This window comes from Girardinichthys multiradiatus, chromosome 21 (genome assembly GCF_021462225.1).
Source record: "Girardinichthys multiradiatus isolate DD_20200921_A chromosome 21, DD_fGirMul_XY1, whole genome shotgun sequence".
Lineage (NCBI taxonomy): Eukaryota > Metazoa > Chordata > Actinopteri > Cyprinodontiformes > Goodeidae > Girardinichthys > Girardinichthys multiradiatus.
The window spans coordinates 12,928,344-13,000,432 of NC_061813.1; the positions used below are offsets into that span (position 1 = coordinate 12,928,344).

At 41.4% G+C, this 72,089-nt stretch overlaps 2 protein-coding genes and 1 pseudogene across 11 annotated transcripts; all 3 read right to left on the reverse strand.

The window, feature by feature from the left end:
* Positions 1 to 23,847: 23,847 nt before the first annotated feature.
* snx16 (sorting nexin 16) lies at positions 23,848 to 37,005 on the reverse strand. Of its 9 annotated transcripts, none has more exons than XM_047350188.1 (9): positions 36,855 to 37,005; positions 35,277 to 35,816; positions 34,928 to 35,014; positions 32,421 to 32,569; positions 32,080 to 32,149; positions 30,079 to 30,215; positions 29,815 to 29,937; positions 27,763 to 27,802; positions 25,887 to 26,022 (listed from the first exon to the last, which is right to left on the reverse strand). In XM_047350188.1, exons 2-8 carry the CDS (start codon positions 35,688 to 35,690, stop codon positions 27,787 to 27,789), a joined length of 996 nt encoding a protein of 331 aa, XP_047206144.1. In that variant the 5' UTR covers positions 35,691 to 35,816; positions 36,855 to 37,005; the 3' UTR covers positions 25,887 to 26,022; positions 27,763 to 27,786. The 9 variants fall into 9 exon arrangements, with proteins under 9 accessions (XP_047206136.1, XP_047206137.1, XP_047206139.1 ...); XM_047350187.1 differs by having other exon boundaries at positions 27,763 to 27,805; XM_047350185.1 differs by having other exon boundaries at positions 29,815 to 29,987.
* A 6,573-nt stretch (positions 37,006 to 43,578) lies between these two features.
* On the reverse strand, positions 43,579 to 50,623 carry LOC124858490 (annotated as a pseudogene).
* Positions 50,624 to 58,997: 8,374 nt separating this feature from the next.
* On the reverse strand, positions 58,998 to 66,931 carry LOC124858295 (leukocyte elastase inhibitor-like). Of its 2 annotated transcripts, none has more exons than XM_047350282.1 (9): positions 66,823 to 66,931; positions 64,969 to 65,150; positions 62,075 to 62,215; positions 61,731 to 61,848; positions 61,105 to 61,247; positions 60,764 to 60,841; positions 60,112 to 60,198; positions 59,852 to 60,032; positions 58,998 to 59,735 (listed from the first exon to the last, which is right to left on the reverse strand). In XM_047350282.1, the coding sequence occupies exons 1-9, from the start codon at positions 66,914 to 66,916 to the stop codon at positions 59,509 to 59,511; spliced, it is 1,251 nt and encodes a 416-aa protein (XP_047206238.1). In that variant the 5' UTR covers positions 66,917 to 66,931; the 3' UTR covers positions 58,998 to 59,508. The 2 variants fall into 2 exon arrangements, with proteins under 2 accessions (XP_047206238.1, XP_047206239.1); XM_047350283.1 differs by lacking the exon at positions 66,823 to 66,931 and adding an exon at positions 66,287 to 66,441.
* Positions 66,932 to 72,089: the final 5,158 nt, after the last annotated feature.

Consider the following 72,089-nt stretch of genomic DNA (forward strand, 5'->3'; position numbering starts at 1 on the left):
GGTTTTTGTAACCAATTTCCTTCCTCCTCAAACCTTAGCCATTCCATCACCTCTGGACTACAGACGTAGCAGTAAAACGTTCTCTAGCGCGTCCATTCAATGGCTTGGCTGGATTGCAGACAGCAGAGCCATATTTATCGAGCATGCATTAAATAGGGGTGAAAAGAAAATCGGCCCATATTCAGTGGATGGGTATGCAGAGATTAACGTTGTCAAAGTTGCGTTTGAATTTTACGGCTGTTTTTTCCACGGCTGTAAAAAGTGTTACATGCCTCATGACAAGTGTCCGTTGAGAGGGGTCGCATTTGAACAGTTTTACGTAGCCACTGTTGAGAGAATCAAGGTGTTACAAACTGTGTACGGTCTTCGTCTCGAGTTCATATGGGAGCATGAGTGGATTGAAATGAAAAAATCAAACCCAGGGGTGATCAGCTTTCTTGAGAAAGTTAATGCACCCGAACCGCTATCCCCCCGGGATGCGCTGTATGGTGGACGCACCTGTCCTATGAAGTTGAGGTACACAGCGGGACCGGATGAAACTGTACACTATGTGGATTACACATCTCTGTACCCTTATGTAAACGCCAACTGCGTTTTTCCCCTCGGACACCCCACCATCATTTACAAAGATTTTGATGACCCCAGCAGCTACTTCGGTATAATCAAAGCTGTGGTCTACCCACCACGTAACCTGTTGTTCCCTGTTTTACCTTACAGAACATCCCAAGGTAAACTTGTGTTCACTCTCTGCCGCACATGCGCGGAAATAAATAACCAGTCAGGTCCCTGCATGCATAATGATCAAGAAAGAGCTTTGACGGGAGTTTGGGCGAGTGTAGAACTCTGTAAAGCGTTGGAGTGTAGTTATCGTCTTGCTAAAATCACAGAGGTGTGGCATTTTGAAAAGAGAAGTGATACAATCTTTAAAGGTTACATTCATTGCTTTTTAAAGGGTAAGCAGGAGGCTTCAGGCTATCCGTCTGAAGCAGTGGATCAGGAGAGTAAGTCAAAGTATATAAGCGACTACAAACTGCATCAGGGCATCCAATTAGACCCTGAGAAAATCGAGGTGAATCCTGCCAAAAGGCAGGTTGCAAAATTGTGTTTAAACAGTTTTTGGGGGAAATTTGTGCAAAGAAGTGATCTGTCTCAGACCACAGTCATCACTAACCCTGAAGACTTTTTCAGCTTCATGTAAATACAGGGTTAACTATTTTCATTTTTTCAACCCTGAAATGTGTGTAGTGCAGTGGAATTTCAGTAAACGTGTCATATATCCACCAAGTAAGACAAATAATGTGTTTATTGCAGCATTCACCACCGCTTATGCACGTTTAAAACTTCTCAGCAGCATGGAGAAGTTACAGGACAGATTGATTTATATTGACACGGACAGTTTGATTTATGTGACAAAAAGTGATGAAACTCCTCTGGAATTGGGAAATTATCTGGGTGATCTTACTGACGAGTTAGATGGTGACAGCATTTCGGAGTTTGCATCGACAGGACCCAAGAGTTATGCATACCAAACTAAAAACCGTAAAAATGTAATGATACGTGCTAAAGGCATCACTCAGACGCATGAATGCAGCGAGAGGGTCAATTTTGACAGCATCAAAGGGCTGGTCGAGGGCTACTTACAGGGGTCAAGTGAGGGTGTCATTGAAATCCCTCAGCACACGATCAGGAGGGATAAAAAGAGATTCCGTTTGACAAACGCGACATTTCTTAAAAAGTTTCGACTGGTGTATGATAAGAGACGTCTTTTTTCTGATGGGAAAACTCTGCCTTTCAGTTATTAGAGTTGAAGAAGAAATAAAATAAAAAGTCACACGGATTTACAGGAGATTGATTTTGATCCTAGATTTAGAGCACCTTTCTCATGTATGATAGTTGGACCCAGCGGCTGCGGGAAAACTTTCTTTGTAAAAAGTATTTTACAAAACTGTAATCATGTCATGGATATTGTTCCAGAAAATATTGTATGGATTTACACATCTTTTCAACCCATGTATGCTGAATTGCAGAAGATGAATAAAAATATTACCTTTGTGGAAGGATTGCCTCATTCTTTTGAAGATGAAAACTTGTTTCCTCCTGATCAGAATCATCTGATTATTCTAGACGATGTTATCGCTCAAGCCTCAGATGATGAAAACGTGATGAAGGTCTTTACCCAGTTTCGTCACCATCGTAATATGAGTGTTATGATGTTGACTCAGAATGTTTTTCATCAGGGAAAGTTCAGTCGCACTATTAGTTTGAACTGTAATTATATGGTGTTGTTTAAGAACCCGAGAGATAAGCTGCAGCTGAACATATTGGCCCGCCAAATGTTTCCATCTCAAAAGGGTCTCTTCTTGGAGAGTTTTGAAGACGCAACGAGAGAAGCTCATGGATATTTAATCATCGATTTTACGCCTACCTGCCCAGAACATTTCAGACTGAGAACGGGGATACTTCCTCAGCAGTGGCCTGCTGTGTACGTACCCAGAACAAAGTAAGTCATCATGTCTGCGCGTATAAAAAGGAATTTACCATCATTCAGAGCTTTGTACCAGGCCTGTCCACAGAAACGTAAAGATATTCTCGCACACTGCTCTCCCGACTTTATTCAGGCTCTGTGCGAGATTGCACTGAATATCCTAAAAGGTAACATTAAACTATCACCCTCTCAACACCGACAATTGAAGAAACAAAGAAATATCATCAGATTGTTGGGTGATAAAAGAACCGGGATAAAAACTAAACAGTTGGCTCTCAAAAAGCAACGAGGTGGTTTTATCCTTCCCATCTTAACGGCTCTTGCTCCCTTGATTGGTGATCTAGTGGGTGGAATCATCAGGAGATAAAGTCTCTCAGAACATCGCAGAAGATGTTTCTCATTTCACCTCATCAATTCAAGCGTCTGACCCAGTCAGACACGTCCATCAGACAGACGGCGGAGGAGAATTTGGATGCTGAAATGAGAGCGATATTAAACGAGCCGGGTTTGACTTCTTATGAAAAAATCAAGAGATACGATGCTCTTCTCCAGAGGTATCTGACTTTACTTAAGCAAGGTGTCAAAGAAGAAAAACAGCGGGTCAGTTTAACGCTGCAGCGTGACACAGAGGTTCCTGAACATGTGCGGTCCCAAGAAAAACAAGGCCCAGGGCAGGACGAGGCCCCTAAGGATCAGGTTCTTACGGAAGTACTGAAAAGCCTACCTAAACACAACCGTAAAAATGCAGAGTACATTTTGAAGAAATTATCCGAAAGAAGTGAGAGTTGGACTTTGCGAGGTGAATTTGTATTTAAAGGAAATGTTATAAAAGGGTCCCACATGATTGATTTGTTGAAAAATCTCATGCTTCCGTTTAAAAAATCTGGAGCATCACAAACCCGAGGATGGTCTGATTTTCTACACACCTTGTCAGAGATAAACATCCCTATATCTTCAGTCATTAACTCTTATGCTCGTGAAGAATATAGACGTTTCAAAACAGAGGGTACATTGATTGAAAATGGGGGGAACACCCCCCAGCGTTAAGCAGAGAAGAAAAAGAAGAAGAAGGCAGATAACTCATTCTCCCTACTGGTCGAGATCTGAGCTGGAAGATCCAAAAAATGCTGATGGGAGATCAAAAAGGTCTCTTCGTAAGACGACACTACCACCCCGATAGATTACATTTTCACCATAAACCGTTATAAGAAAATGAAACATGTAGCCTATTTCTTTTATTCAATAAAATATTTATTGATTATATTTTTCAATTCAAACTTCGTTCTCTACTTCACACACTAACATGATATCATTACACAAATATTAAAACAAAACAAAAAAAAAAAAAAAAAAAACAAACAATGAAAAAAAAAAATAAGACTTTTTAAATTCCATAACAATCCAGAAACATCTCCAAAGAGCATGTTCCGTGAGTATAAAATGTACAACTTTGATTAACGACACATTTCTGATATTTTTTCACAAAGTTAGATACCATTAAATCATTCTTAATCACATCTCCGGTGTATTTCGACAACACTTGTTGCATTGATAATCCGCACGCTCTATGACATAGATAAAAAATGCAATGGTGACCGCACACAGTGGACAGAGTGTTTTGAAGCTGATTATTATGATACAATATTTTTGAGGATCTGTCTTCTAAAAATGCTATGATGCTTGACGGGTAGAACTCGAAATCCGGAGAGAATCCATAAGAGTCAAAAAAGCTGGATTGACCATTCTCATCCAATGTCAGAGCTAGCCAGTGTTCTCCAGGCATGTGTGAAGGATGTGTGTTCACAATAAAGTAGGCCGGCCCTGGGAATTTGTCAGCTAGCAGCGGCAGCCGGTCGCACGGCCATACACCACAAAACAAATCTCCCAGCAGATGACGCATCAGGCTCTCAATTTCATGATTATTCATGCCTGATTAGATTAATAATAATCCACCAGCACACGCCTCTTTGAATCAATCTCTAAAATAGAATCATAACAAGCGTAGATGATCAGCGTGGTGGTATGAGGCAACGGGTTTCTGAAACGCATTTCCAATCTTAAATTTCCACTGGAAACTGGAGATAGAGCATCTGTGTCCTCGCCCGGGTTAAGATTAAATGTGAATAGAGAGTATCCTTGATTAAATTCCTGACGTGTTATACTCAGCGGAAGATCTTTTAGATGTCGTCCTGTAGCTGTAAACAAGTTGTAATACTCTCTCACTGAATGACCTTGGTTAAAATTGGGCTGGAAGGCTTTAGCAGGAATTTGTCTGCCATCCTTACACAAAGCTAAATATTCCATGTCAAAATGATTAAAGTCAAACGGATTGAGATTGCGTGTTCCTGTAAAAGCGTCATGATCCAGTAACGCAATCACCACATACTTGGGAAAGACGCCTAAGAAAAGATTCTCTTAGTTGCATACCCTTGAATTTTCAGGGATGGAATATGTTTTTACATTCACACGTGAAAGTGGATACAGAGCATTTGCTTTCATTAAAGCTGAAGCGTGCCCCAGTCGTACAGCTGGAGAGACGGTAACGTTTTTGATGAAAAGAGATGCTCCTAATATCCTGAGTTTGTAAGTGGAGTCTCTTGCTGCCATGAGACAAAAGGCATCGTTGGCTCTTGTAAGTTTAATTTTAAGGTCAACAGAGTTTAAAAGAAGTCTCTCACAGAAAAATATGTCTGCATGCAGGGGGCCTAGGAAATGTACCTCCCTGGAATTTGCCGTAAAGCCTGCTCTGCTGTTAAGACCTTGGTTAGGGCCGTTAGTTGTAACAATAGAGTTCAGAGCACCTGCAGTGTCTTTATCAAAAAGACCAGAGCTAAACTGGGTTTTTAAAGAATCCTCAGAAAAGTTTAACAATGTCTCAATCATGGCTCTATATGGTTGTGTAGCGCTGGATTGTGAAATCATTCGATCTCCGAGAGTGACGTCACACTGACTGAAGATGGTCTTTAACGGGTAGTTGATGAGCCCTACAGGTGCATCATCTGGCAGGTTTGTTCCATCCTTGTTAGTAATTTTCACTCTGAGATGCAACAGCGTATCGTTGAGATCCAGATACTTTTCTCCATCTCCCGGAATGAAAAACTCGATCGGCCCTCCATCGGTGATTGCTGATAAAGGCTGGATCTCGGTGTAAATTTTATCTTCGATCGATAGCTGTGTCATCGGGGCAGAAAATAAGTCCAACTCTGCCAGCGTGCACTCTGATGATTTGTTATGTAAAAGAGCCATTATTTAAATATATCAAAACATGCGCATGACTTCCTTCCTCTTCGTTTGTCTGCCCCAACTGATCTCCTTTTTCGCGTTTGTCGTTGTTTTTTAACCGTCCTTAAACGATCACCAGGGGGTCTTGTTCTGGGTCTTTTGGATAAAACCATAATTCCTGAACCTTCTTGACCGTCGGTGTGTGTAGAACCACTCATTTTACTCACGGCTCTACCGATGACATCCGAAGCGATATTTGATGCAGCCGTTTTAAGATGGGGTTTTGCAATTGCAAATCCTTTTTTAACCAGAGGGGATACGAAGCGGAATAATTTTGAAAATAATGATCCAATTCCGCGTCCGTACATGACCGGGGCCCCATAAAACCCTGGCAGATTACCACCTGATTGACTTACATAGTAATTTACAAAGCGATTTGGATCACGACTCAGACTTAGCTGTGCCATGTTCTCTCTTGCCTGCTTGATGCAGTGTTGAATGACCAGCGTAATATGAATGATAACCAATCAATCTTAGAGGTTATATACATATCTCTGGAATAGTTTATACAAATAAAATTGATCTCAGGCTACGTTGTGATATCACCGGTCTGAAGTGTAGTCTTATGACGGTCTTTCCATAGACGAAATTTACAGGAACGTTTTGGTCCGATTTAATTTCTACATTGATATTTTCAATATGTCTTCTGGAGACTGGAAGGTAGTGGGCGGGGTTAAACGTCTGAGTAATCATATCACTGAATTTGCCTTGTACTTTGACGGTCCGCAGTAAAGGTGCAAAAGTGTTGCCTACTATTTGTGGGCTGACCACGTCGCTGTAACAGTATAGGTGATAGAAACCAGCCTTTATATCCGCCGGAAAAGGAGCCAGTTTTGGTTCAGAAACATGAATCCATTCCCCTGGTTTCACGCCCATCATATAAGCTAGAGTGCTGAAGAAGCGTATTTCATACGGACTGTTTGCTTGAAATGCAAATCTCTTTTGAACTTTGCTGAATTTAATGCGTAAACCCGATTTCAATTGTTTGAAAAACATTTCCATCTCTGTCTCGAGTTGAATAACGCTGTTATAGTAGCCACTTCTGATCCTTTGCGTATTGATCTCCACATCACCAACCTTCCTCCATTCAAAGTAGGCATCATAATCCGGTAAATTATGCCACGTATGAGGATATGAAATCTCGGCTAATGCAACCATCCATTGGCCTTCTAAATCAATATGTTGAGCTAAATTTACACGGAAACTTGAACTGGTATTATTTTTAAACACTTCCATGCTAGCATTAGATGGAAGAGTAACGTAAAAGCCATCATCCTCTACCTGACGGTTCATGATGCTGTGTCAACTGTGAGGTTTAGTGCAAACCTTTTTTATACGTTTCGAAGTTCATCAAACTTGATCCAACTGTTGAATTTCTCAGGCCAGTTTTTCCAGCTTACAAAAACCTGTTTGACACCCTTGACCGTACGTCGTTTTAATATTTTTTCCACTTGATACATCTTGTCGTTAAATATTTTTACTTTTTGAAGTTCCTCAGTGTAAAAAGAACCCTCAACAGGTTCTCCATCCAAATCTTTGAGTTTGTATACAGGAGGAGATCGGGGTATCCGCTCATACACTGTAAACACTTCATCCGTGCTGGAGTGGTAGGAATGGTTGTAGCTTCTAGCTAGGTTTAGCAATACATCGACGTACCGCCGGGTATTGTTAGCTGTAAAATATCTCCACATCCTTGTTTTTAATGTGCGGTTAAATCTCTCGACCACTGAAGCTTTTGCTTCACTCGCTGTGGCAAAATGTTCAATACCGTGTTTCCCCATTAAAACCTTAAATTTCTTGTTAAAAAATTATTTACCGGCATCAGTCTGAAGTTTTTTGGGGATCTGACTTTCTGTAAAAACTGATTCAAATGCCTTTACCACCTCAGCGGCTGTTTTCCTCTTCAAAACTCGTACATACGCCCTTTTTGAAAAGATGTCAATGACTGTTAATAAATAATTATAACCATCATTTTCCATGGCCAGAGCTTGCATGTCACAGAGATCAGCCTGGAACTGCCTCAATGGTCTGGTGACAAAAACTCTGTTTCTCGGGAACTTTATTCTTGCAGGTTTATGTAGAGTATAGGTATCTTCTCCTGATAAAAAATCTTTAACTTTTTCAACCGCAACCTTCTTTCCCGTTTCATCTTGCATAACCCTCCTCAGCCTATCTACACCCCCAAAACTTCCCGGATTTGAAGGGCTATAATATACTTTCTTCATCAGCCGTCTTCCTGCCATCTCTGCCTTATGCTCACTCTGCCGATTACTTGTTAAATAATGAGATAAAACACACAGGAGGGTAGATTTATCCTTATTGTTTTTTATTTTTGTTTTTAATAAAAAAATAAAAATAAAAAAAAAACATACCAAAAAACAAAATCAGATAAAATGCAGATTAATGCAGATTAATTCAAACACTACTAGCTTTTAAACAACACTTTTTGGGAAAGGTTACTATGTTCCTACTTTAATTGTATTTAATAGTAAAAAGAAAAAAAGAAGAAAAATGCAGATTAATGAAAGTACTGGAATACTAAAAAAAAATGATACAACAAGTCATCAAACATGTGAGATCAGTTTGTCAGTCCATAGCACTCTGAAACAGAGTTAAGTTGTTTGAGATGTTTCTCATCGACCATGCGATCTTAAACGTGCGCTATTGCACTGTGGATGCCTTGTACCGATTTCAGTTCATATAAAACTGTCTCTGCAATCGTCTTCACTCTGAAGTCATCCGCTTGTATGCGTCGAAGTACCAGAAGATTCTGAATAGCAGGAACGAGTTTGGGGGTTACGAGTCATCGTATGATGCGTTGAAAGTTGACTTGGTAATAATCCTCCCCCAATACCTCCAGGCAATGGTGCTGACGCTGGCTCGGGTGGTTCGTTATACACCCATAGCAGGTTTCTCTGAGATAGTTCAAAGAGGTTATGTTGAATAAATGAAGTATCGCTGTTTTCACCGTATTGATGAGGGTGGTTGAGAACCAACCGTCAATTTCGTCCTCCTGGTTACTCTCATCCTCTGCTGAAGGCTGAGGGTCCTCCATCGGTTCCAGGGTTTGTGTAGGGGCTTCGGTAGAGGGTGAGTAGCCGGTGGCTACCTCCTCCTCCACGACCACCTTCATGTCTTCAGGCAGGACATTCGCGTCTACAGACTCAGCCATGAATAGCGGTGATGGTGAGCAGAGGTCTGGAGAAAGCGGTAGATATTTCATGTTGTATCCTGTAGGTGATGAAGGACTGAAGTGGTTCTCTGAGAATGAGGATGTTGAGGTGGATGGTGAGAAGAGGTCAGGGGAAGGCGGATGATATGGTCCAATGTTGAAGCTTTCATCGTGCTCAGGAGAGAAGTGGATCTCTGCTCGGTGGTTGTAGAGATCCCTGTGTGGTGTCGGTCCACTCATTCTCATGATACGATTCTCAGTGTCTGTGAGCTTGCAGTTATCCCCCCATATATATATCATAGGAAGGGGCGTGTCCTCAGAAGAGGGTTCGTTCTAAACGTAAAACAGGAAACGTCAGGGTTTTTTTCACTGACATGACATCGATCCAACTTCGTGACTTGTGGAAAAGGTCGGAAAGACGATGTCCAATTTCACTCATCTTCTCTGCCCAAGCTTCAAACGGCAGAGCCAGCATTGTCTTGAATATGCCGCAGTCCTGATTGAAAGCCTCCAACACAAACAGATCTGAGGGACTCGTCCGGTTGTTCCTGCGTCTGCTTACCCGAAAAGACCAGCGGCCATTTGCTGTGGTTTTTGACCCCCACACTGCGCTAAAGAGAGGTTCTCTCTCAGCTATTTCAACATCGGATGGTATATGAAACATTCTCGCCCGTTTTACAGGTCGAGGAGACAGTTCATTTTCTTCTTCTTCTTCTTCCTCCCTCTCCTGCCTTGAGACTGTTTCAGAGCTATCATTAAGGTGCGGGATTGCAAGCCGTAACACAGCCCAGTCGCCGTGGGTAAGTGTACACAGAGCCAGTGATCCATTAAATACCTCATCTTGATCCAATTGATACAGGCAAAGCTCTCCTATTTCATACATGAAAATATAACCCCAGCTGCCAACCAGGCCATATGGCTCCAAAGACCATTCTTCCTGCAGAGTGTCGAACGGGGGTCTTTGTACCCTGCAGATGTAGTATGTTGATTTCTTAGGAGCATTCAATTCACGGGATGAATACTGGTAGACGGTCACTGGGGTTTCGCACAGAACTGACATACCTCTTGGCCGACCCGAGGTCTGATTTTCAACCATGGTTGTTGAAGTTGATGTTGGATCCTCATCATCGGTAGAGTATGTTATGACGGGAATTCCGATAGGTATCTCAGTTGAGGAAGTATATGATGCAGTTGCTTGTTCATCATCATCTTGGCACGCGTTGCGTTTCTCCTCCGCTTGACGATAAACTCTCTTAACTCTAGCCATTGTTGAACGGGTGTTCTTTTCCAACGAATGCTGCATGTAAAGTGCAGAGTTTTATCTCTGTATTTAAAGTAAACACTAAAGCACGCCCTATTGTTTTCATTGGGTTATTCAAGGTTTAACGATGCTTACAAACACACCCCCTCTATTTTTAATTGGTGCTGATGCCAAACAGTTTCCGATAATACCATATTTGTCTTGTTCTATTTATAACAAACACACCCGTGTTTTAATTGACTCATTTAAGGTATCGCCCCTAATGACGACAACCAACCAGCAGCCACGGTTACGCCCCCTTGGACACACCACCTGCTTGACCACGTGACCTCCCGCCCACATGGCACCCACATGGCGCCCACATGGCGCCAACCGGAAGTCCCGCCCACCTGTCAAAAAGTTTGACGAAAGGGTGTACTTAAAATCTCTCCAGTATATGAGTTGTTTTGGTGTCTCTGTTCGTTGCTGGTTCCTGTGTTCTGTTACTACCCCGTTCCCTACCACGTCTATGCTTTGTTTATGCTTCGCTTGGATTTTATGCTACATTTTGTCTCTGGATTCATACCTGCAGTGTTTTTGTTACGTTTCGACCTTTTTTAAGAATAAACTATGATGCGGCTACCGAGCTCTTGTCTGCGCTTTGGTCCGACCCAAAATCCTTCCTCGACAATGACGCTTTAGTATACCCTAAACACTATTCAATTATTCAGATGCAAAATATTAGAAAAAGTTTTTTCAACTTACAAAAAATACCTGAGTGCTTTATATAATAGCCAACTCCATGACAACAAATGTTAGCAGCTGTTTGAAGGTGTTAATGTGCCCTCCTGACCCCTGCACACACCGCTTTCCTTAGGGATGCACCAGCCACTTTATTTAAACTACCTCACTTTACTTTATTGTACATTGTGTTGTGTTTTCTTCTAATCTAATAGTTTTTAAATTGTATCCTATGTTGAACCAAGGGTCTGTGAGGACTGACATTTCAATGTACCTGCATGTCCCGCATATAAACGTAGCTAATTGTCAATTAAGCTGAATTTGACTTTCATTTTAAATGCTCATGAAACTAAGCTGCTGTCGCAAACCTATATTCAGTGACCAGACTGAGTATAGGTTGGATTTTTGTGGTTCTGCAGATTCTGATTAACCAATCCTGAAAGCAACTGGGCTGTCCTCACAGGACCTCCTGACTCTCCTCCTGGAACCCTGTTTTGTTCAGTTAGTGTTTTATTTCTGCACTTAACACCCTACAGCGCTTTGAGTGTCTCGTTGCTGAAAAGCGCTATATAAATAAACTTACCTTACCTTACCGACATTATTAAACTCCTTCATCTGCTGACATGCTAATTCCACGGAGCCACACACCCTTACCTTAAGTATGTTTAGTTCTTTATTTCTGTCAATACAGCACTTACCAGAATTATGTGCAGCCCCTGTAAAGATGTGCAACAAGCTAAAAAACCATATTATGCTGACTTGGTGACCTCAAGATACCAGTCTTTGCTGCAGTCTAATACAGCTTTGGAGTTGTTTTTAACTTGGTGGCCTTTGCCAGAAAAAGTCTTTCAGCAGAATAACAATCTAAAAGCAAATCAAAACAAAAATGAATAACACTGTCATCGCAGTCCCCAGACCTAAACCCTATTGAAAACCCAAGGAGGGCATAAGAGAGAATCCAGGATTCTGGATGATCCCGAGAGATTATGCAAACAGAAATGCTCCTTTGTTTTCGTCTGGCTGGAGGCTATCAGGAGGCACTGGAGTAGTACAAGAAGTTCCATTTCTTAGGACACACAGTGGCAAGAATCTGAAGCCTCCTCCACATGAAAAACTGCAAAGACAGCAGAGAAAAGTGGCCATTGGACAGTGTGGTTATCCACAGATAAATGTCACAGTTCCCACAGAATAATTTAGAACTTTTACTTTATCTGACTGGTACTCGGTGGAGGTGTTGCACAAGGGTGATAACGATAAATCCTTACTTAAAATGCGAAATAGCTTTTATTGTGGTTCCTTTGAGATTAAGGCAGGAAGGCTCAGAGGGAGAAACCTCTGAGGATAACTGAACAGGAGAAAGTCAAATGAGGAATTGGATCCAATGAGGCTTAAGAGGATCCCACATGAAGCAGAGGGCAAGGAGTTTGGTCAGAGTTGATAGGAAGATGGCTGGAGTTAAATATTGGGCAATTCAGGAAGAAATCTTGTTAGAGGCTGCAAGACCTGAGACTGGGGTAGAGGTTCACCTTCCAGCAGGATAAAAGTCCTTAACATCTAACCAGAGCTACAACTGGACAGTTAGGATCAAAGCATATATAATGGTGCAGTCAAAATTCACACCTAATTTCAAGCAAGAATATGTTCAAAGCTGGAAGAAACATGCCCCAGAAGAGCTGCTTCTGCTTTGTGGGGAACTGTGGCAGTACAAAATAAATTCAGATTTTCATCTAAATAAATGTTCCTTCAACTTCACAAATATGAACCACTTTGTGGGGGTCTATCACAAAAAAACAACAACAAAAAATGCATTAGGGATTGTGGTTGTAATGTGACAATGTAAAAACATTTAAATTTAGACATGTCTTCTAGGTGGGCCTTTAGTGAGTTAGGGCTATCAGTCTTGGTACACTTACAGACAGCCAAAAGTGGGAAAAGATCATGTATCTCTCATAGCAGGCTAGGCTGCAAATCCACTGAAATGCTTCCTAAGGCCTGATTTCAGCCAACACACCCCTTATTCACTTCTGATGTTTGCAAGTAAGAAGAGACTGATAATACTACCTGGATCACCTTACCTTTTGAGTAAAAATCCCTGCATGGTTCTGCTGCATTCCTAAATTAATAAAGACACAAAGCTCAAAGAAACTCCCAGTGAAGTAAGATGACACAACAGCAATGGAGGGACAACAAAGAAAAATTGGAAAACATGCCTAAATAGAAGTAATTTTAGTAACCCAACTATATTTTAAGATAATCCAAAAAACAAGAAGAAACAGACACAAAATGAAATCGTCTTTCATTTCTAAACAATTGTTTATTTTTTAATGCATAAAAAAGTCTTACCAGTTCAATGAAGAAAAAGTGTAATTTCTATCACATGGTGGATCTTATGGGTGTTTTTATTTTTTTAAACTATTCATTATTTCCTCAACAAATACAGCCGAAAGCCTTAACCTTACCAGGAGATTAACAGTTTATAACAGACCCGTCAGAACTTTCCATCAGCTCATCGTGACTGGCATATTGAATTTGGGCTTTCATGATTTACTTCAGGGAGGAAGGATCATACAACTTTAGCCAGTTTTAAAACATTTTTGTAATCCACATGGGATCAAAAATGATACAGTACCTCCAATAATATCGGGATAAATCTCCTTTAATAAATTGCAAAGAAACCAAAAGCTTAATTTTGTCATTAACAGCTTCTGGCTTGACTCTGTGCGGGATGTTTGACCAGCCTTCTTAGCTCATTATCCACTCCAAAACCAGGTTGAATGTGTGTTTTGCACTAAGTTTCAAACATCTTAGCCAAACTGTCCCCCTCAGATGACAGGAAATTGTTTTGAACATTCAGAAACAAACTAGGAACCATATAGGATTAAACCAATCACTAACTGGAAGATGCTGGAACACCACTATCACTTTCCAAAAAAACCAATCATACACTGAGTGTGCTAAACAAGAAGAAAACCCCTGTTCTAATATCGACACCTTTGTGTTTGACCCGAATTTGCAGGGAACCGCAAGTTTTTTGAATGTTTTTAACTTTAATGATATTTACGCTGGTTTTTTTTTTTGTAAAGCCTAAAGGTGCTGAGCATCTGGTGACTTTTTACACTAAAATCATGTGTTTAAAGTGGATGATGTAATATGACCTAATGTGATTATATAAAAAAGCTTGACATTTTCTGATATTTCATGACATGCCTTCATTAAACTAACTGCTCCCTGGTGACAGCAGCCACAACTAGAAAAAATACTATTCAAGACTAAAAAAAGCAAGAAGTGTAAAAGTAGTACTTGACATTTATCAGAACAGGAACTCTTTTGTGGGTTTCAAAAACATGTTTCTGGCTCCAGCCTAGTCTATTTTAAAGTCTGGTGTTTAGTGAGTTACATACATTTAGTGTCTCGTGATCTCTTTAGCTTTGTGGAAATAAAGTAAGAACATAGATTGTAACAGATCCGTACACTTTACAAGCCAATATACAGCTGCTGGTTCTTGTAATCTGCACTACAGATAACCTCACCTCTTTGTTTGATCACTTATTAATGACGCAATAATGACCAACTTTTCTTGCTTTTATGTATCTGAAAGTAATGTTTTTATTTTACCAACATGTTTCATCTGACTAGAAGTGATATTAATGTTCTGGAGTGGTCAGAGTGGTGACTTGAATCTAATAGAGAACCAGGAGAGGGAGTTAGATTAGGGTGATGGCAAGGAGGGCTTCCAACCTCAAAGATTTGGAGCCCTTCACCAACAATAAATCGTCAAAATAATTGTTAAAACATGCAAGAAGCTGGTCAGCAATTGTAAGCAGGATTTGACTGTTTTGATGCCAATAAAGATTCTTATACATTTTTCATATAATACAGATACATTTCCACATGCCATTGTTTGTTAAAATGTAAATAAAACCATATTTTGCAAGATGCATGTCAGTTACTATCAGAAAAAACATGTTGGTTGATTGAGAATAAAATCAAAATCTGCTAGAGTTAAAGGTAATTTTGGGCTTATTGTATGTAAGGAAACTGTTTGCTATAGGTGGTGGAGATTGAGGACTCACACGCAAGCAGGAAGTAGGCAGAATTATGTAATAATTTAGTTTAATAAAAATAAATAGGGGCGCAGCAGTAGCACAGACGCAGGTATGGAAGAAACCGTCCTCGAAGCAAACTTTCGAGGTCGAGTCCCAGCCCGTTGACCTTTGCTGGGTGTCTTCCCGTCTCTCTCGACCCAATTTTCTGTTGGTCAGCTTACAAAATAAAGGCCACCAGTGCCACAAGATAAAAAAAAATTAAATAAAAAGGAGCACCTGTAGGCATGACAAAACCAGGGCGTTGCTAGGATAAGAAGACCAAAAGTGACAAACAAAATCAGCGAAAAGGAAAACAGGAGGTAAATGGAACACAAGAGATGCTGAGCTACCAAAATAAAACAGGAATTAAGCTCTAAAATGAGAATTAGGCATAGGCTGAAGCTGAAAACAATTAGTAAGCCTAAAACTCTAAACAATACATCAAGGAGTTATTAGTATTACATAGTATAGTAGTTATGCAGTATATTTGAGTATAACTATACAGAAAACAATGTTGGATATAACCAAATTAATCATCAGCTCATCAGTGAAACTATAAGAACTGTCTCTAGTGACCACAGCTTGCAAAACCAAGCAATAAACCTAACCCCAGATACAAGGCATATGCTTAGGAGCCGATGGTCATTGGTCAGAAAGTGAAGGTCTGGATAACATTCATGAATCAGAGACTATGCTGCAGGAACTAACATTACATAACATTACCCCAGCTTTATAATGCTGTTATTGCTGTGTTTCTTGATTAGAATGTGTCTTCTCCAAATGTGGCGAAGCATAAAGCAACAATAACTAATGGGTTTGGAACAATGGATCAGCTTGCAAAAAGAGTCTGCAGCTTTATTGTTCTCATTCAAACTATGTCTTCTTTAAGTCGCCATCACAGTTTATCTCGCTGTGTATGTTGGCCTGTCTAAAACCGTTTTTATGTGGGTCCAAATGTAAAGTAATAAAGTGCATTTTCAAGTTCTGTCACACCTATGATGTGTTTATATGACTTTCATGTGTCCCTTTACATTAGGACGGGGGTTGTAAAGTCCACAGTGTGCTGCTGTATGAGGAAAAAGAAAGTTACTCTTTGCCGTGACATCACTGTCTTGTTCTTTTTTACGTTTAATGATTGCACAACTTCCTGGGGATAAATGTCGGCGCTCAATATTGTATGTGAGTGCCTTCAAAATGTTATAGAGGTATTAGTTGATTTAAACAAAAAATAAGGACTAATTTCCCGCCGTCTCAGCCACTTCAAGCATTCAGCATGTAGAGGTGACTCAATCTTTGTTAGCGTCTGTATAGTGCAGCATGAAATTAAGTCATTGCTACAACAAGGATAGTATTTCTGTAAACTCTGTAACAGATTTGTCTATAAATTTGATCTATAAGACTCATGCCAGTTAATTTTGTCAAAATGTTACAAAAAACCCAAAGCAGTCTGTCTTAATAGACAGAAAGTCTTTGCTGAGTATGGGTGAGGTCTTTGGGTACATATTACCAGCACTGTGGGCTCCACAGCTTGAATGATAGATATTTGAGCTGGGAGCATATTGGTGATATACAGGTCCTTCTCAAAATATTAGCATATTGTGATAAAGTTCATTATTTTCCATAATGTCATAATGAAAATTTAACATTCATATATTTTAGATTCATTGCACACTAACTGAAATATTTCAGGTCATTTATTGTCTTAATACGGATGATTTTGGCATACAGCTCATGAAAACCCAAAATTCCTATCTCACAAAATTAGCATATCATTAAAAGGGTCTCTAAACGAGCTATGAACCTAATCATCTGAATCAACGAGTTAACTTTAAACACCTGCAAAAGATTCCTGAGGCCTTTAAAACTCCCAGCCTGGTTCATCACTCAAAACCCCAATCATGGGTAAGACTGCCGACATGACTGCTGTCCAGAAGGCCACTATTGACACCCTCAAGCAAGAGGGTAAGACACAGAAAGAAATTTCTGTACGAATAGGCTGTTCCCAGAGTGCTGTATCAAGGCACCTCAGTGGGAAGTCTGTGGGAAGGAAAAAGTGTGGCAGAAAACGCTGCACAACGAGAAGAGGTGACCAGACCCTGAGGAAGATTGTGGAGAAGGGCCGATTCCAGACCTTGGGGGACCTGCGGAAGCAGTGGACTGAGTCTGGAGTAGAAACATCCAGAGCCACCGTGCACAGGCGTGTGCAGGAAATGGGCTACAGGTGCCGCATTCCCCAGGTCAAGCCACTTTTGAACCAGAAACAGCGGCAGAAGCGCCTGACCTGGGCTACAGAGAAGCAGCACTGGACTGTTGCTCAGTGGTCCAAAGTACTTTTTTCAGATGAAAGCAAATTCTGCATGTCATTCGGAAATCAAGGTGCCAGAGTCTGGAGGAAGACTGGGGAGAAGGAAATGCCAAAATGCCAGAAGTCCAGTGTCAAGTACCCACAGTCAGTGATGGTCTGGGGTGCCATGTCAGCTGCTGGTGTTGGTCCACTGCGTTTTATCAAGGGCAAGGTCAATGCAGCTAGCTATCAGGAGATTTTGGAGCACTTCATGCTTCCATCTGCTGAAAAGCTTTATGGAGATGAAGATTTCATTTTTCAGCACGACCTGGCAGCTGCTCACAGTGCCAAAACCACTGGTAAATGGTTTACTGACCATGGTATCACTGTGCTCAATTGGCCTGCCAACTCTCCTGACCTGAACCCCATAGAGAATCTGTGGGATATTGTGAAGAGAACGTTGAGAGACTCAAGACCCAACACTCTGGATGAGCTAAAGGCCGCTATCGAAGCATCCTGAGCCTCCATAAGACCTCAGCAGTGCCACAAGCTGATTGCCTCCATGCCACGCCGCATTGAAGCAGTCATTTCTGCCAAAGGATTCCCGACCAAGTATTGAGTGCATAACTGTACATGATTATTTGAAGGTTGACGTTTTTTGTATTAAAAACACTTTTCTTTTATTGGTCGGATGAAATATGCTAATTTTGTGAGATAGGAATTTTGGGTTTTCATGAGCTGTATGCCAAAATCATCCGTATTAAGACAATAAAAGACCTGAAATATTTCAGTTAGTGTGCAATGAATCTAAAATATATGAATGTTAAATTTTCATCATGACATTATGGAAAATAATGAACTTTATCACAATATGCTAATATTTTGAGAAGGACCTGTAGGTGCTTGGTGATATGGGGCCTGCGTGCACTGAAAGGGCCTGATTGTCCACAAGTTTAAGTGGTGATGCAGAAGGGACATCCGAATTTTGTGAGCGTGCCTTGACCTTCTTACACAGTCACATTCCTATAGGTTGTGTGGAACATGGTTATGCAGCGGGCTCTAATTCTAATTTAAATACAACATTAATAATCTTGAAAGCATTTCACCCACACTTTGGGAGACATTCATCCACAAGTAGCTAACTTTGATCATGAGTGCTAATTTCTTTAAATCCAAACAACAATCACTAAAAGGCTAGAAACTCAGGATAAATTCCATGCATTTTATTGTGAAAGTTGTTCATCTTAAATCTTGTGAAATTATATTATAGATGCAACTGTGAACCATGGTAAAGTGAGTATCATGATTAGGAATCGGTTAGTCTGCTTAAGCATTAAAACAACTTTAAATGAAGTAAGCTTTTTTCAGTTCCGACATCCATTTGGACAAGTAGAAGAAGCCTTTTGCTCTTGGTGAGCACTTCTGTAACGTGTCCTGTCCAGCAGAGTAGCACTCCGAATTCCTGCCTAAGTGCCCAAAATAAGCCCAACAGATTTACTTTCACAAGTGGAGCGTTACTGCTTTCTCTATAATGCTCCGCTTGATATAAATATAAAACTTTTTTAGGAAACTGCTTTGGGATTATTTAAAATGCATTGGACAAGGAGACAGAAACAAAACGGAAAAAAAGAAGAAAGAAGAGGAGAGAGGTGAGGCAAGAAGTAGACGTCTGCTTCTACACCTGCAGAAAGAGAGGCAAAAAAAAAACAAATACATATATAACAACACCAATGTTACTGTAAAGTACACAGTACTAAATAATACAAGATGTAGATTTAGTGGCAACTGCAGTTCAATATAGTGTACATCTGTGTATCTGTAAACACCTGAATCCAAACACCTGTGAGTGAAAGTGTGAGCGTGCTTGTGTATGACAAAAAAAGGGAAACACACAGTCACAATCACACATTTCCACCTTCATGCATACTCATACAAACTCACACCCAGCATAAAGACACACAAGATTGGACGCCGTACACTCACACGTGATCCCCAGACACACTCTTTACTCCCAGGTCCAGGTACCGATACCCCAGAGGGGCAAGAAGCCCCAGACTAAGGAGATGGTCCCTTTCATTCCAGGGTGGAGAAAGGCAGACCGCCTGAGCCATCAGTCCATACTAGGGCTGGCACCACCCTAGGCTTTTGCAGCCTTTTTAAAGATGATAGAAAATTTGTTTAGGCTGGTTCACTATTATAGAGAATTTCGCAATATCCACTTTTTATTCACATAGCTATGAAGTCAGTAATCATGCCATGGAAACCGCAGCAATACGATAACACAATAAACTGGACGTATTTAATGCTATTCATAGCAAAAGTCTGTTTGTTTTACTAACCAATAAAAGTGCTGTACACTGATGAAAAAAACCAAAGTAAAACACAAAAATACGAAGAGTAAAAAGATCTAGCAAGCATAAAAACAACTTAATAATTAAAAAAGTAACAATAACAACCAGTTAATAAAAAATTAAAAACCAACATCTGAAACTGAGCTCCAAGCCCAAAAGAAAAAAAAAAAAAGTGTTTTAAGAGATTTAAAAGCAGGAAGTGAGTCGTCCTGTCAGTCAGCAGTGTATGATAGAGATGAAGGGGTCATAAGAAGGAGGGCTCTAATGCTCACAACCTTGTTAATAAAAAGTGACGGAAGTTCTCACACATTTCAGTCGAATTCTTCAAACCAGCTGATTGTAGAACTTTCAGAACAATGGTTTTAAAAAAGAGGACAGTTAGAGGCAATAATATCAAAAAAATATTTTGTTTTTGCAGTTAGACAGCCGATTAGTGAGAGAACAGCAAGATAAAAGTTTTATTAAATAGACTTTCACCAAGTCAGTTAAAGGTCTAAAACATTTGGGAAAAGCAAAATTGATAAAGCAAAATAAAAAAACACAGAAATCAATAACAGTATAATGGTAGAAAACCCTTTCCTTTTCATAACAATACAGGCATATGGGTGTGCACCACTAAAAGTAACAAAATGTAATAAAACATAATTGCATCCCTATGACAGTTTATACCCATAATAATCCATTTTCAATGGGCCTGTTTATGTCAAATTCAATGAACCTGTAGCACGGTTGTATAATTTGAACTGTGTGAAGCTTCTATATACAGGGGTTGGACAATGAAACTGAAACACCTGTCATTTTAGTGTGGGAGGTTTCATGGCTAAACTGGACCAGCCTGGTAGCCAGTCTTCATTGATTGCACATTGCACCAGTAAGAGCAGAGTGTGAAGGTTCAATTAGCAGGATAAGAGCACAGTTTTGCTCAAAATATTGAAATGCACACAACATTATGGGTGACATTCCTAGAGTTCAAAAGAGGACAAATTGTTGGTGCACGTCTTGCTGGCGCATCTGTGACCAAGACAGCAAGTCTTTGTGATGTATCAAGAGCCACGGTATCCAGGGTAATGTCAGCATACCACCAAGAAGGACGAACCACATCCAACAGGATTAACTGTGGACGCAAGAGGAAGCTGTCTAAAAGGGATGTTCGGGTGCTAACCCGGATTGTATCCAAAAAACATAAAACCACGGCTGCCCAAATCACGGCAGAATTAAATGTGCACCTCAACTCTCCTGTTTCCACCAGAACTGTCCGTCAGGAGCTCCACAGGGTCAATATACACGGCCGGGCTGATATAGCCAAACCTTTGGTCACTCATGCTAATGCCAAACGTCGGTGTCAATGGTGCAAGGAGCACAACTCTTGGGCTGTGGACAATGTGAAACATGTATTGTTCTCTGATGAGTCCACCTTTACTGTTTTCCCCACATCCAGGAGAGTTACAGTGTGGAGAAGTCCCAAAGAAGCGTACCACCCAGACTGTTGCATGCCCAGAGTGAAGCATGGGGGTGGATCAGTGATGGTTTGGGCTGCCATATCATGTTTTGGAGGAGCGAGTCAGGAAACGTTTTCCTCCACCAGGATCATGTAGTGACCTGGCCACTATCCTGCAAGAAGAATGGCTTAAAATCCCTCTGACCACTGTGCAGGACTTGTATATGTCATTCCCAAGACAAACTGACGCTGTATTGGCCGCAAAAGGAGGCCCTACACCATACTAATAAATTATTGTGGTCTAAAACCAGGTGTTTCAGTTTCATTGTCTAACCCCTGTATGTACACCCTGTCACACAATTTAACTACTTTATAAGTATCAACAGGCAAGTCAGGAAAGGCAGCCCTCCAAACTGCAGTGGAAACCCTGGTTGAGTTTCCTCCATTAGTAACAGAAGGTGAAATAAACAGCTACCGTTAGATAACTGCTCCAATAGTCAAATTATCCTATTTTCCACGTCAAGTCTTGTAATTGATGATCATAAGAAAAGTATTCAAAGGAGCATGAAGATAATTATAGTTTGTAAGAATAGAGGCCAGATATAATTTCCCTAATCAGATCTATAGGTACTGAACAGTTAATGCCAATACTTCCATCTGTTCCTGACACTCCCAAAAAAGCAATATTAACATAAACTGGAAGAAAACTGATGGAGAAAAAAAGTAATAACCTTTACAAAATGTGTGCTGGGTAACTTCTCATCTAGAATTTAAGAAATATGTTAAGATAACCTGAACCTGAGTTATGTTCTTTGTGTCAAATGACAAGTTTCAAAGTTGTCCTTTAGAGAATCAGCTATTCAGCCCTTCTTTAATGCAAAGTTTACAGAAGCTGGGGAACTAAATGAAATATGGCAATGATGTTTACTAAAATCATCCAAAGTTTAAATCGACTGTCATTCATAAATCGAGTTTAGTTTATGTCATAGGATTCAAGGTGAACATACCATACAAGCAAGGTTTTCAACAAGACTGACTGAAAAGGGGGCTGAAGCTTTGACTCATCCCACCTACTCTTCATCCATGTCGAAAACGGATCAAGTGTCAGTAAAATAAACTTACTTCAGTATTTATTACTCTCTAACTAGAAAAAGACATGGATCGTATCCCATGATTGTGCCGCTTGCTGATCCAGACTGAAACCATTTATAGGCTCAGGAAAGCTTTGCAGGTGTTTTAATTAACTGATGATGGTGTGACACCAAGAACTTCCAATTTTTTTTTTTTTTACAATATTCTAGTTATCTGGGACACTGAAATTAGGGTTTTCATTATCTGTAGGCCATAATCATCTAATTTACAAGAAATAAAGGCTTGAAATATTTCACTCTGTGTCATGAATCTATACGAGTTTCACTTTCTGAAATGAGTCACAAAAAATATGTAACTTTTTGATGTACCTGTGTTCACAGGTCACACAAATTTGATGTTTCTTTTTAAAAATTTAAAATGCAAAACTGTTTTTTCCTTTTTGCCTCACCAACAACTATACATGCAATATTTTAAAGCAAACAATGTATTCAAACCTTTGTAGAAAATGAATCTATGTTTATTTGGAATAAAGGAAAAATACAACAAGAACAGGATATGGGTCACTTGCTGCATTTAGACAAATTTAACGAAAGGGCGGCAAGTCTGCTACGCAGTAAAAATGCCAGGATGTTCTTGTTCCTACTTATGTAATTAGAATATTATAGAAATATCCTTGATTGTCCCTTAGTGGGGAGATTCAGGTCTACCAGCAGCAAAGTGACAGGCAAATGAAAGCATGCAGATTCACACAAAGGTAAAAAGGCTTTCCTTTTACCTGCTGAAGCATCATCACAGCATGATGTTTCACTGTGGGAACAAGGTGTTCAGGTGGATGTCTGAGATTGTTTTCCACGACTGATAGCATTTCATATGTCGGTCAAACTGTCTAATTGTGGTCTTATCAAAAGAGCACGTTTTCTGTCTCCTACATGGCTTGTGGCAAATTCCAAACAGGATGTCTTACAATTGCGTTCTTCTGGCCTCTAGATTTGTGGGGTGCACAACTGAGAGTTGTCCTGTCAATAGATGTCACCTGAGCTGTGGATCACTGCTGCTCCTCCACAGTTACCATGGACTTCTTGGCTGCTTCTCTTCTAGCCTGGCCTCTGTTTAAGTGGACAACCATGTCTTCCCACATGAGCTTTACAGTGCTCCAGTAATGTTCAAAGGCTGGGATAGGTTTCTAAATTTATATTTGCAGAAAAATGTGAAGACCATGCCTCATCCCCCCCCCCCATTTATGTTCAATAATGTTTAGGTCCTTCACAAAAAATCCCAATGCAATACATTAAGGTTTGTGGTTTTAACAAGACAAAAAGGAGAAAGGTTCCAGTGGTATTATTGTGTGAGGTACTGTAGTTGTGCTGTTGAAAAGAATGCTCTTTGAACCCATAGGATCGTATTAAGCAAAGCGAAAACACGACAATGTGTACAGGGCCAACCCTATTAAAGTTTTATAGGCATAATAAAAGATGGAAATGTTGGCAAACTCCATCATCTTGAACATAAAGCCTGTCATAAGTTTAATGTGACTAAAATGGGCCCCATCTGAGTAATCCGCCATCAGAAACTCCATCCAGTGAACGGCACTCAGTAATACCTGTACTACAGATAAAAAGTAATCATATGAAGTTTTGGATCCTTTTTTTCCCCTTAAAAAGTCTAATTCACACCACCTTCACAGCAACCAGATCCGAAGTTTTATTTCACAAAAAGCTGGAACCATTACTTGCCATGGTAACACAGACTTTAAACATAAAAAAAACAGAAAACAAATATATGTGTATTCAACGTTACTCCCTCTTTAATCATGTGAATATATATTTTTTATACCCGATAAGCAGTGCGTATAACAGTGTCTACAGTATCCATTTCAACTCTTGGGCCTTGTTGCACCAAATGTTATTCATGTATATATTTTATAGTGAAATTACAGGCTATCAGCAAAGATTCAGTGAGTGTGATATTACAAAACCATAGTATTTTGTCTATTCAAAACCATAATACATACACAAGAGTGTTATTTAAAACCTTTCCGTCAGAAGGAGAGATGATATGTTTCATGTCCTGCACAAATCTATAAAGCAATCCAAACACATTGGAAGAAAAGCTAAGAAAAAAACCTTTCAAGGCACTTAATTATGCAAGAAGCAAATATACAGTAAAGCACAGACCATAAACAAAACAAATATTAACATTTTAGACCCAGTTAGAAATCAAAAGATTTTAGTAATCAAAAAAGCATGTTTCTGTCTTAGAAATAGTAAAAACAACATCTGAGCAATCGTTCGTCATTCATCCATAAAGTGCAAAACCTGACCTGTTCCAGGCGAGCAAGAGACAACATCAGCTATTAAACCCTCATTAACTGATGATTAAAGAGCGAAAGCCACAGATGGTGAGCACACATGGCCACCATATGATACATCTGCCTCTTGAGCATTGCTTAGATTAAAAAAATATGGCTTGTATGGGTGACTTGTTCACCAGGAACAGTCGAGTTGTGATGTTTTTAGAGTGGTGGCCTGTTAGCCTTTCAGCTTTAGAGTATTTATTTGTCCTAAGTAGCACCATTTGTGATGTAAAAGATGGGCTTCCATTCACATCTCTTTACCAATTCTTGGCTTAACCCGATCTTTCTCTCATAGTTTCAGCATGCTGGAGCTCACGGCCACTTGGATGATCAAGTCATCTGAACATCCTGTCAACTGCGATAGGTGGGAAGAACAAAAAACGAGGCGTTTGTGGTTCATCTTGGGAAAACAACCAAATCTGACTTAGTGTTGACATATTTCATAGCAAGTTAAATGCATTAAGCACCAGGAGCAAATCATTTTTACCTTTATCACAATAATCTAGAGTCCAATGTCTTAAAGTGCACATGGTAATGTAAAATCTTCAACCAAAGCTGCATGTTAACATGGATGCATGGAGGAGAGAAGGAAAAGCTTTAAGTAAACTGGCTGAAATGTTTCTTTAGTGTTACCTACATTACCACACAATGATTGTAGTCTAACCTACTAACAGGATCAGATGCCGGTTAAGGTTTTTCTTCTGTTTAAAACGTAATGAAATGATGATCTGTGTTCATATCAGCTATGGCATGTCATGTCTCCATCTTGGTTCTGTACGTTGCAGCTTCCATACCACACTTGGCACTTAAAGCAAGAGGGAATGTTGGCTTCTGGGTGAAAACTGACCAATAACATAAACTTTCTTTACACTAGCAGTGAGTGGCAGTACAAAGTACCTGCATACTGACCATAAAATAACCCACCTGGTCCTTTACCTGTGACGTAATAATTTATAGCTGCTCAGATAGCCGCAGGCACCGTCTCTCCGTTTGGAGAAGACCTTTTCTCAAAAGGCAATAAATGTCTGAGACGGTCATGGTTCATTTTGTTGCAGATTGTCATCAAAGCCTTCAGGTTGTTTATGGTGGCAGAATCACAGACGCTCAACCTGACAAACGCAGGAGGAGGTTTGAGCGCAAACGGGTCAGTTCAGTCTGAGGTTCTCAGGTTTTATAAAGTGTTTTAGGTGCCAGATAAAATAACCCACATGACGTGTCAGTGTGAAACCATTTCCTTTCAACTCAACGCGCCGTCGGATCAAACTCGGGCTCTTTCATGTCAAACAGCAGTTCCAGCCTGAAAAGTGGAGATAGGCGATGTGATGTGAAGGCAAAACAGGTGGACGATGGAGGGCAATACGAGAACGGACAGGGCTTGGCGCTAATCCTCAGTTTTCTTGTGGAACAGCTGAGTGACCTGGATGACCGGCGGAGAGGCGCTGAGAGATGGCCTGCACCAACAGGCAGAGGACCGCACCGGCTGGAGCTGACACCTGTCACTGCAGAGACACAACGTTCATTTCATGGATTTCTGCAAAGAAAACTCTGAGTAATCTATAACTCAGACAACACAACTAATGACAAACTGACAGGACTATACAAGAAATGCAGAAATAAGATGTATGGTGCTTTGCAAAAGTATTCATACCGCTTGAACTTTTCCACATTTTGTCATATTGTCAGAAAGCTCAGCGTAGTTTTTTGGGATTTTAAGTAATAGATTAATGAAGTAGTGCATAATTGTGAAGTGGAAAGAAAATTATATAAGATTTGAATTTAACAGTAAAAATCTGAAAGTGTGATGAACATTTGCATTCAGCCAATAAAGTCAACATTTTTGAGAGCCTCCTAATCCACAGTTACATCCTCAAGTCTTTAAGCCACCATATGGAGACTATCTGTCCTTTCTTTGCTAAATAACTGGAGTTCATTCATATGGACAGCGTCTGTGAACATCAATGTTCAAATCTTGCCAACTGAACCTACATACAATGTTTTGTATGTAGGTTCAGAGTTCCTATGGAGTCCATAAAACGGCTGTCCTGTCAACAGACTCTCCTACCTGAGCTCTGGATCTCTGCAGTTCCTCCAGAGATATTAACACCCTCTTGGCTGCTTCTCTGATTTATTCCCCTCCTTGTCAGTTTAGATGGACGGCCATGTCTTGGAAGGTTTGCGGTTTTGAAAAGACATTTTGGTTTTCTTGGCTTGTGCAAAATTTATTGAAGTTTGTTGCTGGAATGTGATTAAATCGGGGAAAGGCCGAGACGTGTAAATACTTTTGCAAGGACCCGCAGGGTTATGAACCAGCCATTGGAAGAGACCGACACAGTGAGCACACACATCGCCGTGTGAGAGGCATTTAGAGAACGTGTTAGTTTTAGGTTTGAGAAGCCCAGAACATTGCAGCACCATAAATCCACACCACAGCTGGGGTCCCGAGTCTTTTTAAGGTCACTCAACACCTCACGTCACATGAGAAACTTCAAATCAGCCTGGTATTTTGAAGCCATTTTCCAATGCATTTCTGTGGCCTGCAGCGATGTTTTCACTCTGAACAGCAGCTGCCAAGCCTCTGGAAGTATAACACCAGGCTTTGAAAGATGTCAGCGTGTCCATGCACTGTAATCATGTGAGGGAGGAGATAGTTGAACTTGGCATGGTAAAACGAAACTCATCCCAGCTTTAAAATCAGTTTCTATATAAACAACACTTACAGTGCTGTGAAAGTATTTATCCCCCCTTGCAGGGTTCTTATGTTTTGCCCATTTTTTTACACTTAACCGTTTCAGATCATTAAACCAATACTATCAAAGCTATCCAAACCAGCCTAACTTTAATATCAGGTTAGTATGAATAGCCTCGACCCTTGATAAGATCAATCATCATTACAAAACTAGTTCTTGCATTCATTCTTATCTTTATTAAAATATGCTTGAACATCTGAAGCATTAAAGTGTGGGAAAACAAGCAAAAACTGCAGAAAGCTGCAAGGAGGCAAACGTGTTTCCACAGCAACATAAAACAGACTTCCTGCAGCCAGTACAGACAGGAAAGACGCCACAGTTAGCTGCACATTTAGCATGCCGCATTTGGACGTGGAACAAAAAACAAAAGAGCTGAGTCCATGTTTGAACACCCTGACATCACATTGCAGAGCATGTTTACAGCACAGGTTATGGGATGCATGTTGCTAATGAGAACAAGTATGCCGCCTGACGAGCTAGCTTTCAGAATACCTGACAAGTCAGGCCGCTCTGCTTTCAGACTGCAGCTGCACTGCTGTGAAATATGCAGGTAAAAAAAACATCACAAGGCAGAACACTTTAAAAACTAGAATAACCATAATGACAATATTAGTTACTGATTAGTTAGCAAATCTTCTTTTAAAACTGTTTAAATGTACAAAGCAGAGTTAAAATGTGTCTTTGGCAGCAGTGTTAGCTAGCATCCCCAGGAACGCTTTTATAATCTTGTTTCTGGAACCGTTTTCTATTCTTCTAGGCAAATCTGCTCAGATTTATCCAGATTGGTTTTGACAGAGCTCATGTTCACCTCCTGAAGCCTATTTCCTGATATCTTAGAGGTATTCTTCATGTTTTCCACCATCATATGTGACTGCAGGGGAGACACCAACAAGGTCATACTCCCTGCATACTCAACCAACAGTCATGTCCCTGAGGGTCTTTGAATTTTCTAAAATATTTGAGCAGACCTTCAGCAAGCAGTTGTGTGTTTTTTCCACTCTAATTCAGCTGACATTCCCGTTCTCAAGGTTTTCTGGATGATACCAGAAAACACAATTTTTATCCTCGTCTGTAGGAAGCACAGATCGGATTACTGGAGTATTTATGCTTTTGCTGAAAATATTACAACACTTTTTTCACTACAGCTTTTAAAACCTGGACTACATCAGTCTGCTTGAAATCAATAGTTACTCCCATGGAACTGAGTTAAGTGATAAATTCATAACAAGGAAAGGTCTAAGCCATGAAAGGGATTAAGGAGACATGTCTTTTCATTTCTTCTCAGCTTTACAGATGGGTACAGTGCCTTGCAAAAGTATTCATTCACACAGGAACATGCGTTGATCTCAAGCGTTCTGTTCTAACCCTGGATGAATGTTTAGACTTGTTCTTCAGCTGGTAGGTGAACCTCTGCCCAAGGTCCAAGTCTTTTGCAGCCTCTAACTAGTTTTCTTTCAGGATGGCCCTGTATTTAGTACCATTCATCTTTACATCAACTCTTCACTAGCTTCTCTGGTACTGTTGAAGAAAATCCTCCCCATATCATGTTGCTGCAACCACCATGTTTCATAGTGGAGATGTGGTGTTCTGTCACACACACAGTGTTTGGTATTTAGGCCAAAAGGTTCGGTTCTGGTCTCATCCGTCTAGATCACCTTCTTCCACATGTTTGCTGTGTCCCCTATAGGGCTTGTGGTGAACACCAAATGGAGCTTCTTGAGGCTTTCTTTCAACATTGACTTTTTTATTCCCTGTCTTCCCATGGAAGTCAGATTTGGGGAGAATATAGCTAACAGCTGTCTTTTCTTTCAATAGTCACACCCTAGCTTTGGATCTCTGCAGCTCCTCCAGAGTCACCAGGGGCCTCTTGGTTGCTTCTCTAAATAACGCGCTCCTTGCATGACCTGTAAGTTTAAGTGGAGGTCCATGATTCAGATGGTCTGCAGCTGTGTCGTGCTCTATGTCCGGATGAACAGTGCTCTGATTGATGTGCAATGTTTTATAACCTAAGCCAACTTTTAACTTGTCCACCTCTGTTAACCATGCAGCCACAATAAAGGCTTTCATCTTAATTGCATTCAACTTTCTCCCTGACTTGTCTGCTGTGTTCCTTGGTTTTCATGATGCTGTTTGTTCTCTAAGAAACCTCTGAGGCCTTCACAGAACAGCTGGATTTACACTGAGATTAAATGACACACAGGTTGACTCTGTTAACTAGTCAACTTCTGAAAGCAATTGGGCACAGTGTGTTTTATTTAGGGGTATTTGTGTAAAATGGGGCTGAATATAAATGCATGCATTATGGTTCTCTGATGACAAATTGTAAAAACTTTTAGAATGCACCTTTTGCAAGGCATTGTTTGTGACTGGAAAAATCCAATATGAAGCTTTAATTCACAAATTTGTCAAAATACTTTGCATCATTTATTCTGCATTGAATAAAGTCTTGGCAGGAGAGGCAGAAAAGGTTAGAATTAACATCAACAGAGTGGAGCATCCGCTCTTACATCTGTTTAGTATTTGTTGTTTGGGTGTGTCATTTACCTCGCGTCGTCAGGGATGTCCTGATCAGCCTCTGCTGCGGACGACTCCACATCAGCGTCTGCACTGCTCTCGCTTCCCTGAGCCGACAGACCACACGGAGACCCCGGGATCGCGCATCCTCCACTGCAACGGCCGTGCACACACATCGATCGGCAAGGAACAATAAAAACCTCCTGCAAATAATGTGGCTCTATGTGCACCCATCCTTATTCCAACAACTACCGCATTCATTCAGGTGGTCAATGTTTGCACACGTCTACTCACTTGACGTGCTTCTCCAGTATCAGGATGGTCTGCTCCCTCTCCTGCAGTTTCCTCTTTAGTGAGTCGATCTCTTTCTGCTTCTCCAGCAGCTCCTTCTGGAGGCGGTAGTTGCTTTCCTCGAGAGTCTCACAGAATGCCTGAAGGGAGGAAAATTAATTAGACTGTTACATCTATACGTTTAATGTATGACAGACCAAGACAAAGTTTGTTTTACCAAATAAAAACCTGAAAAGTGTGGTATGTATTCATATCGATGCCACACTATGAACACCCATAAATCAGGTCAGGGATAAAGCTGTAGAGAAGTGAACTTTTTGATAGGCTGCTTCTACCACACCTCCCCAGGAGGATTTCAATTTCAACATAATTGGGGCTAAATATAGAACAATATGGGAAGAAAACCTGTTAGGCTGCAGAAGACTTGAGATCGGGGCAGAGGCTCAGCTTCTAGCAAAACAACAACACAAAACTAAAGCTAGAGCTACATGGATGGTTTTATTTGAAGCATATTCATTGGTTAGAATGGCCCAGTCAAAGTCCAGAGCTAAATCTCTATCCAGTCTGTTCTGAAAAGCAAAATGGGCAAATATTTCAGAGGCAAGATGTGCAAAGTTAGCAGAAATGTACAACAAAACTTTCAAATTTGTTTTGTACAAAGTTTAGGAAACTGTTTTATTTCCATTCCTCAAGCATGCGCTACTTTGTGCATAATCTTGTTGGTCTATCACATTGAATCCCAAAGAAATACATCGAAATTACTGTTACATAACAAACAGTGAACACGTTCAACAACTATCCAGTAGAAAGTGAATTTAACAAAAGCTGAAACATGTGGAACCTGAATACTATTAACCCACTCCATCCATCACACAGTGGTGATTGCTCTAAGACTGCAAGGGAAGCCCAGCTTCCCCTAAAATGTCAAAAAAATAAGTGATCAAATATATACTGATGTGTGTACATGTTATTGACTAAATATGTGCTACAACGCGCTCAACTTTTGTTCAGAATCAACTTCTTATCGCTGGTAACGACGCAACTTTCCTCTCACTCATTTCTGCAGCTTCACAGCTTTAAACAGTGAGTTGAATAGTGAAGCAAAAATGCTGGGCTTTGTCCCCCCCATCAGACGCTCAGCGTCTCTGGGGGTCTATGGGGCAGTGGGCTGGCCTCAACTGGCCCGGACGCTCAGCTTTTGCATGATGATTGGATGATCTGTCTCAGGCTGAATCTCTTTTTCATTGACAGCGAAATGAGCGAATCAGCGATCTTGAAATTGAGCTTCCCCTCCTTGAAAGACCAGCATCCGCCACTGTTAAAACATATATGTAAAATCATTACGATACCAGAGGCTGACTGGGTAACATTTAATCAGGAACCCAACAAACATGAGGCTTGTCATTTATCAGCACCTGACTGCCAGCTGTGTCTTGTTTCATTCACAAGATTCAGAAACTACGACCCTGCTCAGTTTCCATTTGACTTTAAGATGAATCTTTACATCAGTTGTAGACTCAGGAAAACCATAAGATCCAGTCAGACCACCTTTTCGTTCCAGATGAACACAACGTTTATAAACAGCTTCAATTAAAAAGTGTCCTTGGGTAAATTTCAGGATCCTTCCTGAATGACCTTCCTTTGCAAAAGGATGGTGCTGGTTGGGGTTTTTCTTGCCCAGCCAGCCATCAGAAACTGAGCAGGAGAGCAAAACTGCTCTAACACAGAGTTCTCCAACATCAAAAATCTATCATTTTATGTGTTACAGCTTCGTACCATGTGTTCAAAAATAATCCCAGCTATTAATACGACTCAAGCAACATAAAAATACATTAATGTCTAAATCTATGAATAATAAAATTTGAATTCCTGTTTGTTTGCACAGAATAGCCTCCTGATTGCAGTCCATGTGTATATATAGAGAGGGGAAGTGAGCCCTCATCAATAAGGGATGTTACAGTGTTTGTAATAATTTCTATCCCTTCTAAGTCTGTGCATTCCTACCCTGCTCTCCTCGAGGCTATCAAAAGGCCCAGGCGGGTCATCGAGGCACAGAAACTCCCTCACTGGAAGGCTGTCAAGGAGAGGAAAACACCAAAACATAACCATGCATAAATGTTTAGACCAAATTAATGAAAATGTGACACTAAAAACTGTTTATATTAGTCAGATATTGAAGCTAACTTTCTGTTTAGTTGAGATTTGTTGGCAAAAGTGACAATAAAGAGCTGAATCAGCAGTGTCTGCCAGTAATTTGTTCAAATGATCAAAATTAGAGTTTAATCCCAGAACAAATAATCAAGCAAATATGATTGAAATAGCCACATCCCAGTTGTGTTAGGTACCAGTTGCCGATGTCTTTGTGTGCAACCAAGTTCTGCAGAAAAGCCTGTAGTCCCAGCTGCCTGTCCTCCAGGAAGTTGCTGTCGTAGTTGTCTTTAAACCACCTCTTAGGAGGCAGCGAGAGCCGGAAGCCAGGGAACATTTCCTTTAGCTGGAAGGAGAGCACACACACACACACACACACACACACACACACACACACACACACAGTAAAAGGTTAATATCAAAACATCATGCTCACATAAAGCAACACCATTAACAGGAAAATGACCAAAGTGGGTTGCCGGTTTGAACCGTCCGTCTCAGTCATTGTGTCCTTGAGCAAGACCCTTCCCTCGTCTTACCTGCTGATGGTGGTCAGTGACTCGGTGGCGCTGATTGTATGGCAGCCTCACTTCTGTTGGTCTCCTCCATTGCTGCTGTGGCTACAATGTAGCTCACCAGTGTCAGTGTGTGAATGAATGGGTGGATGACTGAATGTAGTGTAAAGCTCTTTGGAGTCTCTGTGGATTTGATAAATCGCTATACAAGTTCAGGCCATTTCCCATAGAAGACTTTCAACAATAAGGGAACACCCTCTATTCAAAAACAGCCATTGTAGTGAAGAACAAAACCTATACAGCCTCTGCAATTATTCTCTGCTTACAAACTACAAAGTGACTCTAATTCCTCCTTTGACACCAAACCTGCTGAGGTTTATCACACCTAGAATGTTGAAGGTTTCCTGCCATGGATGTATCGTTTAGTTTTATTAGGGATGGCTACCTTACACATTTGAGCCAATATGGTACCGATACTGGTACTCAACAGTACCAGTTTTCCGTACTTTGCGTGTGCTCACGTGATAATAAATGCTAATTCGTTTATTAATAAAATCTCAAATGTTTTCCATATAACATTTATTTCTCAAAATACAAACTTTAATGAATAAATCAAAACAACACCCAGCTGTTTGTATTGTAACATCTAAGTTGTTTCCAACATTTCTTCAACATTAAAACCCTTAATTGACCATGCAGTGTAATGCACAAATTAAAACCCAGCCATGTTGCTGTCTGCAGACGAGTCGCTAACGAATGCAGGCGTGCTAACGGTGCTGTGTACCAGGAGTAGGAGAGTTAGCCCTGGGGAGTTTTGACGTAAAAACTAAATTTGCCGCTCTTTAAGACCACACTTGGGGGGGCTGCAGGAGCATTCTCAGATTAGCCTTGCACATTGCATCACAAATATTGCAGCGAGCCATACTTTCCAGCGCTTTCTATCAGCCATACTTGCTTTGTTGACTGTATGAGTGGCTACTAACGTGATTGCGCTCTTGTATGTGGAAAGCTGTGTTCATGTCCGGCATGGAAAATCGTCCACTCTTCCACTCCCTCAGTGTCACAACGATACGTTTAGGTACCAAAACATGGTAAGGTTTGATTTTACGTGAATCGCCATGCCGTCCCCAAGCTAATTCTGTGATGAATGCTCTCCTTGACCCATCATGTCCTGAAAGGTTTTTAGTTGTGCCATTTGCGTTCAGTTTTTAGATGATTGCTTTGTTCAACGTTTGAAGCTCAAGTATTTTAGAACCTTTAAAATTCTCCACGGCTTTCTCCCTGACCCGTCCGCTCTGCTCACTGCTGTTCTCTAACAAACCTCTGAGGCCTTCACTGCAAAACTGTATTTATACTGAGTTTAAATTACTCACAGATGGCCTGTTATTAGAAATGAGGTTACTTCTGAAGGCAGCTGGTTGTGCTGGATTTTATTTAGGGGTGTCAAAGTAATTGGGGGTCATTATAAATGTATATCACTGTTTACAGATTTTTACTTGTAAATCAATTTTAAAACAATGTCTAATTTTACTCCAACGTCACATGCATGCTCTATTTTGTAATGGCCTATCAGATAAAATGACAGTTAAATAAACTGGTCTTTATGTTTGCAATGAGACAAAATGTGAAAAAATGTTAAATGAATACCTTAAATAAATACTTTTTGTAAAAAGCTGGTTCTGTAATGAACTCTACTTTCCATGCTGTAAACAATCACTGGCATTAGCTAGCTAGCTAACCTTACACACAGGCTGGATAAAGCAGTCTTCCTCTGGAGATTTGGTGCTGATAACGCAGTGGATGAAATTATCGATGTTTTCCATGTAAATAATCAGTGCAAACAGTGATATTTCAGCAGTTAAAAATACTGCATGGTTTTTGGAGGTGTCTGCTGAAAAAGATTAAAGGAAGTTAGAGAGGATGCATATCTATCCTGTCTTATCTTTAATCTTCTTGGCTGCACAGTTATGTGTTTGCATCAGCTTTTACTTTCCTCTCCCTCCTGCCCACTGCAAAAAGCTTCATGCAGCTCTGACCGCTTTCACTGCACACTCAAAGCAAAGCAGCCTGATAGCCAACGGCCGATAACAGAGTGTTTGCAAACACCAGTGGGAGATAACAAAAATGGAGCAGAAAATGTCTGTGACATCGGGGACAGTTGCATATGAGCACAGCAAAACCAAACCCACCTTGTCGTTGAGTCTGGAGAAGTCAGTGTACCTTCTAAACACAACCCAGCTCTCATCTGGACTCTTCCTGACCAGGACCTTATAAACCTGCAGAGGATAAAAACTGTATTTAACCAGTACAAGTGTAGGAAACATGTACATTGAAATAATCTGTACATTGGCTTTTATTGACACTCTATTCTTTACATGAATACACAATATTGAAACCTCTGATTATCAGGATTACAAGACTATTTGTATTTTTATTGTTATCTGTGTAAGTAAACTGATAATCAGTACACAGTCCTAACCATAGAGTTATGGATAATGTTTCCATAGTTTCAGATTAATTATATCTTCAAGTTCTTACCGTGAACTTGGCTCTCTCCTCCATGACCTCGTACCCCAGGACTGTGGGGGTGATCGGTCTGTCCTCCGCTTGCTTGCTCCCAGCAGGATCCGACACGGACCGAGGACATGCCGAATACTGGACCGAAGTGTCCAGCATCCCGTTCACCCTGGCCCGTGTCAAGGGGGTCTGCAGCGGCGGCGGGGTCAGGCTGCGGTTGGCTCTGTCCATGCAGCGTGACTGACGCCGTGAACCCGATCCTTCGCCAATTCGTCCCCGCTCGTCCCCTGCCGACCTGGTGATGGGGGACGAGGACTCCGAGCTGGTTGAGACGCTTCCAAGAGACGCAGCCCGCTGCGGCCGCCTCAGCTTGCCACCGCCGCCTGACAAAGATCTGTCCATGGGGACAGGGACAGGCACGAAGGGTGAAGCCATCTCCCTGAGTTTAATGCTTCTCGTCGCCCTACAACTGCAGCTGGACCCAAGGCGTTTCACACCAACACAGACCTTGGCTGGCCTCAGTAGTGTTGTATGATGATGGGGTCTAACAGTGATGTTCAGCTGGAGGAAGACATTGACTGTGAGGGCCCTGTAGACACAGTACTAAAGTATTGTAATTTTTAATTATTATTTTATAATTAATCTCCAGATTTTAGAGGAAAAACCTCTCACTGATGAAAATGTAGTATGTTCTATGTTTTAACTCTGGCATAAAGGCACCAGACTGTAAAGAGAAATGAATTATTGATTATGGCCACATGTAATTGATAATTCATGAATTTTACAACAACAGCAGAAATTACAGTGCAGAATTTTTTTTTAAAGATACTATCCAGAGGTGTACTTTTTCCACTAACAAATGCACAATACGAAGAAATACTCAGCAAGCTAATAAAGTGTGGATTTCCTCTTGGGGATTTGAAATGATATTTGACCTGATTATAACACTCATTTGTAAGAGCACCAGATATGTCAACATTCTGAAGAAATGCATAAAAACAAAAAGCGCAAACATTAAAAAAACAACACGTCCATGGTGTTTTATTACTCTGCAAACCTTGGTGAAACGTGGCCTGGATGCAACGCGTTAGCTAAACGCGAGCAGTCTGTAAGTCGTACGTTAGCATAAATATGCGACACCGTATCTAATATTCAACAAATTAAATTAGCCAGGACGTAAACAGCCTTTCGGTATTATGTGAAGATCACCTCCAACAGAATGTGCAAACCTTAGTCTGAGTTCACATGTCTTTCACAGGAGACACAACTACCAACAAAAACATTGCAAAACAGAAATCGCCGCCGCTTTGCCTGCTGGCTAAGGAAACTTGTCAATGTAGCAACCCAAAGTAATGAGCGTCAAGTCGCCTGAGCGGTGCCGAATTACGTAGCATATTTTAATTACTTCATAAAAGCGGTTTATGTAGTTTTAAGAAGCAGTTTTGCGGAACGCTAACGGGTAAGGTGTAAGCGGCTGAATTTTGAACAGTGTCCGGTGTGTCCACAAACCCTGACAAAATATAGGCTATTACTCATCACGCTCATCTCAGGCTAGCAAGCTACAGTGGAGAGCTTGAATAGACAACAGCTGAATCTTACCTTTAGGCTCAAAACGAAATTTCATTCTCACCCCTAATTTAATGCTTCATTTATCAGGCTAATGCCATTCATCATAGTCCTATTTATCCACAGCATTCCGCCCTTGCCTTCTTCTGTTAGCTTGTTTGAAGTCAAACAGCGGGGAGTTATGTTTTAGGACAACCACACGGGGGCGCTGTAGCACCGCAGCGGGACAGGTTACACACGTGATTTCTGTCCAGAAAGCAAGACTTTTTACCAAGGACTGCATGGTATTCACAGCATTTTCTTGTTGTTTGTATACATTTCTGTAGATGTTGGAGAAAAATACGTCATTGTAACTTGTTTAAGTTTATTTACCTTCTTACCAATCACAAAGACTAACCACAGTGCCTTGTAATAACCCCTTGAATCTTTTCACATTTTTACAGATGACAACTCTAAACTTCATAATTCTTACAGTAATTGTATGGGTAGGACCAACACAAAGAAGTTCATTATTATGAAGAGAAAGGAAGTATATGTATATAAATAAAATTCCGAATGCATTTATATTCAGCCTCCTATACTCTGATAAACTAAATAACATTAAGTGCAACCTACTGCCTTCAGAGGTGAACTAGTTTGCAGTCCAACATTCCTTTCATTTTCCTTTCAATCATTTCTCATTAATTTTTTATTTTTTTATCTTTTTACTGCCATCGTATTTTAATTATAAAATTTTTTCTCTTTAATTATTTGTGTTCGTTAATGTTTTTAATTATCTTTATGCCACTGTAATGTACTCTATTATGTCTATTTTTCTTTTTTTCTTTTACAGCACTTTGAATTGTCTTGCTACTGAAAATGTGCTATATAAATAAACTTGTCTTGCTTTGCCTAATTAGGAAATAGAGTCCACCTCTGTTTTATTTAATCTAAGCATGAATATAGCTGTTCTGGGAAGTCCTCAGAGGGTTGCTCTGAGGAAAAAAACATCAGCTAACAAACAGCTTTACTAAGGCCAATGTTTTGGACAGCAGACTGATAAGGGATGAAGTTTAAAGGTTATAAAACACTATCATTAGCTTTGAGCATTGAATGGAGCAGTGTTGAATCAATCATACACAAACTGAAGGCATATGTCACGACACATGAATCCTGGAAGAAAACCTGTCAGAGGCTGGAAAAGACCTGAGGCTAGAACAGGACAACAACTGCAAACATACAACCAGTGGGTGCTTTTATATCAAATTAAATTAATGTGTTAGAAATTCCCAAACTCCTGCCCTAAATCCATTTAAGAATTTGTAGCAAAATCTCAGAATGACATTTTTACAGATATCCACTGGCTGACTACAAAGCAGAAAAATGTTAATTTCTTGATGTCTAATGATGGTAGAGACATACCCTAAAACCAATGCAGCTGAGAGGGGGTTCTAAAAAGAGTTGACCATTGGGGGCTGTCCTTTCAGTTAATTATACATTACATTCTGATGATCGATCACAAACAACTCCCAATAAAACATTTTTGAAAGGTATGAATACTTTTTTAAGGAACTGTATTGATCTCACGCAGATTCATAAGTCAGCCAGTGCTGTGAAACACCCCCCACAAAAAAAGTAATAGACTATTAAAGTGATATTTGTGGGGTCTATGCTGTATGCATGTATACATCCAATTAGTCTTGTCAGATGCTACACTAAACTTAGCAGGGACATTTTGGTAAAAACTGATTTTAGGTTGATACTAGATCTGAGCTATACCAGATCAGACCGACGTCGCAATATCCATGTGTGCTAAATCACAATCTCAAATGACTGTTTGCATGCAACATTTGGTTGGCTGCAATATTGGAAGTGTCATGCATACAAATTCTACAAGCCAATAATATATTGGGCCTGTCACATAGACTTACAATGTCCTTGATGCCCACAGTGGACGTATCAATGGCTGAGATGCTTAAATCCTGTTTATATGATCAGCTTCATATACTGCAGGAAGCCAATTTAAATAAATGTTTCTTCAACTTTTCTTATGCTTAAAATGTATAGTCTGCCACATAGAGGTTTAGTCATGGGGAAATTATGTTTTTATGATCGTCAACTAAGTCACTGGAAAATGTAAGTAGACCCCATGGTTTTGTAACTTATAGAGCCACTGTTAGCAGCAATAACTTTAAGTAGTTGTTTTTCCATGTCGCTATAGAGGAATCATCACATTTGACTCAAGAATGCTTTGGTAAACAGAGAAGTTTAGGTCGGACACAAAGACTGCAAGGTGCCCAGGTCCTGTAGCTTCAAAACTAACCAAAATAATCACTCCTCCACCACCGTGCTTATAGAGCCGGTATGACATGTTTGGTTTTTGTTAAACATGGCGGGGTGTGTTATGACCTCTTGTGTGTTCTCATCAGTCCAAAGAACATTGTTCTTTCATTGTTCTTTGTTCCAAATTATTTGGTAATGGCATTTGACCCTTTCCAGAATGATGAGCAGCAAAAGCCACATCTCAAAAGTCACTGATGCCATCTTTCCTGCTTGGCATTGGGTTATATAGAGGTGGTCATACTTGTTGATGATTAATAATATTATTATAATAGTTGATAAGCAGCTTCTGCTTGCTACCTTCTCTCCTAAATCTAATGGAAGCAGCCACTGCTACTTAGTTTTTGCCATAACTGTATTAAAATTCATCCAAATCTTTGTTTAGTACAAGGGCCTGAAGGAAAAACTTTGATCTGTAGTTACAAGTATTTTTGGTTATTATTTAGGGCTTACATTTATTTTTTGCTAATTGTATTTTAGGTTAAATTTGTAGTATTTTAAATTAATTTTGTTAATATTATATATTGAGAATATTCATGCCCAGCAAGTCATCCCCAAACCATGACACTTCCTCCTCTATGCTTAATAGGTGGGACGAGGTTCTTTTCCTGGAGTGATGTACTGTAATTGTTTATGCTAAAGATGTCCTCTGTTCTGGTGTCCAAATAATCCAATTTTAAACTCATCCCTTCAAAGAACTTTATTCCAGCGGGTCTTTTCTATGTTCTCTCTTGATAACTTTACTCTGGCCTTCATGTTTAAATCAAAGCTTGTTGAGGATCAAATGCTTGTTTCTTACTTCTGAGCTAAAAGCTGAGAGCTGGTTAATAATAAGAGAAGTACCAATTATTTTGTTGCAATATTTACTTATTAAGCAGAGGTGGAGCTGCACAATATGTTAAACCTAACCATCGTACTCGTCGTACTCGTACTCGCCGTCTTCCGCTTATCCGGGACCGGGTCGCGGGGGCAGCAGACTCAGCAGAGATGCCCAGACGTCCCTCTCTCCAGACACCTCCTCCAGTTCCTCCAGGGGGAGCCCAAGGCGTTCCCAGGCCAGCCGAGAGACATAGTCCCTCCAGCGTGTCCTGGGCCGTCCCCTGGGCCTCCTCCCGGTGGGACGTGCCTGGAACACCTCCCGAGGAAGGCGTCCAGGAGGCATCCGGTATAGATGCCCGAGCCACCTCAACTGGCACATCTCGATGTGGAGGAGCAGCGGCTCTACTCCGAGCCCCTCCCGGATGGCCGAGCTCCTCACCCTATCTCTAAGGGAGTGCCCGGCCACCCTACGGAGGAAGCTCATTTCAGCCGCTTGTATCCGGGATCTCGTTCTTTCGGTCATGACCCAAAGTTCATGGCCATAGGTGAGGGTAGGAACATAGACCGACCAGTAAATTGAGAGCTCTGCTTTTCGGCTCAGCTCTCTCTTCACCACAATGGACCGGCACAGCGCCCCCATTACTGTGGCAGCCGCACCGATCCGTCTGTCGATCTCCCGCTCCATTCTTCCCTCACTCGTGAACAAGACCCTGAGATACTTAAACTCCTCCACTTGAGGCAGGAACTCCCCTCCAACCTGAAGAGGACAAGCCACCCTTTTCCGGTCGAGTACCATGGCCTCGGACTTGGAGGAGCTGATCCTCATCCCAGCCGCTTCACACTCGGCTGCGAACCGCCCCAGCACATGCTGTAGGTCTTGGCTAGAGGGGGCCAGCAGGACCACGTCATCCGCAAAAAGAAGAGACGAAATCCACTGGTCCCCAAACCAGACCCCCTCCGGCCCTTGGCTGCGTCTAGAAATCCTGTCCATAAAAGTTATGAACAGGACCGGTGACAAAGGGCAGCCCTGCCGGAGTCCAACATGCACTGGAAACAGGTCCGACTTAGTGCCGGCAATGCGGACCAAACTCCTGCTCAGCTCGTACAGGGACCCCGGATGGCCCCTAATAAAGGGCCCCTGATTCCATACTCCTGGAGCACCCCCCACAGGGCATCACGAGGGACACAGTCGAATGCTTTCTCCAGGTCCACAAAACACATGTGAACCGGTTGGGCAAACTCCCATGAACCCTCGAGCACCATGTAGAGGGTATAGAGCTGGTCCAGTGTTCCACGGCCGGGACGAAAACTACACTGCTTCTCCTGAAGCCGAGGTTCGACTATCGGTCGGACTCTCCTCTCCAATACCCTGGCGTAGGTCTTTCCAGGGAGGCTGAGGAGTGTGATCCCCCTGTAGTTGGAACACACCCTCCGGTCCCCCTTCTTATAAAGGGGGACCACCACCCCAGTCTGCCAGTCCAGAGGCACTGTCCCCGACCGCCACGCAATGTTGAAGAGGCGTGTCAACCATGCCTACAACCAACCTACAACATCCAGAGACTTGAGGTACTCAGGGCGGATCTCATCCACCCCCGAAGCCTTGCCACCGCGGAGCTTTTTAACCACCTCGGTGACTTTAGCCTGGGTGATGAAAGAGTCCAACCCCGAGTCCCCAGCCTCTGTTTCCACCACGGAATGCATGATGGCAGGATTGAGGAGATCCTCGAAGTACTCCTTCCACCGCCCGATAATGTCCTCAGTCGAGGTCAGCAGTCTCCTGCCCCCACTATAAACAGTGTTGGCAAAGCACTGCTTCCCCCTCCTGAGGCGCCGGACGGTTTGCCAGAATCGCTTCGAGGCCAACCGGTAGTCCTTCTCCATGGCCTCACCGAACTCTTCCCAGGCCCGGGTTTTTGCCTCTGCCACAGCCCGGGCCGCAGCACGCTTGGCCTCACGGTACCCGTCAGCCGCCTCAGGAGTCCCACAAGCCAACCACAGCCGATAGGACTCCTTCTTCAGCTTAACAGCATCCCTTACTGCCGGTGTCGACCTCCGGGTTCTGGGATTGCCGCCACGACAGGCACCGCAGACCTTACGGCCGCAGCTATGGGCAGCAGCATCAACAATAGATGCGGAGAACATGGTCCACTCGGACTCTATGTCTCCAACATCCCCCGGGATCTGGTCGAAGCTCTCCCGGAGGTGGGAGTTGAATACATCCCTGGCCGAGGGCTCCGCCAGGCGTTCCCAGCAGACCCTCACTATGCACTTGGGCCTGCCAAGTCTGTCTGGCTTTCTCCTCCTCCAGCGGATCCAACTCACCACCAGGTGATGATCAGTGAACAGCTCAGTCCCTCTCTTCACCCGAGTGTCCAAAACATGCAGCCGAAGGTCTGATGATACGACAACAAAGTCGATCATCGACCTCCTGCCTAGGGTGTCCTGGTGCCAAGTGCACTGATGGATACCCTTATGTTTGAACATGGTGTTCGTTATGGACAATCCGTGATTAGCACAGAAGTCCAATAACAAAACACCACTCGGATTCAGATCGGGGAGGGCATTCCTCCCGATCACGCCTCTCCAGGTGTCACTGTCGTTCCCCACGTGGGCGTTGAAGTCCCCCAGCAGAATAATGGAGTCCCCGGGAGGGGCACTATCCAGCACCCCCGACAGGGACGCCAAGAAGGCGCAGGGATATGACCCTCTCATCCACTGGGGTAAACCCCAACACGAGACTGCTGAGCTGGGGGGCAACAAGCAAACCCACACCAGCCCGCTGCCTCTCCCCGTGGGCCATTCCAGAGTAGAAGAGAGTCCAACCCCTCTCAAGGAAATGGGTTCCAGAGCCCACGCTGTGCGTGGAGGCGAGCCCGACTATTTCTAGTCGATATCTCTCGACCTCCCGCACAAGCTCAGGCTCCTTCCCCCCCAGCGAGGTGACATTCCACGTCCCTAGAGCCAGACTAAGCATCCGGGGATCGGGCCGCTGAGGTCTCCACCTTCGTCCACCACCCAATCCTCTTTGCACCGGTCCCTCACAGTTCCCCCTGCAGGTGGTGGGCCCACTGGGGGATGGCCTCGCGTCTCTCGTTCGGGCTTGGCCCGGCCGAGTCCCGCGAGGAGCAACCCGGCCACCAGGCGCTCTCCGACGAGTCCCGACCCCAGGCCTGGCTCCAGGGTGGGACCCCGGCTCCGCAGTACCGGGCGACGTCACGTGCCTCGATATATTGTGTTCTTCATGAGGGATTCTTGAACCACTCTTTGTCTGACCCATCACCTAGAGCCTGTTTGCCATGGGAGACCCTACCAGGGGCATTTAGGCCCCAGACAACATAGCCTCTAGGATCATTTGAGCACTCAAACCCCTCCACCACGTTAAGGTGACAGTTCATCATCATTGTAAAATCAATATGTGCAATATCACAATCATCCACTGCTTTGATGCAATATTTGGCTGATTAAAGTCAATTATACATATTTCAAGCACCATGTCTTCATGCTCTGCATGCTAATAATATATTTGACCAGCTGGATGAACGTTTGCTGCCCTCTACGCTTTCTAACTAAAGAACAGCAGCATTAAATGCAACCTTTCATCATGCAGACACAAATCTCACTAAGCGGAGCAGAAGGGGCCAGCAAAGAAAATACTAAGGGTGCGGTTATGGTGGATTAAGAAGAGAAAGGGTGGTCGGCTTTGAAGAATGAACACAACGTAATACAGTAATATATTCCTTTTGGAGTGGTGGCAGCAGCAGCTTCAGTTCCCGCCTCGTTCACATCCACAAATGTTTTGTGGGAGACTTTGGACAGATAAAGCTCCTCGTTACCAGACATTCCTCTCCCAGTTAAGACAAGAAACATTGTATGATTACAAATCATATATCTATAAACATATAATTAGAGACAAGCACTGCAAATTAGCCACGGCTACAAGTGCTATAGTATATGTCATGTAAAATGTATATAGTTGTCCCTATCAAATGATAGGGACAACTATCATACCATCCTCATGGAGTCGGTTTCTAACTGTTTGTGCAGACACATGCACATTTGTGGCCTGCTGGAGGTCATCTTGCAGGGCTCTGGCAGTGCTCCTCCTGTTCCTCCTTGCACAAAGGCGGAGGTAGCTGTCCTGCTGCTGGGTTGTTGCCCTCCTACGGCCTCCTCCACGTCTCCTGGTCTCCTGGTGTACTGGCCTGTCTCCTGGTAGCGCCTCAAGGCTCTGGACACTACGCTGACAGACACAGCAAACCTTCTTGCCACAGCTCGCACATTTCAGAAAACACTTTTACATTTCCGAAAACAAATTTACATTTCCGAAAACAAATTTACATTTCATAAACAAATTTACATTTCAGAAAACAATTTAACAAGATGCGAAAAAAATGTACATTTCAGAAAACAATTTAACAAGATGTGAAACAAATTTACATTTCAGAAAACAAATTTACATTTCAGAAAACTAATTTATATTTCAGAAAACTAATTTATATTTCAGAAAACTAATTTACATTTCAGAAAACACTTTTACATTTCAGAAAACAAATTTACATTTCAGAAAACTAATTTACATTTCAGAAAACTAATTTACATTTCAGAAAACTAATTTACATTTCAGAAAACACTTTTACATTTTAGAAAATCAACCGGAAAGGGAATGTACCAACGCCGAGGCTGACCCGGAAGTCAGCCACAGGGGCTGCATCCTTCGAAGGCCGTATTTGTAGGCCGATTATGTTACAGCGCGGCGACGAAGGCTGTCCCAATTCATGAATCATTCCGAGCAAATGCTGCAGACAAATGTGTCCTTATTTTGCCCGATTTGAAGGATGAGTTGTGAATATCCTTTGCGGCCCATCATTTCCCATCATTCATTGCGGGTCGAAGCGGATTGGTCAAGCAGGGGAAGCCATGGCGGACCATAGCAACAAAAGCTGTGAGTAAATTGTGGAAAATTATACTTTCTGTGACACAAATTAAGTCCTACAATGTTTTTAGTGCGGGAATATAACTATGTAGACGTGAAATATCTGCTTGATTTATCTAGACATCGCTTAATTTCAAATGTGCTCCGACGTGTTTGGAGTTTTCCGTTCCCGGCATAGTAACCGGCTCGCCTCGCCAGCCCTACCGGCGGTGAGGTGAGCTAGCTTAACACAAGTGATTTCTAACAGTTTATGTTATTATTTTAATTGTTACTGAAAATCGATTTAACATTTCAGGTGATATTAAGGTTAACCAGAATAAATGGACAGTTTTATGTAATATAACTGTATCGCTGGAGAGTGTGATTGAGAATAAATAAGCTTTACAATATGAATTTTTAATGAAGAAATGTGCTACATGTTTTAAAAGTTTATTTATAATTCAGTTAACATTATAATTTCTGATTCCAGGTACAATCCAGAGACAATCATGTTCAGGTAAAAAATATGTTTGATTTAACTAGCCAATAAACAAAGAGATAGCAACTTTATGGCTAATGTATGTTGACATATATATATATATATATATATATATATATATATTATAAACAACAACTTTCAATTTTAAGATAGATGGGAATTATAAAGTATTTGATCCCCTCTGGCTGTTCTTAGATAATTATATAATAATGCAGTGTTTTTGGTGTATTAGTATCTACTTGCTTTGATCACTTATAATATCCAGAAGCATGCCTTAAAAATAACGTGTTTTTCCATCTCCATTCTTCCCTTTTCTAGACCAGACCCCTTTACTGCAGGATCAACCTGAGTGTCCCAGTCCTGAAACGCTTCTTCAACCAGGAGGACACCAGGCCTGATTTTCAGCTGAGCAGAGAGTCTCTGGCAGTGCTGCTTAATCTTTTGCACCAGGACAGGCGACATGGATGGGTGCTACTATTGAGACCTTGGTTTTTCTTTTCTGGCTGGCAAGTGGCACATCCTACAGAGTGGTCTGCAGAGTGTTTGGGATGCCTCGCTCTACTGTCCATCGCATCGTCCACAGAGATCGTGGCTATTCGTCACCAGGTCATCTACCTTCTAAATACCCCTGTTTGCAGGGCTGGCACGCCAGAGCTTTTCTTAAAGCTGTGGGTGCAATATATGGCTGCCATATCCGCTTCAGGTGTCCAAGCAGCCCTGATGGTCAGTGCTACAGGAACAGGAAACTCTTCCCTTCCATAATCCTGCAAGCAGTTTCTGAGAGCCATTTTATTGACACGTATGTGGGCTGGCCTGGGTCAGTGCATGATTCTAGGGTGCTCCGCCACAGTCCACTGTACAGTTTATCCTCCTCCAGGGCATTTTATCCTTGCTGATGGAGGGTACCCATGCCTCCAATATCCACTCCCCCTCATCACTCCCTACAAGAGGACAAGACAAGATGTAGGAGCCCAGCGCTTTAACAGCCATCATTCCAAAAACACGCTCTATAATAGAGCGTGTTTTTGGAATGATGAAAACCAGATTCAGGGCCATCTTCCTGCAAGCGCTGGAGGTGCATGACACCTTTGTACCTCACGTAAGTTTTGACCTAGATCCATTTTATATATACATTATACATAATATATACACATACGCACCCTCTTTTAAATTGTTTTCAGGTCATAACAGCATGCACCATCCTCCACAACATCTGCCTTGGTGCTGGGGATGTCATGGCCCCAGAGGATGACCCAGAGGAGGCTGTAGAAGAGGATGAGGGTGAGGTTTGGACTGAGGCAGTCAGCGGTGCTCTCTGGCAGGACCAGCTTTCAGCTGAGGTGTCCACCCTGGAGGAGGTACCACCAGAACATGACTACTGTGTCAGCCAAGTATAATATTATAGATGTGATTAATGTTTGAGGGGTATAACTAATTGTAATATTTTGTGAGCACCATCTTCTAATTCTGCATTTTTCCGATTACCTCTTAGTGATGTGGCAGCAGTCAATTCAGCCAGCCCTTTAAACCCACTTGATGGACGATGACGTGGACAGCGGAGAGAGGCATCACAAACATCTGCAGACCACCTGTGTGATGCTTCGCTCACCATCCAGAAAGACTAACCACAGATCTGAGTTGAAGCGTCCATCCAAGTCTCTGACCTTGCGAGAGATTTAGCCACATCTCCAGACTTTCTGTTCAGAAAGACATCTGCCTCTTTGTTCTGTTGAAGAGGTTTTTCCAGGAACTGGTCACTCAGGTTGATCCTGCTGTCACCATTGTAAATACTTGTACATAGTTTTATTTTATGCCTTTTGTTTCTTGTAATCTTGATCTGTTTGAATGTTTTCTTCCCCCATTCTGTTTAAAGTGCTGTTTGTATTTTTCATAATAAATTCTGTTTATAACTTTAAATGAAGTTGATGTATTGTTAGATCAAATGTAAATAACATTAGTGACAAAAACAATTTTGAAATTTATTAGAACACCTTAAAACTTTAAGAAACAATCTGAACAAAACTTAATATTTCTTATGTAGCATCTTATTTTGGTGCCATTCTTTGGAAAACAGTCTGTCCATTCTCTGTGCCCTCATGTCCTCCCTAATCAACTCCATCATCTCCTCATCTCTGTTCCTCTTTCTTTTCTGACCCCTTCCTGCTGGCTCACTGTCTTCCTTCTCCATCTGGTTGCCCACCGCTCTGCTTGGCCCTGGAGTGTCCTCAGGGATGGAGGCAATCAGGACAGGAGGTGTTGTGGAAGACCTCTGTCCCAACACCTCATCCATAAGGACAAACCAGGGCCAAGTAGCAGCAGTGGACTTTTCATCCTGACCCTGGATACTTACAATCCTAAAGTTAGATGGAATAAGAAAAAAAATAATAATTGACTAAACAGAGAAGCCAATAAAACATTTAGAAATATTTTTGTATTTGTGTGTGACATGAGAACTTCTGAACATAATCTAAATTCTTTTTTTTTTTTTCAAATTGTCCCACATTGTTTTGTCCTGCAAAGGGGGTGACCTTCCCCTGTTGGTCCATCTTCTCCAGAATTGTCCTAAACCGAAAGAAGGATGTTAATCACTGGATGGATATTTATGAAAGTTAGAAAGATAGGAGTTACTGAAACTGGACAGAAACTGACTGCAAAGAATGTTGTTATTGTACCTCCAAGCCACGGTGGCTGAGTTTTTAGCTCCAGTAAAAAGGTGGTGGTTCTCACCCCTGAGCTTAATAAACTGGCCCGTCTGCTCCTTTGTACCTAAAAAAAAAAAAATAATATGAAAATACCCAAAAAAAAAAAAAAAAACATCTTGCTTAATATCAGAGCAAAAATAAAGCCTTTTTTAATTTCACATTTGTCTTCATTTGAAGAAAATATTTCTATGCAAATGTCTAAAACAAGCTCTTTCAAACTTTTCACTTCTTTACTGAGATTCACTTACATTTGGAGGTGTATTCCTCGTCGGGTTTACCTGGAATCAGAAATTATAATGCTAACTGAATTATAAATAAACTTAAAACATATGGCACATTTCTTCATTAAAAATTTATATTGAAAAGCTTATTTATTCTCAATCACACTCTCCAGCGATACAGTTGGATTACATAAAACTGTCCATTTATTCTGGTTAACCTTAATATCGCCTGAAATGTTAAATCGATTTTCAGTAATGTTGAAACAAACACCGAGACGACTTCGGAGCTTCTCACTGGGCACATGGCTTTTATTAAAACACATGAAAATGGGCAGCGCCCCTGTTTACAGTTTTTTCACACATATAGTTACGTACACACATTTTCCTGCCTACCATATTAGGACATGTTCCGGTCTCCCAGCACCTGCACTCTGCTTTTCTGCTGATATGAGAAGGGAGTGCTTGGCCCGTTAATCTTTTTCACATCCTTTTCCTACTCCTACAGTTCTTCAGTATTTTTCTGCTTCACCACACTCAAGGCCAGGTTTGTGCAACAACACTTCTACAGGCCACAATGTCTTATACTTACATTGGTTATACATTTTATTTCCCACACTGGTTATGAACATAATAATAATAATGTACACACATAATATATCTCCAAAGTAACAATTAAAATAATAACATAAACTGTTAGAAATCACTTGTGTTAAACGTTCACTGTGATGACTGCCAGCGGGAGCTTGGTGCCGATAGTCCGGTCAGATCTCTACCGGGCTATCTCACCTCACCGCCGGTAGGGCTGGCGAGGCGAGCCGGTTACTACGCCGGGAACGGAAAACTCCGAAAACGTCGGAGCACGTTTGAAATTAAGCGATGTCTAGATAAATCAAGCAGATATTTCACGTCTACATAGTTATATTCCCGCACTAAAAACATTGTAGAAGTTAATTTGTGTCACAGAAAGTGTAATTTTCCACAATTTACTCACAGCTTTTGTTGCTATGGTCCGCCATGGCTTCCCCTGCTTGACCAATCCGCTTCGACCCGCAATGAATGATGGGAAATGATGGGCCGCGAAGGATACTCACGACCCATCCTTTAAATCGGGCAAAATAAGGACACATTTGTCGGCAGCATTTGAGGGAGTCATGATTCATGAATTGGGACAGCTGTAACGTAATCGGCCTACAAATACGGCCTTCGAAGGATGCAGCCCCTGAGGCTGACTTCCGGGTTGGTACATTCCCTTTCCGGTTGATTTTCTGAAATGCAAATTTGTTTTCTGAAATGCAAAAGTGTTTTCTGAAATGTAAATTTGTTTTCTGAAATGTAAATTTGTTTTCTGAAATGTAAATTTGTTTTCTGAAACGTAAAAGTGTTTTCTGAAATGTAAATTTGTTTTCTGAAATGTAAATTTGTTTTCTGAAATGTAAATTTGTTTTCTGAAATGTAAATTTGTTTCGGTACTTGTAAAAGTGTTTTGCACCCCCCGGCCACCGTAGTTTTCCCTCAGAGAGTACAGAGCAATAAATTGGCGTCCTGGGGCCTAAATCTAAAACATGACAGAGGTCATTGCTGCAGCGTCTGTGCGCAGCTGTTTATCCAAGCTCGTCTAAAAACATGTATTGGCCTTCTTCTACATGTCTCACCAGAGAAGTCACACTTTGACTCATTAAAAGCATCCACAATGCCCATGCTTCTCAGGACTTTGTTCAGGCCAAACGTCTCCTCCATCTTGAACCGAGAAAACCTCACATCCTCACGGCGTTTCATCTTGTCTGAACGAGTCCATATTGTAAATTTCTCATAGGTTAGATGCTTTTCCAGCTTGATGGACGATATATCAATCATCAGATGTATCAGTATGAATAAAGAGTTTCACCAACCTGTGTGACTGAGAGAATCTTACCTTCTCCAGACCCTGTATCATCTTCTATCTCTTCAGGTAGAAAAGATGAGCATGCTCAGCTCCTTCCCATCGTAAGGCATCTCCAGGATCTATCCAGCAAAAGGTTTCAGACAAACAAAAGAATCACTCATAATTACTCGTACTCGTCGTCTTCCGCTTATCATAATTAAAGAAAACCAAATAGATTTGAACATATTTTACATATTAATGATCAATACAATGAAAAAAACAAACCTGTTTGTTATGTTCCATGTTTTGCTCACAGTTACCTTGCTGAGTTTAAACTGAGCCCCCCTAGTGTCACATCTGGTTCATTCCAAGCAGCCCAGAAGTATAAAGCATTAACCAGGACCATCCTGGTCATGTTGTCCATCTTGTCCTCAGCCACCATATCTCTGATTTTACCAGGTGACAACATGGAAACAACAAGGAACAGGTGAGAACTAACACCACAGAGACTGCAGACTGCATCTGATCCGCCAGAAAGAGTTCATGATCTTTAGATTGCCTCATCATTATTGTGTGAGATGGGCAGGGTCACAGAGAAGATTGGAGCTGTTGTACAGAGGCTCACTAATGAAGGAAAAACTTAGTGTAGAAGGTCTGAAACATTTAAAATATGCAGAGTAGGAGATCCATGAAGATCCATGATCCATTCATCAGTTAAGGGAAATGCCTACTTTTACAATTTAGTTTTATATTTAAAATAGACACACTGCAGTTGACTCTGTATACCTCTGACATCTGTCTGGCTGTGCTGCCTCTGGCTTACTCTCCCTTACCTGCAAACTACATGCATCTAACACAGAGAGATTTCTCTTGCACCATCACGCACCTCAATAAAAAAAAAACATACACCTGTATTTTTGCCTGTGGAATGTCAGAAAGTAGAGCATAACTGAGCAGCTTTTTAAATGGTGATTTCATTTATTAAGGGAAAAAAGCTATCCAAACCAGCCTGGCTCTTTGTGAAAATGCAATATTTGGTCCGATTTCACAAGCCTTTCACAGGGATGATCCTGATTTGACTCACAAGATCAACAAAATAATCTCTTAACCTTTATGACAACATGAAATCACGCACATCATGCCCCGATCTAATGAAAATGAAGAATTGATACGAGACAAAGTCAGCGATGTCTATAAACAGTCCTAAAACCCAGGTTTTGGGGATTCCAGTGAACCACAGTGATAATCACACACAGAGGAAATATGGAACTGTAGTTTTGTGTCCCAGCAGACATACAAAATCACTCCAAGAGTGTAACTGCAGCTCATCAAGGAGGTCACAAAAAGAAATGAGAAAATTTAGAGCTCTGCGGGTCTCAACTGCGTAATGCCAGCGTTCATGATTTAAAATACAAGGGCTTGGCAAGAATACTAACATTCCAAAGTGAAAACCATGGCTGCAATAAACGTCTTGATGATCCCAGGTACCTTAAGGGAAAAAAGTGAAACATTCTGAAAGGTGTGTATGTGGTTACAGTTGGTGTATAAATTACTTTTTAACTTGCAGTAATTGATAGAGCCATGAACTCCACAACTGAAAAACGCACAAGGATCATTTCTGGGCATTAGTTAGTGACTCCAAACCCAAGCCCACTTGGGTTCTGCAGCAGGACAATACAATTCAATTCAAAGATACTTTATTGATCCCCGAGAGGAAATTAGAATTCCAGTACAACCCATCCAAACATACATCATGACACAAGACAAAGGGGGGACGGGTCACCGAGGCTTTGCTGCCCACTCACAGGCGCTGCCCTTGCTAGATGAGAAAAGAGGCCACATTAGGTAAGTAGAGGGAAAAAAATCATATTTCACACTTTATCCTTTGCAGGATATGTCATGGTATGACATCCTTGGACTTGGTTTGTGTTTTTGTATTAACAGTTCTTAGGTCTATGTTTTCCTTTATTGTTAATTAGTTCCACCTGTCCCTTATGCCTCCATGTCTCCTTGCCACACCTGTTCTTAGTTCCTGTGATTACCTGCCTTTGTTTTCTCCCTGTATATTAGTTGGTCTGTGTTTGATGTTCCCTGCTGGTTCCTCTGTCACTATTCCTCGTTCACTACCCCTTGTTTATGCTCAGTTTTGCTACGTTACAGAACTATGTACACATGTAAGTTTTTGGCTCGACTCATGTTTGTACTTGTTAGATTATGTTACCTTTTGGAGACCTTTAATTAAAGAAAAGTCTTCCTCTCATCATGCGGCTGCCAAGCTCTTATCTGCACTTTGGTCCGATCCAAACCCAGAACGTGATAGGATACAGTTTGAGATTGCAAAAAACCTCAGCACAAAGAAGCAACAAGTTTACAAAACAGCATCATGCTGGGAACGGTGAAGGTGGTGTGAGGGGGTGCGTATGTTTATCTTGAGCATGTGTGTGTGTGTGAGTGAGTGTGTGCAAGTAAGTCCATGAAGCACTGTCCCAGAGGCCATTGTCCTTGATGGTATGGATTGGAATGTTCATCAACCGGCCACAAAGTTCTGAGCAGGTCCTCAGGGAAGGGAGGGGGCAGAGGGAGCAGAGCGTCATGTTTACATAACTTCCAGGAGAGGTTGAAGATAGCCAGCCATCAAGGCCGTGCAGGGGAGCCAGATTCAGAAATACAATAATTATTTGGGTCAGGCTGACTCTTAATTTTCTGTCAGCCTTGAGAGTCTCGCTGGTGCTTCTCAAAGGGCGAATCCAAACAGCCAAATTCCTGGTCATTTCCGCCAGATCCGAGCAAACAACTTTCTCCAAGATTTATCCCATTTCACCCCTGAGTCCAGAAACCGCAACCTGCCTGCGATCCTGTGTAAGGATCACATCCAGTCTGCTGTATGCTATGTTGATTTGAAACAATGGTTGAGAAATGGATTTGTGACTGCAGCACAGAAGCCAATCAAACATGAAAATTAAATGAGATTTATGGCTCGAGAGAGCCTTGTTGTTGCCTAAAAAAGTAGCAGGTTATGCACGCAGCTTCAATTTAGTAAGTGTTAAAGCTGAGAACTTTGAACATCTAAACTTGGAAAAAATCAAACAACATTACAAAAGGGGTTCTCCCCTTGAGGAACTTACTGTGTGGAAGAGAAAAGGCCCTGGTGATAAAAGTTGTGAAGTCACCTAACATGAGAGAACACATTTCGGAAGATGCACATGGAACATCACATGTTGGTATTTTGCAGGTGCCTATCAACCTGGAACAATGGTGGCACCCATATTTAAAAGATATGGTGAGAGAGAAGATCAGGAACTGTTCTATTTGCAGACAATTTAATCCAAAACCTACTGTGCATCCATTTCCAGGTAAGTTTAAAAACTACACCCAACCTGGGAAGGAGATCATCATTGACTACACAGACATGGTATCCACAGCAAGAGGATATAGATACAGGTTGGTCTGTGTGGATGGATATTCAGGATGGCCTGAGGCATGGCTCACAAGAAAGGAAGACAGTAAGTATGTGGTAAAATGTTTAATTAATCATTACATTCCCAGACATGGCTTCCCGGAAAAGATAAGATCTGATAATGGAACTCATTTCAGGAGCAAAGATCTGCAACAGGTGGAGCAAATGTTGGGACTGAAACATGCTTTTGGTACAGTATATCATCCTCAATCCCAGGGCAAAGTTGAAAGAATGAACCAAACATTGAAAACAAAATTGGCTAAAATCTGTGCACAGACCAAATTAAATTGGGTGGATGCTTTGCCAGTTGCTTTAATGTCTGTCAGGATGTCTGTTAATCAGTCCACAAGTTACACCCCACATGAACTACAGACTGGGAGAGTCTTCCCGGGACCAGCACAGCGGATACCAGGACAGACAGGTGAATCGGCACAATTATCTTCTAACACGTTCTTTAATGAGTTGCAGACCCTAGCGGACCTGAGAGAACAAAAGGCCCCCCCTGTGGTACCAGGGGTCAACTGGGTCTGGCTTAGGGTCATCAAGCGGAATTGGCAGGAACCCAGATTCACAGGCCCATTCCAAGTCCTGGAAAGAACATCTCATGCGGTTCGTCTGAGAGGAAAGGAGAAACCTGGTATCATTGGAGTCAGTGTGCACCAGCTGAGGAGCCTACAAAGTCACAGGCACCAGAGGTGTCATAAAGGGGCATAATAAATCCCCTGGAGGCTCACCGGTGTGATCGCACTGAGCTGAAGAGGATTTATCCACTCCAGAGACTTTTTCTTTTGGTTTTCAAGAGGATTTATCCACTACAAGGAGTCATTAGATTCAACTAATCAACAGATAAATTCAGGACTGGGAATAGGAACATATGTGACTCTTGATTTTGATTATGTGATTGTTGTTTTATGTACTTGATGTATGACTTTGAATCAACATTATGACCTTCACAGTGTGTGAAGGTTATAAGCTCCTGGGCTAAGTGGGATTGATCTGATGTAAAGAATGAAAATGGTGATGCATGGTTGGGGTGTTAGTTGTAAATGGAAATGTGGGGGAGGAGGTTTAATAATGATACTTGTGGGAATAATTGTATTCTTGGTGTGTGATGTTTTCCAGAGTGGTGAGCACCCCTTCAGTCCCAATTTCCACAGCCGTCGTCATCTACTCCGGAAAATGACTGAAATATCGGACACATGCATTAAAAGACATGGAGGTATTGAACTAGATTATGTACTTGGCTCAGACACCACATTTCAGTTTGATCTCTATTCTGTGTTTACATGTGAGGGCAGTGAGCTAGCCTGGACTAAATATAATGTGTATCTGAGTATCTATCAGAAAGGTGCGGTGGATGGTATGGAGAACATCGGCATGCCAGCCCAGGGTTTTGTCATTTGGGACACTAAACAGGGACGAATACTGTCAGATAATCCATATGCAGAAACATTTCAGCATCTGGTGACCTTGGCTAGAGGACAAGCGAAGGGTAAATTGACAACTGGAGGTATTAATCCAATATTACTCAGCATTGGAAGAATACAGACCAACCCCTACCACAACCCTAATATTACAATAAGGCCACCTACTCTTAGATGTGGAAATATGAGTTCCGGATTTTATATGTAATTAGGAGTAGATTTGCCAGGATGGCTTGCACGAGATCAGGGTAGAATTGTTAGAATTAATCTTGTTTCTGGCCAAAGGTGGTAAAGTGAAAACCCCTGTGGTTCAGATAGACTTTAACACCTTAATCCCGGAAGATGTTATCCAAGGGGCTCTGGGATTTACAGAGTCCAATTTGTGGTTAACATAGATGGCTCAGACAGCATGTGAGTCGGCCATGAGCAATTGTATAGCTTGTGCGGCTGCTAGACCCACTTTGGTCAATGTACCTGCTCCCATATATGAGAACGCGGATCCATTAGGATTTAAATGCATGATTCTGTTAACTCATGGTAAAGAAAACCCTGCTTGTCATACCTTAGCAAAGGTGTTTAGCAATAGCTCACTGGTAGGCCCTTTTTCTCCTCAGATTGAGGGATATGATTATCCCTGTTTCAATTTTACAGGGGTTACTGAAGAACCACACTTACAATTGGGAATTGTCTCTCCATCGTGGTGTAACAAAACTTACCCAGCTGGCACTGTAGGACACTGGGTCCAAGAAGGTTTATATTACTATTGTGGTGGAAGTGTTTTATTACCCCAAATTGCCCCTAGGGCAGTAGGAAGCTGTGCAATGGTGCGGCTAGTGGCTCCCTTACTGCTGTGGGGGTAGAAATCACCACATGGAGGAATGGTGAGGAAGACCAGATCCTTTGATTTTATGGACAGCTCATTAACTTATATTGATGCAATTGGTATTCCACGTGGGTTCCTAACAGGATAAATTGGTTGATCAAGTGGCAGCTGGGTTTGAAAATTTACCGGTAATTTCAGCAGTTTTTCCTGTAACCCCAAATAAAAATGTAGACAGGATCAATTACATACATTACAATGTCTTAAGGTTGGCAAATCTGACACGAGATGTGGTTGAAGGGTTGGCAGAACAGTTGGCGCCTACTTCTCTTATGGCTGAGCAGAATAGATTGGCTCTGGATATGTTGTTGGCTGAAAAGGGGGTGTGTGTACAATATTTGGTGACATGTGCTCCAATTCTGCTCCAGATGGTTCAGTGACCCGAGCATTAGAAGGCTTGCGTACTAAGGAAATGCATGAATATTCAGGAATTGGCGGGAGACTGGAGGGGTGGTTCACCAACACCTTTGGTAGGTATCTCATTGCTGAATTCATTGTCTGTATTTTTGGTATTCTAGTAACGTGTGGATGTTTTTGTGTGCCATGTATTCGCTCCCTTACAGTAAGACTCATAACGTCAACCATAGAAAAAGGGCACGCACTCATGCAACTCCATATAATATGATGCGAAATGTTGTTACTTGTGGGGCTGCACGGTGGTGCAGTTGGTAGCACTGTTGAAGGTCCTGGTCCTGGGTTCAATTCCCGGCCTGGGGGCTTTCTGCATGGAGTTTGCATGTTCTCCCCGTGCATGCGTGGGTTCTCACCGGGTACTCCGGCTTCCTCCCACAGTCCAAAGACATGCCTGTTAGGTTAATTGGTAACTCTAAATTGCCCTTAGGTGTATGAATGAGTGTGTGCATGGTTGTTTGTGTGTTGCCCTGCGATGGTCTGGCAACCTGTCCAGGGTGAACCCCGCCTCTCGCCCATAGACTGCTGGAGATAGGCACCAGCTCCCCTGCGACCCACTATGGAATAAGCGGTAGAAAATGACTGACTGACTGACTGTTGTTACTTGTTGGACAACTTGTTTGCTGAGTATTGGACTATCTGCACGTTGTTGGACGTCACTGTGCCCCTCCAATGGCATCGGCCATTTTGTACCCAGGACAGCCCGCTCCTACATATCCCATCGAGCATTGCGACTGATATGACTGGGCGTCCCAAGTCTGACGTCACAGGACGCTATATAGGAAGGCGCTCATGTTTGAAAACTTGCCTTCTGCTAGAAACCGGACTAGTGACTGAAGTGCGCCAAGGGCACGCACTCATGCAACTCCATATAATATGATGCAAAATGTTGTTACTGAAGGTTGGGAATTAATGACCCAGTTGTAATTCATGGCTTACCTTTGTCACTTCGCAGAGTACTAATCTTTTGGTGTGCATTTGTTACTTATCATTCCTATATTTTTTAATATTGACCTCTTTTGCAGAGGTCAAAAGGGGGAATTGTTGAGAATTAAAATCATGTACTTTCATGATATTAGTTTAGTTTGCATGTGGGAACATTAAACTGAGATTTAACATGAGTGAGCCTTGAGGAGAGATCACAGATCACAGCAGGAGTCAGGATGGAGCAGGGGTGAAACAGAGGTTGGAGGTTCTCAGCAGCTGCAAGCAGTGAAAGCTGGCTGTAGGGATAATAAAGCAATAAATGTCAACTTTTGGGCATGGTATAGATACCACAAGGGAGCTTGGCTGATTTACATCACCAGACTGCAAAAAGGGGAAGGCACAGTCAGTAAGCTTTGAAGTCAACGGTATAAAGATGTACTGGAACTTGTAATGACATAAATTTTCTTTCTTTGTGTTATTCTGTATGTATTCATTTTGCATTAGAAATCATTGGACTTATTATCTTCCAAATTAAGCTTGACTCCCCTATATCTGCACACAGGTTACACACATAGTTAGTTTATATTCTACATTACACACATAGATAGTTTATATTCTACAATTCCTACATTTTTGAGATGGGATTATGCAAATTGACATACTCAGAACAACTTTGTTGAGTTGCATTATGCCTTATGTGAGAGATGTGCATGTGGAAGTTTGTTTTTAGGAGGGTAGATTTTATTTCGATTGAGTATTTTGCAACAAAAAAAAGCAAATATTAAAAAAATTGACCTTAGCATGCTGTTTTATAAGTAAAAACTATGTTTAAAGCAACTTTAATTGTACAGAAAGGTCTGGAAAGCAGCTTTAACAAAAACATTATCAATTGCTCCCCTCATCTCATCATCTATTAGATTCAAAAGCTCTGGTGGAGCTTGTCCCATACCTTAGGACACACAGAACAATGACAATTACTTAAAACTAAGCCCAAAATTATTCAAAGCCCCTGGTAGATTTAGATTTAAATTTATTTCAGTTCAACCAAGAAGTTTCTTTCTGACAGGAAATGGGATTGGTGTCTCTCAAAAAACAATCAAGCAACGTACGATGGTCTGAAAATGAATAACATGTTTCTATGAATAACTGCTGACCATGCAAGTTTCCACTGGTATTTTTGACAATTGATGTTTGGTGATGAACTCCAAATGTTTGAGGTTGGAAGGCCCCCTGGCCACCACCCTAATCTTTAGCTCTATCCACAGATTTAAGTCAATTCTCTTGTTGAGCTGGATGTTAATATTACTTTGAGTCAAAGGAAATATATCAGTAAAAATGAATAGATTAAAATAAATCTAAATATGCTGAGGGTATGAATAATCTTTGGCTTAGTTGTACAGAGTATGACCACTTTTCTTTCTGCAACATATCATCAATTTTTACTTTTAATATAATAAACTATAAAAATTATTTAAGTAATAATAATTTAAATAATTTAACATCAATGTTACATTATTTGTGCAGCAGTTGGAATAATTTGTTTCTCTGCCTTAAATAAAAGCAATTTACATTTTTACATTGTTTAAATATTTTGTATGAATACTGCAGAATTTAAGCTTCTTATACAGTGAGAATCCCATGCTGCCCACCCCCAGTGGCAAGAAAACATCCTTGATGTCACATTTACCACATCTTACTCTATTCCACAAGGTCTGCTTTCAAATAAACTATATGAGACAGCAGGTTTGCAAGTCAAACCTTTATTTGTCATTTAAAATCCAGAAAAGCTTCATGCATATGGTCACTTCTCTTTGGTTCTGCATCAAGTGTAAACAATTATTTATTCTAATATTTTGTGAAGATGAAGTGCAAATGATGTTGCAACCATGGGGTTAAGTTGTGTTTATGCTGCCAGTTGATGAAAAGCCAAGTCCTTAAAAAAGGACACATGATATAAAGTAGCTGCAGCAAACAGAGCTATGCAGGCATTACAAACATGGACAAATACAACCTGCAAAGGATAATGTTGGGTTAAACAGTGTGAGAAACTGACATTTTAGCAAGGCACATAAAAGGAGGAAACCATCCAACTTGTATGCACTGGTGTTAAATTTACAGGATGGAAACCAGAGGAGGGATTAGCAAGAGGGAGCTCTGAACCAACTCTGCTTCCTCGGTCCAATTAATTTCACTGCTGTTTTAACTGTGTTGTAACCTCCCTCCTGATCAGGAACGTTGCTCTAAATGACCGGTGCTCATACGGGTGAGCAGTAGCGACCAGCGAAGAGAACGGTCGTGGAGGGGTTGTGTCTGATGAAGAAGAGGAAAGGATGGTCCGCGATGAATTTGGCAGGAATCATGGCGCAGTGCAGCATCATGACAGCGGCGGTGGCAGCAGCAGCCTCAGTTCCCTCCTCGTTTACTTCCACAAAGGCCTTGTGGTAAATCTCTGACACAAACAGGTCATTGGCAGGAGACATGCCTGTCAGAGCAGAGAGGGACAGAAACGTTTAGATGATACCAGACTAACACAGGGAGTCGGAAAAAACATCAGATGCTGGATCATGTGTGAGTGGAAGGTCTAGAACCGTTTCCCACCGGAAAAGTCACTATTTCCTTGGTCGAAGGCGTCCACCATGCCCATGCTCATCAGGACGTTCTTCATGTCATATTTTTCGTCCATCTTGAACCGAGGCAGGCGCACCTCGACCTCCTTTACATTCATCATGTCTGGACGGGTCCATTCCATGAACTTGTCATACGTCAACTCCTGCTCCAGCTGAGTTTGGACACAAATCGATTAATTCTTTGTGCTCTTTTTGTAGGTCTGGGTTTGGGTTCGCATGCCAAAGTCATACCTTCTCCAGACCAGTTGTACCCTCCATGTCAGAGGGTAAAAAGATAAGCATGCTCAGCTCCTTCCCTTTGTACGGCATCTCCAAGATCTGTTAAACAGGGGATTTAAAATATTATAGTAAAACACCAGAAGTAAAGGTCTCAACTACTATTTTAACTTGAGTATTAATGTATTATAACCCCTATTCAGTATTTAGTTATAGATAACTAACTTAATAGTTCTTAGTAAACTGTCTTTGATATCCTTGGATCTGTATACATTGCCTTTCAATGATATTTTTACCACTTGAGCCTTTTTTAATTTCTGACATTAGAACCTCAAACTGTAATTTTTTGGATTGGGATTTTAGACAACAGATCAACAACACCCTGTCCGGGCTGAAGAAAAGCATCACCACAGCATGATGCTGCCACCACCATATTTCCCAGTGAGGGTTTATGCTTAATAAAAGAGCATTGTTAGCTTTCTGCCACATGTAGCGTTTTTGTTTGGTCTCATCTGACCAGGGCTTCTTCCACGTTTGCCGTTTCTCTTGCATAAATCGCTGCAAACAGGACTTCTGCTGGGTTGGCTCTCATTCAAAAGTGGCCATGTTACGACCACTTTGCACAAAGTTGCCTTGCCCCACCTAAGCTGTGACTTCCTGCAGTTACCTGGCAGTTGACTTCAGAGATGAAGGTCAGGGGAAACTTTGACTCTTGGTACATCATCTTCACCGGCTTTGTGTCATTCTAAAAACAGGAGAGACAGAACAAGACATTGTATGCTTGCAGGTCAGTAAAAAAGCTGCTGATTATATTTACATGAGATATAGAGTATACAAAAAAAAAACCTAAGTGTTGAAAACATACAAAGAAAACATATGTCAACTTGAAATATTTTTCTGCATTGTAAAGAAAACAAATTTAGTCTACTGAGCTGATGGGTCCTTCTCCTCCACACAGACTGAGATCAGGTTACTGAACAGAAGAGGTTTGTCCAGCAGCAGCGTTACCTTGTTGATTCGGAACGGAGCCTCGCGGGTGGAGCTCTCCTGAAACTGCTTGTTCCAGTTGCCTTTGAAGTAGATTGCATTGACCAGCACCAACCTGGTCATCCCGCTCACTGCATCCATACCCAGGATATCCTTAATTTTACCTAGTGACAAACAAATGCAAAGAAAAGACATATGGAAACATATTAGCACATTAATTAAGCACATAGATAAACAAAATGAACAAATAAGTATACAAACAAACATCAATAAAATATAGAAAAAACAAGTAGATAATTAAGCCGATATGAGAAACAAACAAAAAGAAACAAATACAGAAAAAAACAAATAAATGATCACAAATAATAAAAAAACTATCTTCATTCCAACAGCATTTTTCCTAAAAGCAAAAGGAAGAGATGCATAAATAATATTTGCTTAGAACTTTCAACAGTAATTAAATATGAAAATTAATGTAATGATGGAAAAACTGCAAAGGTGGGACTAAATAACAGGAAACAAAGAAATTTAATTTGTTCAAACAAAATCATTAATTCATTGTTTTATGCTTTGTTCAGGCTAAACTTTAATTTCTTTTTCTAGTGCATTTAGGATTAGGGACACAATGAGGAGTGTGTCTGATCCACCTTGTGTCTGCTTCTCCACCCAGTTGTTGATGTTGACCCTGGCTGCTTCGGAGTTTTTGGAAAAGTCCACCGTCTCCAGTTCTGCTTCATAGTGCTTCCTACTTTTCTCAAGGAAATCCTGAAACAAAGCAGCTGGAATTATAAATTATTCCCACAATCACTGCTTGACTCATATCCTGATCTGGTGCCTACTCCACTGTTCCAAGGGCTTAAGCTCTCCTCTTTTCTCCTTTCATTCAATCTGTCTTAATGTGTAGACAAAGCCACACACGCTCAGGAACATTTACACACACACACACACACACACACACACACTAGTGCTGAAAGGAAACTGCCACACATACCTGAAGAAACTGGTAGGACTGCTCTCCGTAGAGTCTGTTGGCGACACTCAGGGCATATGGAGCACCTGGCTTGTTGAGCTCTCTCAGCAGCAGGGCAAAGCTGGAGTGGACGTCGTCCTGAATATTCAGGGTTTTCAAGGTCTGCGGATGAAATAATGCAGTTGGATTTGTTGAACCATGCACAGACCACTCTACAACATAAGAAAACAGACTGGTTTTCATGGTCATCTTGTTTATTAAGTGATGAGAGGATTTATTGGAACTATAAAGAATAACTACAGTGGTAAAGACAATAAAGTTGAGATAAAACATCTTGAGTTTTTGCCTCATCACTTAATAGATGAAGTTATACATTTATGTAGCATACCATGCCTTGCAAAAGTCTTCATATGCCTTGAATGTATTTACATCAACCCACAAACTTTAACGTGTTTTATTCTGATTTTATGTCATAGCCCAGAACAAAGTACTACCTAATTTGTAAAGGGCAGGTTAAAGATATGTAGGTCACTGTATATTTATTTTTATTTTACAAATAGAAATCTAAAACGTGGCATTCATTCATGTGTACTCAGCCTACTCAGTCATTTCATTGTAACAGAATTACAGCTGTGGATCTGGACTTTGACTGGGCCACTGGAATGCATACATATGCTTTGATCTAAACCATTCCCATGAAGCTCTGGCTGGATCTTTTTGTTGATTGTCCTGCTGAAAGGTTACTGTCCTCGACAGTCTTATGCTTATTGCTGCCTCCCACATGTTCCATCCATCTTCCATTAACTCAGACCAGCTTCCCAGTCTCTGCTGAAGAAAAGCATTCCCATGGCATGATGCTACCGCCGCCATGTTTCAGGATGAAGATGGTAATGTCCAAACCTTGGGATATTATCGGTCAGTCACGAACTCCGGTCTCAAAAACGTATCAGCAGGTCAGACAACTGCCATTACAGGAACCTTGTAACAGTTTTGTATGCACACAGCTGCTACCAAGTAAAGGTAGGAGGCAGTACTTCACTAATGATCGTCTTATGTGAAACACACTGAGAACAGAAGATGCAAAGTGTTTTTATCTTAAGTAACTTTCTGATAGAAAAGTACAGCGCTGTAAAACAGACTATTTTTGTTGTTAACAATTGGTTATTTTGACATCGGATGTTCCTCTAACCACAACTAATGTAGGTCCAACTAATCTGGATTTAAACCCTGTCCAGATTAAGATGAATATTTAGAGAGTTGGGCATTATATATATATATATATATATATATATATATACAGGGGTTGGACAATGAAACTGAAACACCTGTCATTTTAGTGTGGGAGGTTTCATGGCTAAATTGGACCAGCCTGGTAGCCAGTCTTCATAGATTGCACATTGCACCAGTAAGAGCAGAGTGTGAAGGTTCAATTAGCAGGGTAAGAGCACAGTTTTGCTCAAAATATTGAAATGCACACAACATTATGGGTGACATACCAGAGTTCAAAATAGGACAAATTGTTGGTGCACATCTTGCTGGCACATCTGTTACAAAGACAGCAAGTCTTTGTGATGTATCAAGAGCCACGGTATCCAGGGTAATGTCAGCATACCACCAAGAAGGACGAACCACATCCAACAGGATTAACTGTGGACGCAAGAGGAAGCTGTCTGAAAGGGATGTTCGGGTGCTAACCCGGATTGTATCCAAAAAACATAAAACCACAGCTCCCCAAATCACGGCAGAATTAAATGTGCACCTCAACTCTCCTGTTTCCACCAGAACTGTCCGTCGGGAGCTCCACAGGGCCAATATACATGGCTGGACTGCTATAGCCAAACCTTTGGTCACTCATGCCAATGCCAAACGTTGGTTTCAATGGTGCAAGGAGCGCAAATCTTGGGCTGTGGACAATGTGAAACATGTATTGTTCTCTGATGAGTCCACCGTTACTGTTTTCCCCACATCCGGGAGAGTTACGGTGTGGAGAAGCCCCAAAGAAGCGTACCACCCAGACTGTTGCATGCCCAGAGTGAAGCGTGGGGGTGGATCAGTGATGGTTTGGGCTGCCATATCATGGCATTCCCTTGGCCCAATACTTGTGCTAGATGGGCACGTCACTGCCAAGGACTACCGAACCATTCTTGAGGACCATGTGCATCCAATAGTTCAAACATTGTATCCTGAAGGCGGTGCCGTTTATCAGGATGACAATGCACCAATACACACAGCAAGACTGGTGAAAGATTGGTTTGATGAACATGAAAGTGAAGTTGAACATCTCCCATGGCCTGCACAGTCACCAGATCTAAATATTATTGAGCCACTTTGGGGTGTTTTGGAGGAGCGAGTCAGGAAACATTTTCCTCCACCAGTATCACGTGGTGACCTAGCCAGTATCCTGCAAGAAGAATGGCTTAAAATCCCTCTGACCACTGTGCAGGACTTGTATATGTCATTCCCAAGATGAATTGACGCTGAATTGGCCGCAAAAGGAGGCCCTACACCATACTAATAAATTATTGTGGTCTATAACCAGGTGTTTCCGTTTCATTGTCCAACCGCTGTATATATAGGTCAATTATTTTGGGAGAATCTTGTGGCAAGCACTGCAGGACCTTCTTCAACATGCGGGAGTGGCATGTATATTGAATCTTAAATAAAAAAAACCAGGTATATCGTTAGAAGTAACTGAAGCCTTATACTATCTACCATCTATTGCAGCAAGGTAGTAACACCTGATAATGTTTTAACAGAACCTCACTTCATAGATTCTGGAGTATCTGCTCTGCCTCAGTGGTGCTGAGTAAATGTGGGGAATTCAGTCACTACTATGCTGATTAAAAATGTTAAATTAATGTTAATGCGCTGGTTTAAACAGGTTGAGCAGGTGTGCACGTTAAGGTGCGCTGTACCTCTGACATCTGGGCAGATGTGTTGCCTCTGGCTCCCAGCATCACCATGGCCAGGGCTGAGGAGATGCTGAAAGGAGAGAAGAAGACGTTTGCAGTGTTGTCGTTGTCCCCCAGCTTCCTGAGCAGAGCCAGAGAGAAGCTGGTGTTGGCTGTAGCCAGAGGGGTTGCTGCTGCCATCTTTCCTGCAGGACAATAAAAGGACGGGACGGAAGTTTTTTTATACTAGCATTAAGAGTTTCATTCTGCTTTCAAACCAAAGTCCACTAAAAAATGATCAAATGACAAATCCATCAATTAACTAGTTCTATTTATATGGATGCTGGTCTTAAGCTTGAAGCTCACATTAGAGCTGTTGTAAAACCCACCTTTGTCACTTAAGGCAGCTAGCCAAAGTAAAACCCATTCTTTCTAGACAGCACTTTGAATGCATTTGTGACCACGCGGCTGGATTACTGTAATGCACTTTATATAGGAACTAGTGATTCATGCATTTCCCAGCTTTAGAGGGTACAAAATGCTGCTGCACGTCTTTTATCAGGTACTCGGAAATTTGACTTCTTTACACTGGTTGCCAGTACATTTTAGGATTCATTTTAAAATCCTTTTATTTGCTTTTAGAGCTCTTAATGGCCTTGCCCCTCCCTATTTGTCTGAGCTGTTACATCTTTACACACCCTTCCGTTCCCTCAGCTCAGCTGACCAGTTGTTTCTGAGGCTGCTAAAGACAAAGCGCAAACTCAGAGAGGACCGTGGTTTTTCTGCAGCAGCTCCAAAGCTATGGAATGACCTTCCTTTGGGCAGAAGACAGGCCTCTTCACTTGCTGTTTTTAAATCCCTTCTTAAGACCCATCTCTTTTCTTTGGCTTTTGGCACAATCTGAGATGTTTGACTTTGTTTCAATGTGTTTATATTTTAATTATTTTGTTACTGCTTCTATATTTCACCTTCTCTACTTTATGAGTGTATTGTATTTTATGATTTTGTATAGCACTTTGGTCCTGTGGGTGTTTAAAGTGCTTTATAAATATAGTTGGTATATGGTATGGTATTTCAACCGCGCAACGCAAATAATCCTCAGACATTTGTTTTAAATGGACAACAATAGATGGATTAAGCCCAGAAGACTCTTTTGTGAATCAACCACTCGAGCAATATGAAGATAGTTGTTAAACTACAAAAAACAACTACTAATAAACTAAAAACTATCACAGAGCATTTTAAAACTCTAATAATGAGTAAAAGCGCAGTAAAATCGTTGCGACAGAAAACAACGAAAAACAAAGCTTCTCATAGACTAAATGACACATATTATACTGACCGTCAGATGCTCGTCCTATGTTCCTCAGAAAGATGGAGTCACATGAAGGATGTAGATTGAAACACCGGGGCTTTTATCTCTGAGAAGCCGACACGCCCCGTTACGCACAGAAAATAAACATCCGCAAATGGCCTGGGTATCGAATCCGAAAGGGTAGGAGAAAAAAGGCTTTGGCCTGAGCTGAGAAAAAGCTTTTTGATTACTACTTCTGCTAATATTAATATTAACAAGAAGCACAACAACTAAATAATTCTTAATTTCTATTGAAAACAAATACTGATAGCGATTTATGTAAATGGAAAGATGAGCAAAGCTGTAATATTCTTGAATGAAATGAGTTTTGATTGTTTACCATCACTGTTATGAGTTCTACAGGAAGCATAACAAAATGTAGCCAGAAAGCAAAATAACAACAACGTTAATAATAACTGAGCATGTCAAACAGAAACGCAGTTTCCGTTCATCATAAGTCTGATCGTTAGGTAGACTGGAGAAAACCCTCCTGCCTTTAGCAACACCTAGAAAATCATACTTGCCTCTTGTTTCCAAAAGTAGATTTCCTTCGCCCACAGTCCTGTTGGAGTTTCTCTCTGACTTGCTTTTGAAGGGTCTACAACAAAGCGAGTTCATCCTCTTTGACAGCAGAACCTAAAACTGGGCTCAGAGAGACAGGACTCGTGAGGTTAGATATGATGCTCTGTGCGCGTTCACGTCAGAAGTGGGCGTTTCGTGATGAGGTCTCATTCAGATCAGCTGATTGTATTAAAAGTTTTAATACGTTCTTTTTAAATGCCAAAAAATGCTTTATTAGTAAAGCATTCATTTGTGGTAACCCTCTATGCCATGACGTTGTATTATTTATAAGAGCGCAAAAAACAAAAACAAAAAAAATCATCCGGCTTTTGATATAACAATCAATTAATCAACTAGATCAACCAGATTAAGATTTATACAGGGCTGATTGTAGGAGCCATAAATGAAATTGGGCTGGTTGTAAGATGTTTGATTGGATTTGGAATTGTGTTTTTTTGCTTATTTTGTTGCGGTTTGTTTGTTAATGTGTGGGTCAACTGGAGATGGGCGGAGTTCAGGTGATTGGGCATATCAATCCACCTGCCTGAGTGTCAGGAGAGAGGAGAGGGGGTGTGTGGGCCGCTGTATGTTTTGTTGACCGCTAACAATCGAAATTTTTGAGATTTGTATTCGTTAAGTCATATGTTTGGACACGTTATTCTAAGTTGTTTATTTTTCCTTAAATATCGTAATTAAAAGCCATTTACTTTCGACCTTAGTGGATTCTTTTTCTATGACGAGCGCGTCGGACAAGGAACGGCCCAACTACAGCCACTCAGCGGCTTCTTTGTCTCCTGAAGTCGCTGCCATATTGTCAACAATAAAAACGGCATTAGGAATCGGCAGCAAGCAAAGGATGGATTACAAGAGGATCAAAGTAATCAGGCTTTCAACACATCATACGGAGGTATGTTAAGACTCTTGGAGCAGCAGACTGCGAACATTATTGGAAACCAGGTAAGCGCACCTGTGGATGAGTGCCTAAAGCTGTTCATGAACGCCAAAGGATGTGGCTTGTGCAGTGCTGACTGCTTGTCTACGAAGATTGATTACCTGCCGAGATGTGCAAATGAGCTTACAAGGATCCTGTTGTGATGAAAATCCTTCCATCTTAAGTGACATTTTTTTTACGCTGTAAATGAAACTGCTGCTGTGATCAGTTTTATTGGATGACTGGTGACCGGTGGATGTTATGATGCAACAAGCGTGATGATGTCGGGGGAGGACTGTGGGTCGGACCAAAACGCAGAACAGAGCTCGGTAGCCGCCCTTCTGGATGACTAATTCTCAATGGTGTCTCATTAGCTGCCTTTATTTATTAAAATAATATTTAAAGAAATATTATTAAAAACGAAAAGAGCCAAATCTTTCTAATTCCAGAAAAGTTTGTACCGGAGTTTTAATGTTGTTTCCATGGCTGTGGATCCCAACAGCCCCCAATAAAAACTGATGATGTAACATTACTTCAGGAATACAGTCTTTTCCTTAGAGGATGTTCTAATGCAATGGAGGAAGTACAGTACCTGGATGAGTTGGACATCCCAGTCAATATCATTGGTCATAAAAAAGTTCCCATACAAACTGCGGGATAAATGGAGGACTACAGCCTGTGAACTACAGGAGAGACGCAACCAGAGAGCTAACTTTACTGATATTGTCAACTTTATTGAGTGAAAATCTTAAGTGACCCTGTATTTAGAAACATCAGTGATGCTCCATTATCAACAATGAATAAATGTGTGAACAAACAAGGATCACATCCTCATGTTAAGGTAAAAAGGAGTAGATTTGCTATAGATGTTGCTCCACTGGAAAAAGAACATGTGAAAGTAAAGGAACACATTCTGACAGCACAGAGAAAGTGTTTTTGTTGTGGAGAAGGACATGCTCTGGTTTCATGTGCACAATTAGAACAAAAGACCCACAGAGAGAAGATTGGCTTCTTGATGGAGAAAGGCATCTGTTTTGGCTGCTTGTGTATTGGACACATCAGTAAAGATTGCAGGAAACAGATAACCTGTGAAAAATGTGGGCTTAAACATCCTACTGTATTACACATTCTGCCAAAAGAAAACAAAAACGCCTCCGATTTGATGAATGAGAAGCCGAAGGTTGTAGTAGACAACACACTGGTCTCAAGTGGCTTAACAGGGGCTGGTCATAAGGATTGCAAACTTCCCATTGTTCCAGTGAAAGTCAAAGCAAAAAAAGGCAACAGGATTGTTTCAACTTATGCATGTTTGGATCAGGGTACAGCATTCTTCTGTACAGAGAACTTGATGCACAAGCTGGGACTCACTGGAAGTAAAACTCATACTTTTAAGGACGATGGGACAAGAAAAGATTGTGAGTACCCATCTCGTTACGGGTTTGGAAGTGGCCGGGCTGAGAGAGGACAACTTTTGTGAGTTGCCTAAAACATATACCCAGGAGTGCATGCCTGTACATAGAGGAAATATTCCTACACAAGAAGATATACAAGCCTGGCCTCACCTGAAACATGTTTCTCTTCCTGAGATAAAGGCTGACATCGAGTTGTTGATCGGAATAAATGTTCCTAAAGCTTTAGAACCTCTGGAAGTCATACGTAGTGTTGGTGACGGTCCTTATGCAATCAGTTAATGGACCACTTACAGGAGAAAGTGCATGCGCAGTGTATGAGGAGCTGCCAGAGTTAACACTAAACAGACTCAGTAGTGAATTTGGAGGAGCTCTGGCAGCAACAGTTCAAGACAGATTTTCCTGAATGTAACACAGAGGAGCACCATGGATTATCCAGAGAAGATCATAAATTTATGGAATCAGTTACAAGCTCTGTAAAGCGACATGATGGTCATTATCAGATTGGCTTACCTTTGAGGGAGAAGGATCTTATAATGCCAAACAGCAAGAAGATTATGGAGCAGCGGGCTTTACAGCTGCAGAAGAAACTTCAAAAGGATTCATCCTTTTACGCAGACTACGTTGCCTTCATGGATCACCTTATTATCAAAGGCTTTGCTGAAAGGGTACCTAACGATGAACTATAAGTAACAGATGTTCTGTTTTGGCTGAAATTCCTGAAAGTCATCGAGCCAAGAATGTTCAGAGGTTGGACATGAACATAGATTCTTTGCCTGTGGAGAGAGTGCTTGGAGTTGAATGTTGTATTCAGTCAGATGCATTCAAATTTAAGATCATAATCAAAGACAGACCATTGACCAGAAGAGGAATTTTGTCCATCGTAAATTCCATCTATGATCCTTTAGGAATATTGAGCTTTATTGTTTTAGTGGCCAAGAAAATTTTGAATGACCTCAGCAAGAAGGCACGTGGATGGGATGACATCATATCTGAATCCGCTGCCAAAGAATGGATAAACTGGCTGCAAGAACTCCAGCTTGTTGAACATATCAGCTTGATGAGGTGTTTGAAACCAACAGATTTTGGAGAAGTGGTCAGTGCACAGTTGCATCATTTTTGTGACGCAAGTGAGCATGGATGTGGGACTGTAACCTATTTAATATCACAAAATGCAAACTCCCAAGTATATAGTGCTTTCCTCATGGGTAAAGCACGAGTGGCTCCTTTGAAATCTGTGACAATTCCTCGCATGGAACTCGACCTTGAATCCTTGACACCGAATCATCTGCTACTCTTGAAGACTCAACCATCATTACCACCTCGAAATTTCCAGCAGGCAGATGTGTATGCACGAAGACGATGGCGACAAATTCAGTATGTCTGACTTGTTCTGAAAAAGGTGGGTTAAAGAATACTTACCTCAGCTACAGGAATGTCGGAGAAGGCTTGGAGCTAAGCGCAATCTTGTCCCCGGTGACATTGTGCTTATTACGGATGGGACAGCAACTCGCAATTCTTGGCTAATGGGAAGAGTTCTGTAAACTTTTCCAGATAGAAGAGGATTTGTACGTTGGGAGATGACTTTTCATCTTCAGTTTCTAAGTTTTGTGGTACATCTAAAACCTCTAATGCAGGAGATACCTTACTGCCAACAATATCAATACCTTACAGTAATGCAACACCTTTGTTAGGTAGTGCTGGACAGACAGCAATAGGGAAAATTCCTGAGATTATTTTGGACTTTAAATATACCAGATGTACAGGCTGAAGAACATAGCCCATTTCTACGCCCTGTAGAATTGCACTATATCCACATGATGACTGATCAGAAACTGGTAATGTGTCAGCTAAAATAATGGACTGAGAACCTCCAGTGTCACGCAGAATGCGAATAGAATGCTGATCTTCAGGCTGTCCAGTGAGTGAAACTAGTGCATCTGACACAAAAGGGTTGAAGCAAGGATCTCGTGTGCAGTCAACTTCAGCTCTTACAATGTTCGGTTTTCTCTTAATGAGTCCTACACCTTTCGGTTGGGACTGAACAGAGGTTTGTGTTTTTCGTTTTAAGGCTAAACAGTTAGCAATGATATGCCCAGTTTTATGACAATAAAAACAATCTGTCTTCCTTCAATTGCATGGGCTTGACTTTGTCACATGTCTTAACAACAGAAGTTTTGTTCGGGTTGGACTGACAAACTGTTTTGTGGGTAAGCACATACTCATCAGCAAGGACAGCAGCAGTAGACAAAGACTGTACTTTCTGTTCATTTAAATGCATGGCAATGCATTCAGGTAAACAGGTCTTAAACTCCTCTAACAAAATTAGCTCTTTTAAGCTGAGAAAGTTTGAGACTTTACAGGAAGAACACCATCTGTCAAAAAGAGTTCCCTTTTCCCTAGCGAACTCAACATAGGTTTGACTGGGATTTTTCTTAAAAGACCTACATTTTTGTCTGTAAGCCTCGGGGACAGTTCATAGGCTTTTAAGATGGCAGCCTTTACCTTTTCAAAATCTAGGTTGTCAGCAAGAGGGAGAGCTGCAACAACCTCTTGAGCTTTTCCATACAGTTTGCATTGCAACAGAAGTGACCAGGCATCAGGAGGCCACTGCAAAGCTTGTGCTATCTTTTCAAAAGCTGCGAAGTAACTATCTACTTCCGCTTCTCGGAATTCAGGCACTATAGCTGTTTCTACTTCAATTTCCAACCGTTTTATTTCTAGTTGGAACTTCCTTTGTTGTGCCTTTTCTTGGGCCTCATGGTGCAGTCTAGCAAGTCGGACTTTAATCCGAGCATCAGCTTTTGACCCAGCCGAACTACTGGTGTCAGAGAGGGGATTAAACCGAGAGAGTGTGTAAGGAGTCTTAATCCCCACACCCACCTCAGCA

Bases quoted from the DNA above. Each gene is read 5' to 3' on its own strand.
- snx16 (XM_047350180.1), bottom strand. From the start codon at position 35,690: ATGGCTTCACCCTTCGTGCCTGTCCCTGTCCCCATGGACAGATCTTTG. The intron at 35,015-35,276 runs GTAAGAACTTGA...TATCCTCTGCAG, and splicing joins AGGAGAGAGCCAAGTTCACG to GTTTATAAGGTCCTGGTCAG. The intron at 29,988-30,078 runs GTGAGTAGACGT...CATTATTTGCAG, and splicing joins ATACTGGAGAAGCACGTCAA to GAGGTTTTTATTGTTCCTTG.
- LOC124858295 (XM_047350282.1), bottom strand. From the start codon at position 66,916: ATGAACTCGCTTTGTTGTAGACCCTTCAAAAGCAAGTCAGAGAGAAAC. The intron at 62,216-64,968 runs GTACAGCGCACC...TTTCATCCGCAG, and splicing joins CATCTGCCCAGATGTCAGAG to ACCTTGAAAACCCTGAATAT. The intron at 59,736-59,851 runs GTGGGAAACGGT...CTGCTCTGACAG, and splicing joins AGGAAATAGTGACTTTTCCG to GCATGTCTCCTGCCAATGAC.